Raw genomic sequence first — 72,089 nt, 5'->3', positions numbered from 1 at the left:
GTAAACAGTAGTGGTTCCAACGAGGGAACTGACAGATATTTCTGTGACAGTAACAGTAAACAGTAGGTGCTAAGGATGCCACAATACAGTTCAGAATATAGGACATACATTCATCCAGTTAACAGTAATCAGTTCAGAAAACAGTACAGTTCAGTTGTTCAGAAGATAATTATTTGTGAACATATCTTTACACATTCGTTACTCACAGAGTTTGGGCTACAGTATGCTAGAGCGTGTCTCCCCAGTCGCCAACCCTACACAGTTAACAGATTGAACACACACTAAGCTACACAGTCGGGAAATATAATAACTTAACCCCTAATGCCTCGGTGTGTTCTACATCTATATCCTCAGTAAGATGCCTTAAACTAGGCCTAAGCATGCCTAGGATGGGATGAGGATGCAAAGATGTACTCAAAAAGCAGTTTCAGAATTTTCAGAAAAACAGAGTCCCGCTCGAGCGCAGGTTTCCCCGCTCGAGCGGTCATGCAACAAAGGTACACGCTCGAGCGTCAACTCTCCCGCTCGAGCGTACTGTAAAAGTAATGGATGGGTGAAATCTCCGCTCGACGCCTGCTCGAGCTTGAGACACAATCCTCCGCTCGAGCGCCCGATCCTCCGCTCGAGCGGACTGTAAAACAGTGCAGAGAAATACTGGATGCTCGGATTCCACGCTCGAGCGCCACTTTCCCCACTCGAGCGGAAGTGCAAAATCTGGGAATTCCAGATTGCACCTCCAAGCTCAAAACCAAGTTCAAAAGCATCAAAACCGATCCCCTTGGGCCCATTTTTTGGAAAACTCTTATAAACACATGGAATAACATGATTCAAAACTCAATTTGAGAAATCAAAGCCCAAGGTGTTTAATTCAAACCCAATTTAAAACCAATTTCATGAACAAGATGAACATGCAAACATGCATGAATTCTAAACAACTTTGAAGCTCAATTTGATGCTCTAAGGAGCCAATTGATCTAAAAACAAGTTGAAAACATGGACCATTTCAAAATTATGGACATGCATGTACCATTTTACCATGAAATCAACTCACAACTCAACAATTCAAACATGCAAGCATGAATTATGCTCTATTTCAACATGTATGAACTAAAATATGACTTAGCTCTACAATTTAACATGGACCATGCAAGAATTAGCTCAAACACAAGAATGAGAAGATGAAATCCTTACCTAAGTCTTGAGTTAGAAGACTAGGAGCTCAAATAGGCACTCTATACTTCAATTCCAAGCAATCCAATTCAACAAAATGAACTCAATTCTCTCCTATAACCCCTCTTGGTCGGCTAGTAAAAGGAAGAGAGCTGAGGAAATGGTTTTTGATTCAAGTGTATGAGTGTATACAAGGCTCAAAGGTGTGTGAGATATTGGCCACTAAGTGTGGCAACATGGTAATTACGGCAACTATTGCAATTAACTCATTTTAATCTAATTTAATCATACCTAATCAGTTTTCAGATAATTATACCATAAAGTCACATTAATTCTAAGGGTCATAAAACACTAACCAATTCCTGGTTCGGCCGCCGATAAGGCCTTCAATTAGCAGTTTAAACATAAAACACAAATAGATCAAATAATCAATCAAACAGATAGAATACAATTTAGCATACACACTCAGTCAATTCAGTCCCAGTTTTCAGTCAGTCAGTTCAGTACTTTAACCGGTCCAATTATCAGTCATAATCAGTTCAGTTTAACGGTAATCAATGTTTATCGGTAATCAATCAGTCATTAATCGGTAGACAGTATGAGGGTTGTTACAGTCTCCCCTCCTTATAAAGAGTTTAGTCCTCTAAACTCGAGTTACCTTCATTCTGGAAGAAAACAGGGTTCAGTGGAAACAGTTCAGGATATCGCTTAGCCATGTCATCTTCCCTTTCCCAAGTGGCATACACACCACCATGGTTCTGCCAGTCAACTTTCACTAACGGGATCTCTTTGTTTCTCAGTTTCTTGATCCGTCCGTTTACGATCTGTATAGGCTGTTCCTCGTAAGTGTAGTCATCACTCAACACTACCCGAGTAGGCTCAATTACATGGAAGGGATCCCGGAGATAGTCTCTCAACATAGAAATGTGGTAGACGTTATGCATATGCCCCATTTCAGGAGGGAGCGCAACTTGATACGCCACCGGATTGATTTTCTCAATAATCTCATACGGTCCGACGTATCTTGGCGCTAACTTGCCTTTGACTCCAAAACGAGTCTGGCCCTTCATTAGTGTCACTTTTACAAAAACGTGATCACCCACTTCATACTCTCTGTCTCGTCTTCTGACATCCGCATAACTTTTCTGTCGGCTCTGTGCAGTTTTCAATCTCTGTTATATCAATTTCACTTTCTCAGTTGTTTCATAAACAATCTCGGGCCCAAGCAAAGGCCCATCTCCAACTTCTGCCCAGCAAATCGGAGATCTACATTTTCTGCCATACAATGCCTCGAAAGGCGCCATGCCAATACTCGAGTGATAGCTGTTGTTGTAAGCAAATTCAGCTAAGGGCAAATGACTTTCCCAGTTTCCCTGAAAATCAAGGACACACCTTCTCAGTAAATCCTCCAGAGTCTGGATGGTCCTTTCTGACTGGCCATCTGTCTGAGGATGATAGGCACTACTCAGTCTCAGTTCAGTACCCAGTGCAGTCTGTAGGCTTTGCCAAAACCTCGATGTAAACTTCGAATCCCTGTCAGAAACAATAGACACAGGCACTCCATGCAGTCTCACAATTTCATCAATATAGATAACAGCCAATTTGTCCGCATTATAGATTGTCTTGACAGGTAAGAAGTGAGCAGATTTGGTTAGTCTATCAACAATAACCCAAATTGAATCCATACCTTTTCTGGAGCGAGGCAACCCAACGATAAAATCCATAGTAATATGTTCCCATTTCCACTCCGGTATTGGTAAGGGCTGCAACAGGCCTGCAAGTCGTTGATGTTCGGCTTTAACTTGTTGGCAATGAAGACATTTCGATACAAAATCAGCAATTTCTTTCTTCATTCTCGGCCACCAGAAATTCAATTTCAGGTCTTGGTACATTTTCGTGTTCCCTGGATGGATTGACAATTTTGAATTGTGGCCCTCTTGCAGAACTCTTCTTTTCAGTTCAGTATCACTCGGTACACACAGTCTGTCTTGAAATTTCAGTACATTGTTCTCAAATTTGAATCCCGGTCTAGGTTTAGATTCTCTTTCTTCGATGATCTTCTTCAAGAAATCATCCAGTTGTTGTTTCTCTTTAATCTCTTCAATCAGTGCCGGTTGGGCAGAAATAGCAGCTAAGGTTCCACCTTGTTCTCGTAAAACAACTTCAATTTCAGATTTTTCATGGTCACAAAGCAACTCTTTCTGTCCGGTAAGCAAACATGCTAAGTTTCCAATCGATTTCTGGCTTAATGCATCGGTAACGGTATTGGCTTTTCCGGGATGATACAATATTTGTAGGTCATAATCTTTAATCAGTTCTAGCCATCTCCACTGTCTCATGTTCAGTTCTTTCTGTGTGAAGAAATATTTCAAACTCTTGTGGTCGGTGTATACATCACATATCACCCCGTACAGATAGTGACGCCAGATTTTCAGTGCAAATACTACTGCAGCAAGTTCCAGATCATAGGTCGGGTAGTTCTTTTCATGCGGTCTCAGTTGTCGGGAAGCATAGGCAATTACTCTCCCGTTCTGCATTAAAACACATCCCAAACCCTTATGAGAAGCATCACTAAACACAGTATAACCAGTCGTACTTGAAGGTAAGGTAAGAACCGGTGCAGTCACTAATCGAGTTTTCAACTCCTGGAAAGCAGATTCTCTTTGGTCAGTCCAGTCAAATGATATCTTCTGTAATATCCAGCTAATCCCAAAAAGCTTCGAACTTCAGTCACATTTGTTGGTCTAGGCCAGTTTACTACAGCTTCAATCTTCTGCGGGTCAACAGAAATTCCATCTTTGCTAACAACGTGCCCCAAAAACATAACATGGTCAAGCCAAAATTCACATTTAGACAGTTTAGCATACAGTTTCTGTTCTCTTAAGGTTTGTAGGGCAAGTCTCAGATGATGTTCATGTTCTTCTATATTCTTGGAGTAAATCAATATGTCATCAATAAATACTACAATAAAATTGTCAAGGTATGGTTTAAAAATTATGTTCATGAGGTCCATAAAAGCAGCAGGGGCATTCGTGACTCCGAATGGCATAACTAAAAATTCATAATGGCCATACCTCGTTCTAAAAGCAGTTTTATCAATGTCTTCCGGTTTAACCTTCAGTTGATGATACCCCGATCTGAGATCAATCTTGGAAAACACTTGTGCACCCTGTAACTGATCGAATAAATCATCAATACGTGGCAATGGGTATTTATTTTTCACAGTTACCTTGTTCAATTCACGGTAATCAATGCACAGTCTCAGCGAGCCATCTTTCTTCTTTACAAACAAAACCGGTGCACCCCACGGTGAAGCACTGGGCCTGATAAACTTCTTGTCTAATAGTTCTTGCAATTGCACTTTCAACTCCTTCAGTTCAGTTGGGGCCATTCTGTAAGGAGCTTTCGATATCGGCTGTGTACCCGGAATCACATCAACGGTAAATTCAATTTCCCTGTCAATCAAATCTCCTGGTAGATCGTCTGGAAATACATCTGGGAATTCCTTGACTATAGGAATACAATTCACATCAACTTTAACACTATCATCAGTAGCCACAGTCAGCACAGAACACAGATATCCCTTACACCCCTTTCTAATTAATTTAACAGCTTTCACTGACGAAATCAAATACGGAGGAGGTACTACTCCACTCCCATTAAACACAAATTCAGGCAAACCAGGTGGACGGAAACACAATTTGCTTGGTCACACAATCAATAGTGGCATGATATTTTTGTAACCAATCCATCCCCAATATTACATCAAAATGATCAATGTTCAATGGTAGTAAATCAATAAACAGATGCATATCCCCTACAATGATTTCACATGCAGGGTACATATAAGCACATGTCACGGATCCTCCTACGGGTGATGATACGGCTAGCAGATAGTTCATGGGTTCTAAGGGTCTATTCAATTTCCGTGAGAAAGCATGCGATACATAAGAATGTGTAGACCCCGAATCAATCAACACATATGCATTTTGTGTACAAATAGAGAGGATACCTGACACAACGGTTTCAGTATTTTGCACGTCTCCCGGTACTAGGGCGAACACTCGGCCCTGCCTCATGGGCTCTTTCCCGATAGCTTTGGGGTTAGGCTTTGGTGCTACAGTTGATGCTGCCACGCTTGGTGCAGCTTTACTACTGGCTTGTGGAGCAGAGGGGCAGTCTTTAACCATGTGACCCACCTTGCCACACCTATAACAGGCTCCAGATATTTTGTAGCAGACCCCTTTGTGCTTCTTGCCACACTCAGAACAGGGTGGTATGAACCCACTCCCGTGGCTGGGGCTAGTTGTCAACCCCGTATTCTGTTTCTTGTTGGCCGGGTTGTGCTTGCCTTTCTTGAATTTAAAACCTTGCCTCTTACCACGCCATTCCGACGTTGGTGTTTCAGTTTTCAGTGTTTCAATGTTTGACTCGGCCATTAATGCCCGGTCGAGAACACCCACAAAGGTCGGTAGTTTCAAAACATTTATTCGGTCAAGTATTACAACATTAAGGCCACCCTCAAATTTTCTGGCCTTCTTGTAGTCAGTGTCCACCATGTGTGGTGCATATCTGGCAAGTTCATTAAATTTTGTTTCATATTCCGCAACGGACATTGTGCCCTGCTTCAGCTGTTCAAATTCAGTCACTTTTCTATCCCTGACACACTAAGGGAAATACTTTTCAAAGAAGGCTCCTTTGAACTGAGCCCAAGTCATAACTGTATTTTCATTACAGATAAGCATCCACCACCTTCTAGCTTCTTCTTGTAGGGTGAAGGTGGCTAACAATACTTTATTCGCTTCTGAGCACGGAAACACTTCAAATAGTTTTTCTGTTTCAAGCACCCAAGCTTCAGCCTTTAACGGTTCCAGTCCTCCCTGAAAGGACGACGGTTTCATTTTGCTGAATTTATGGGTGAGAGCAATAATATCCCTATCATTCACATTCACATTAGGTTCCGGCTGTACCGGAAGAGGAGGAGGAGGTGGGGGTTGTTGGTTCTGTTGTTGTTCAAGTCTAGCAGTTATCAGTTCCATCATTCTTTCCATTCTTGCCTCAGTTGATGAGGATTCAGGTTCATTTACATTATCCATTTCACTATAACAATTATAACAGTTTTAAACATAAGCAGTCATTTGTTTAACAGTTTAACATGTCAGCATATATTCAGTCATAACATAACCACACACTTATCATGCTCATGAAATGTCCTAATCACTTCTCTAGGACACCCTATAGCTCATTTGGACACGTGTGTGCGGTATGACTCGTGGTTAAGTATCGCTCTGATACCACTCTGTCACGACCCAAACCCGGCCCTATGGGTTTAGCACCGTAACTGGCTAGTAATCCGAGATTACCGAAGGCCTGCGGAACAGTAATACAGTAAAACATAGTACAGGGCCTGGCGGAAGCCAATACAGTAAATAAATAATGTCCATTGAGCTGTGACAGTCTATATGCCAAAAAGATTTTTCATGCATTCATACATACAAACAGTACAGTCTATACAAAATTTACAGTCACACAATGCAGGGACCTAATCCCTTGATAAGAGTACAGTAGCTGACAGTCTATACAGTAAACCAAATAGTAAGACAGTACAGAAGAGGGAATCGTAAAACGCCCCTAAGCCTTAACACGATAGGCTCGGAACCTCGCAGTGAGGCACAAAGGCTGGCTTGACAAAACTGGAGCCTAACCCACGCTCTTAGCTCCGATCTGGTGGCTGAGCACCTACATATATATATATATATATATATATATAAACAGTGAGCTAAAGCCCAGTGAATAACATAAAGCGTAAAGAGGTTAAGAATGAATGTCCTTACAGTAATGAAAGCAGTTCATTAAACAGTACTTCAGTCTTTCAGTCAGTACAGTCATATGTGGTACACCCATTAGCATAACAGTATAGTAAGCAGTAGGTCTTAAAAGACCGAACAGTAATGATGGCCATCAGTCAGTAAACAGTAGTGGTTCCAACGAGGGAACCGACAGATATTTCTGTCACAGTAACAGTAAATAGTAGGTGCTAAGGATGCCACAATACAGTTCAGAATATAGGACATACATTCATCCAGTTAACAGTAATCAATTCAGAAAACAGTACAGTTCAGTTGTTCAGAAGATAATCATTTGTGAACATATCTTTACACATTCGTTACTCACAGAGTTTGGGCTACAGTATGCTAGAGTGTGTCTCCCCAGTCGCCAACCCTACACAGTTAACAGATTGAACACACACTAAGCTACACAGTCGGGAAAGATAATAACTTAACCCCTAATGCCTCGGTGTGTTCTACATCTATATCCTCAGTAAGATGCCTTAAACTAGGCCTAAGCATGCCTAGGATGAGATGAGGATGCAAAGATGTACTCAAAAAGCAGTTTCAGAATTTTCAGAAAAACAGAGTCCCGCTCGAGCGCAGGTTTCCCCGCTCGAGCGGTCATGCAACAAAGGTACACGCTCGAGCGTCAACTCTCCCGCTCGAGCGTACTGTAAAAGTACTGGATGGGTGAAATCTCCGCTCGACGCCCGCTCGAGCTTGAGACACAATCCTCCGCTCGAGCGCCCGATCCTCCGCTCGAGCGGACTATAAAACAGTGCAGAGAAATACTGGATGCTCGGATTCCACGCTCGAGCGCCACTTTCCCCACTCGAGCGGAAGTGCAAAATCTGGGTATTCCAGATTGCACCTCCAAGCTCAAAACCAAGTTCAAAAGCATCAAAACCGATCCCCTTGGGCCCATTTTTTGGAAAACTCTTATAAACACATGGAATAACATGATTCAAAACTCAATTTGAGAAATCAAAGCCCAAGGGTGTTTAATTCAAACCCAATTTAAAACCAATTTCATGAACAAGATGAACATTGTAGACACCCCATTTTTGACCGTCCTCAAGACTTGGACATCATCGTTTGAACACTCGGTGATTATCCATGTTTGTGTTCGTTTGGAGTTCCCGGAGGCCTCGGCTCGCGCGCCTTGCCTCAGGATCCCCGAACTCGACCATTTAGTGTCTGGTTTTGCAGCAAACACTTGCATCTTGCCCTTGAGAGGCAGAGTGGGGCTTGTAGACCATCCCCACCCATCACCGGCAGTGGCTAGATGCCACCGGCTGGTTTTTGCTGCCACCGGCAATATAGTTTGCCGGCCGGCACTCTTTGTTGCCGGTCAACACTATTTGTTGCCGACCGGCACTCCTTTTGGCCAAGATGGCATTTTTTGACGGCCGATTGCTGTTCATCTGCTTTTGCAGATATTTTTGGACAGCTGTATTGCTTTTGCTCCCCTCCATACACGTGTATGGAGGGATCTCCCTCTTGCAAAGCTTGTCTTGTAAGCTTTACAAGAGGCATATAGAGAGAAGCTCTCTCTAAGGCAAAAAGAGGGCTTTAGACATTTTTGAGAGAGGAAAATACAGAGAGAGCTCTGGTTTTTCTAGGGTTAGGGTTAGATACACTCACCTATCTCTCTTTTCCTCTCATTTTGCACACTAGGTGTTTTGTGTCTCACTATTGCACACAAACACCTAGTGTTTCACCTTCCTCTTGGAACTGAGGTTCCAAAGAGTGTGTTTTGAGATTTTGGTGTTAGATTCAAGCTCAAGAAGGCCATTGGAGCACCATTGTTGAAGAGGACTACAAGGGTAAGAAACTAGCCCCTTTTTCCCCCATTTTTGCTTTGATTTTCTACTAGTCTTAGAGCTTTTTTTGTGATTATTGTATAACATAAAAAAGTTCTGTTTTTAAGCCCTCTTTGTTGTTTATTAAGAGTGTTTTGTTGTTTGAGGGTTGTTGACCACCCTTAGGCCTTGAAAGGCCTCATTTTGAGCCATTTTGTGTTAGCTCCGGGATTTTGGTGTTGAGGTCTCTTCACCACTGAAATCTTGAGGGATTTCAGTGGTGAAGATGATGCTTTGAAGTCCTAAGAAGGAGAGGGCCACCCCCTCTCCTTGTTGTCCTTGAAAAGGGCATATTTTGGCCTCTCAAGGAAGCCTATGCTTGAGTGTGTGTTGAGCATGTTTGGTTTGTTTTTCATGCTTATATATCCATGATATAACATGATTTAAAGTTGGTTTTGGAACTCCATGCATGATTAGCATAGTTGCCATGTAATGCCTTGTTTATGCCTTAACATGTCTTAGGTTGTTAGCCTTTGTTGGAGCATGTTTTAGGCTTGCATTTGTGAAGTTTATGTGCTTATTTTGCCATGTTTTAGCTCTGTCCATAGTCGTTTGGGTTGATCTTTGCATGCATTATATAGCTCCTTTGTATTTGGGCTTGTTGGCCTTGAGTAAGTGCATGTGTAGCATGCCATCTTTGCATTGTTTTGGTGATTTGGGATCATCCTATATGCCATTTCAGTCCCATTTCCATGCTTGTTTGATTGCCTTGCATGTCTCTTTAATGCTTTGAAAGCATGTGTTGCAATGCTCCATGTTTTGGCCATGGTGTATGCCTTTGTATTTGGGCCATTTAGATGCCATCTAAAGAGTCTTTTAGTCTTGTTTTAGCATGTTATAAACCTGTTTTTGGTCACTTAATGCATGCCTTGTTTGGTCATGTTAAGTGTAGCTCAATGCCACTTTGGTTTACTTTGAACACTTAAGCCATTTGTTGCATGCTTGACTTGATTTATAACTTGATTTGGCATCATTTTATAACATGATTTTAATGCTAATGTTGCATGCTATTTGCCCTTGTTTGCCCCTTTCAAGTGTGCTTGAATGTTGTTCGTTTTGTGCTTAAGTGTTGGTCCTTATGCGCATGTGTGTGTGCATGCCATTTAGCCTTCATTTTATAGCACTTTGGCCACTGTTTTAGGCCTTATTAGAGCCGCCTAATTCATGTATAAGTCCATCTTGCCATCCGTTTGCATTGCCATATGTATGCTTGCATGATTGCATAAGTGCTTTGCCATGCCATGTTGCATCCTTAGCTTTTATGCCTAGGTAGCATTGCATCTTGCATGCATTCCTTGTCCCTTGACTTGGGTGATAGGGATTGGGAGTTTTGTTTGATTGGTTTGCATTGCATTTGAAACCAAAGTTGCATACTTGGTTCTTTGGGCCATCATGCATGGAAATGCGTGATTGGTGGTCCGAGAACCGAGGCACATGTCCCTTTGAGTCATTACAATGATAAGAGACATGGTTGATGCATACATGCCTTGAAATATGCTGCCATGCCTTGTTTTGCCCTCTGTTGCTGTGAGTTGCAGGTCCAGCAAACTTTCTTTGCCGACCGGCAGTGTAAGGTGCCGGCCGGCAACCTTTTCTCTGCCGACAGATTCAATTTTGTGCCGATGGACATATACCAGTGCCGGTGGTGATTCCACTCAGCCGGTGGTACTCCCCAGTGCCTAGGAATGCAACCCTGCGGTTTTGACAGCCTCCAGAGGAGTGAAAGAAGGAAAACAGAGGCAGCTTGCGCATGGCGGCACGCTTCCCGAGGCGTTTTCCTGCTTTAATTAATTTATTTAATTTGTTAATTAAATTAGTTAATTTGTAATATTAATTAGCTTGCGTAGTTAATTAATTTGTAATATTCATTCGGTCCCTCCGAGCGAGGGCAAACCTGTAATAAGTGTGTGTGGGTGCGTGTGTGTATGTCTTTCAACCCCCACTTCTTTCTCCCTTTTATTTACCTGCTTATGATGGTAGATTAGGGAACGTTTAAATTAGCATACCTTATGCTATGCGTGTGTGCATCCATGCATTTGTATTGCACGCATTAGGCTCGGTACATCACGCTAACTGCATTTGTACTTCAATTCAAAAATTGAATACGTGATAGTTGATCGCATTTATGCCATGTTTAGGGTTAGCCGAGCCTGTCTAGATCGCATTTTTGCATGTGATGCATTAGCCATTTTTAACATGGACTTGGATCATGCATGTTTGCTAACAAGTTCTTTGTTTTGGCACGGAGTACGATGTAAGTATTTCTGCTTTAGCATCTCGCATGTGTGTGAATGTTAACATGACAGTATGCTTGCCATGCGGCTAGATGCTTATGTGTTAAACTGTTTTGAATGCCAGTGGGTGAAGGTTGGATTTGTTTGAGTTGGAAAAACTCGTTGAAATCCGTATTTTAGCCTACTTGCGAGTAGCAAATTCTAAAGCATTTTCAAACCAAACGGATATGCAATGTTTATTTCCAAACTAGGCAATCTAGTCTATACTTGTTTGCTGTGCGCATAACATAGTAATTCTAGGCTAATAATTGGAAAAAGAACACATAACGTTTTCAAAACGGATATCACGGTTAGTAGAGGCCGGTCTTCGGACCGGGCGAAAGGGGGTGCTCATAGCTGACCTTCCCCGATCGTACCCAAGCTCCCGAGCCGAGACAACTCCGGTGATGACGGACACATGGCCTTCGGCACCGAGTCAGGGTTTCCTAAATTCTCCCATTTTAAAATATTTAGGTGGCGACTCTGTATCTGGCAAAGCAGTCCATGTTTGGCACTACTTTTTCAAAAATCTGTTTCTCAAAACGATTAGCCAGATTTGGACTCTTTGGTTCAGATTAAGAACCGTGACACAAATCGAGTCCGAACTGTAGCATCGAGGTCCCACGCGGGCGCTGTTACAGTTTCTGGCGACTCTGCTGGGGAATTTAGAGAGCTTGACTCGAACTCGTGATATCCTATTTTGATTTCACTTATGTGTTTCTTTGCATTGCATGTGCATTGGTGCGCCTAGGAACACAGTGTTTGCCATCTGCCATTCCTGAACGGTTTGCCGGAGGCTTGTCTTGTCAAGACATGTCCATAAGGCTGACCGGCTATGGGCTCTGACAGCATGGGAACACAAACCCCGGTTTACCGGGGCACCCTTTTTGACCATTCGACCTAGTGCATATTCGGAATCCATAGTGACCATTCCAAGCTAGGACAGGTTGCTTACCCGATGCTAAGTTGTTTGAAACCGCTGCGTGCGTAGTGAAACCCTAGCTCCTGACAAAATAGGACAGGGAAACCCTACCGCAACATAGGGGTGATTTTGGCTCTCTTTACTTGCTATGTGCTTTTAGAGTGTATCTCTACAGGAATGCATATACCAGTTTGCGAGTTTGAGTATCGGGCCCGAAGGCGCCAGAATCAGTGTTGTTGAGAATCAGTTATCAGGAATCAGTTATCCGCGGGTATCAGATTCAGTATTTTGGGAACAGAAATCTGGGAACAGTGATCAGCAGTAGGGTACAGTTGTTTGGCTACACCCGTGTTTGATCAGTTTGGGCTGAAATGCTGTCTGTTTTTCTTTCAGTTCAGAGAGTTGCAGAGTTGATACAGAACAGCCAGTGTCTCCCCTTTGCTGAGGCAAGATTTATGGCGACACAAAGTTCAGAAGAAATTGTGGTTATGACGGCTGCATTGGAGCAGGGGACCGCTCCACAGAGTGAGGCCAGCATCAGTATGTCACACCCGCCCAGGATGCCCGTTGTGCACCCAGTCTGGGCTCCCCAGTTATACCAGGCTCGTGAGCCCACCACATTTGAATTGATGGGGATGATAGGCGATCTCCAGAGGTCTGTGGCAGACCTCGCCTATGGAATGTCGGCTTCACCGCCAGCGGCGCCGTATGCCGGGAATTTTGTACCACAGGAGCCCCCGCTACTGGGGCGGATTGTGATAGAGCTCAGCCAGCCAGAGGTGGCTTCCGGCTATAGCCACGACATGTTAGCACCAACCCAGACCCTCGATCAGGCTGAGGCCAAAGGAAAAGACAAGGCAAAGGTAGACGCCGACCCTATTGAACAACTGCTGTGGGCAGTCGAGGCTCTGAAGGCCAGAGGGATAAACAAACAACAAACATCTGCGATCGTGACCAAAGCTGTGGATGATGCTTTCCCCACTCCGATCAAAGGCAGTTCAAGCCAGACAGAAAACCGGGATGGGCCCCGTCATGCCCAGACAATTCCAGTAGCTCCCACCCCTGCGCCGGGAAAGGTTCAAAAGCCAAGGCAGTGCCAGCTGATCCTTTCGCCAGCGCATCTGGCAAGAATCCTCAAACTGCAATGTACCTGCCCCGAGGGCGCAGGGTCTTTCACGACCTCCACATGCCTTTGTCTAGGGCATTCTTAATATTGGCGAAGAATGGGCATCTTAAGCCTTTGGAGCCCCGGCCACTCCCGAAGAATCTCCCCACTACTCATGATGCTACCTTGTACTGCGCGTACCATCAACAGTCCGGTCACAGTACCGATGGATGTTCCCGCCTTCGTCATGAAGTGCGGGATTTGATTGATAACAAGGTTATCCTACCACCTACCTCAGGCAAGCCCGTCACCACTCAGTTGTTGGATTTCGAGGGCTCAGATACTGCGAGTATGTAAAGTGAACCGCCTGCGGGCAACATTTGGTACATTTTTGGGTGAAGCGTCTGGCACGCATTTTTGAGCACCGGCGAAACCAAGTTTTTGTAAATCCTGATTTGGATATCGAGTCAGTCTTTGGTTTTGAGTCTGTCTCTTTGTCTTGAGTCAGTTTTTTGCTTAAGGGTCTATCTTGTTGTATCGAGTCAGTCCCCGTTGTATATAACACCTGGTGATTCTGGGGTTGTTGCCTCGAACACCATTTTATTTTGTGATTATTATCTGTTTTTGTTTTGAGTCTGTTTCTGCCGAGGGGCCAGTTGCACCAACAAAGCCGATCAAAACAGCTGTTGCTATCTCAACTTCATGCTTGCTTTCAGCATAAGTGCCAGAGAATTTGAATGGGCTGACAGTACATCTCGCCTGCTCTCCTGTGTGCCAAACTCATTGCATTAACCTAAGTTTTTCAAAAAAAAAACAAACTTTTGAACACTGCGGTGATGAAAACGAAGAGGAAGGAATTCCTCGGGTTTTGTAAAATTTTGATCACTTTGAGAAAAAGAGAGGCGTGCTAAGCCTTTTTATGAATAAAGCCATGCTTGTCGGCGTGAGTACTGAGAAGGACCCTGGCCTGATCCAGATTGGTTCCACACTATCTTCGGCGCGAGCGATTCGTCGCTTCCTTAAAAACTTTCAAAAGCAAATGTTTTACGCGGCCCTACGAAGACCTGTGTGGAATCGCTCTTGAGATTGCGCAGCCTAGGATCGCTCTCAGCCTCAAGATTCAACCCGTTTGTTTTCCGACTTTGAACCCGTTCAGAACCTTCAGAAAGTTCAACGGACAAACGCCACGAAAGGCCTGTGGGGCCAGTTTTGAAGTAGCCTTCGATCAAGAAGCATCAAAGCCGAATCAGAAGGAGTAGATCTCGCCGGAAGAAGCTCGTGGAGTAACCAGGATGGATTCTCCGCAAATCAGTGCAACAGCCGTTCTCCTAGACACAGAGAGGCTTCAATTTCAAAAAAAAAAACCATTTGGCATGGACTCGCTACACTTTTACCCTTTGAGAGGCTCGCTGGGTCGAAAACCCGGAAGGGCGGCCCAGGCAAAAGTTAGAGCAAGAGAAAAATACAGAAAGAAAAGAAAAAAAGAAAAGAAAAAAAAAGAAAGAAAAGAAGAAAAGAGAAAGAAAAAAAAGAAAATTGAAAAAAAGAATGGAAAAGAAATAGAAAATGAAAAGAAGCTCGCAAGGTCGAAAACCCGCATTGGGCGCCTTGGCAAAAGTGAGAGCCAAACAAAGTGAAGGTTAAAATACCCGAGTGGATCTTACCCCGGAACTACGTAAGGCTTGATTCCCATGTTTGGGATACGTAGGCAACTTCATCATGAAGTCCAGCCCCCAACGCTTTCATGAGCGTCTCAGTCCATGCAATGGTTTCGATTTCATCCCAAAGTCCAGTGGCCAACACCCTTCAAGGTGATTGTGTCCATATATGTGTTGTGACCGTCTTCGTCATCTCTGTGTCTGAGAGTTCGACCACCGCCAATGAAGACTGTCTGCGGACTGCTGCGGCACCATCCAAACAAGGGGCAACTTTCCGTTGCCACAAGCCGTCGTGAGACGCCATTCAAACTAGGGGCAACTTTCCGTTGCCTCCCCCCCTTCAAACCAGGGGCAATTTTCCATTGCCTTCGATCCGAGGTTGCGCATCCCAAAGGGTAAGCTCCATGCTTGTCAAGCATCAGCTGTTCGAAAAATAGTTTTTGAAAATTTTTACTGAAGTTGACTATTTTCTCGCAAACTATTCCATTTTTCCAAAATCGGACCATTGTTTTGGACCCAAAAAGGAAAATTTTCAGTGCTTGCTGCCTGACTTGCATGCTTTTCAAATCAAAAATTGAACAAGTGCGTTAATCCGACTCTCGTTTTGATCAAAACCGTTTTAGTAGAAAGCAAAAACGAAAGAATGGTTAAAATGATGAACTAGGGGCACAGTTGAGCCAGGCGTTCTGTCTTTCCCCCGTCATCAACGTACTTGCCAGAAGAGCACTCTGCCCGCCAGATGAAATTGCTGTAAGCTAACAGCATCGGGCGTGAACCCACACCGTTCTATTTATCCATCAATCACCCCGGGGAGGGATGAAGAATGAGAGATTGAAGAATAGAGAGGTGTAAGTTGAGAGAAAAGTGAGGAAAAGGGTTTTGAGAGAAAATCCGAGCTTGAGAGTCGAGTGATGTGAGGATCACAAATGAGAAAGGGTGGGAAACGATACCCAGTTTGAACTGGCTCCTCGTGGTCCGAGGTTCCCCCATCGTCGTTTACGCGTCTATGTGTCGTGTCTCTTTCATTTGACGGTCTCGTCTTTTGTTTTGAGTCTCTCCCGAGCGTGTCTCGTTGTGTTTAGGTCGTGTACCCCCTTTGTTTGAGTCCTCCCCGCTGTGTTCAGTGGTAGGCTCGATATCCCGGTTTGAAAAACCCTCATTCGATTTCAAAAATCATTTATACTCAAGAATGCTGTGCCATTCTCTACATTCGAGCATGTCTTAACTTCAACCGATTCCACCTTTGAGGCCGTCTTGTCAGATTGGGTTGTTTTGTTTAGAATTGCCGTGTGCAGAATGAATCGAATGCTGTGTTATGGGCTGTGTGCAGATTAATCCCCAGTAAAGCAAGGGTTGTGTGTCCAGAATCAGGCAGTGGGTTGCTTGGGTTATTTTGCTGTTGGCTGTCTAGTTATCTGATTATTACAGTGCAAGCGTTTAATTTTCAGACAACCAATCAATTCCATTTACATTGAGGTGTAACATGATGAGATGCGAGGCAATGCATGAGATGTATAAATGTAAACACTTTTTCAGATAAAAAGTATGTTTCATTTCACTATCTTTTCAAATGTACAAGTTCTGGAAACAAAATCTGCCTGCGGCAGTACAAGGTAATCTATCTACCAACAAAAAGAAAAGTACAAAGAAAAAAGAAGCAGATAGCAAAAATCTGCATCTGTGTCGAGTACTCCAAGGGCTGTCAGTCTGTCCTGGTCCTCTTCCTGGACGAGGGTCCAGGAGCATCATCAGCGTCGTCATCAGAGCCCGAGCTAGAACCGTCTCCGGTCTCCTCCTCCGATGACCCTGCCTCCGCCTCTGACTCCTCCTCGTCGTCATCATCCGGGACTGGAGCTCGCGAGCTACTCCCGACGTGAGTACGCCCTCCCCTGGTACGGGGAAATATCCGGCCCTCCTCATCTCTCCCCCGGGCAGAGACAGAAGGTCTAGCTGGGGCACCTCCCGCCATAGGAATCTGGAAAGGAGGCTGAAAAGTACACGAAAAGGGAAATGCATCAGTATGCCGTGAGCAGTTTATCAGTGCAGAATGCAGTGTGTAAATACAGTGTATGAATGCCGTGAGCAGTTTAGCAATACGGAATGCAGAGTGTGAGTACAGTGTATGAATGCCGTGAGCAGTTTATCAGTGTAGGGTACGGTGCAGAATGCAGTGTATGCAGTGTTCAGATACTGTGAGATCAGTGTATCAGGTGTCGTGCCGTGCATCAGATTATGTAAAGCAGTGAATGAATGGTTTGAGGCCAGTGTTAGAAGGACATACCGGTATGCTGTAGACGGCTAGGAGGTCAAATGTCCGCTGGAGCATCCCCATCATCGAGGCATTCATCGCCAACGACTGACGGGTGTACTCAGAAGAAGCCTGCAAAGGTATCAGATGCATTAGTATTCTGTGGAATATCAAGTAAACTGAATTGAAATAACTGTACGAAGTGCAGTGATACATGCCGGAGGTAGATCGGGGACATCAATGAACTCGTGCCCAGCCGGTGGAGGGGCGAAGGGGATCTGATAGGTCGACCCACCCTGCCCCTGGAAAGTCAGTACAGCAGGCAGGGCAGGCCAGCCAGCTCCCCGTCCTCCTTGCACTCCGCCCCTACCACGGACCCGGGCCCTCCTCGAAGATCCAGCCCCTGCTCCCGCTCCGGCCCCAGCCGCCGATGCTACAGGCCTGGCCCCCTCTGCTCGACGGCCGCTCAGGGGGCGCATCAGGTACGTCCGCATGTACTCCTGATAGTCGCCGGTGCCTCGGAAGCCGGCCTCCTCCCAGCCGATGGAGTAATCATCCAGCTGCTCAGGGGTCAGCCCCTCGGTCTCCCTCATCTCTGCAGGAGGGTGAACCGGGACTATCTGCTCAGGTAACCCGCGGGTCTGACGTAGAAAACGCTCCCCCAGGTACCAAGCCCGACAGACCGGGCCCTCAAGCAAAATCCGGAAACGCGAGGTCTCCTCAGCACCAGGGAACCGACCCCGCATCGCCGACGGCAGCGAAGCCCATGGCCGCCATGTGATCTGAAAGTGACAGACAGTTTGTTATCTACTGTTATTGAAACATGCAGTGGGAAAGCGAAGCTAAACGAACTGAGAGTAAAGCATACCTCTGTGGGGGTGATGGTGTCGAAGTATCGGCGGAAGAAGCCGAACGTCTCCCGTGGTCGCCGGGTGCATCTCCCGTCAAAGCGAATCGAGAACGGGACAGCCGGAGGAGGCTCCGCGACTGGTACGGGTGCAAGCCTAGGGAAGTAGGCGTAAACCCACAGCTGCAAAATAGATGTCAGTATGACTATCAGAAAAAGTAGAATATACAGAATAAAGCAGAAATGGCAGAGCCGTGTGTTGTGCAGTGTATTGTGTACAGTGTACAGTGTGAGCAGTATACAGTAAGTGTAAAGCAGACCGCAGTGTGTGCAGTGTACAGAGTACAGAAAGTACGAGACAGAAGTGAAAACGCAGAGAAGAAATGTACCTCCCAAGCTCGCCAGTAACCTCCGAGCAGCTGGCCGCTGCCACAAGAAGCCGAGCTCATATAGCCGTACAGGGTGGCCAGAGCAGCGCCGCCCCAGTCATAGTGCAAGATGTCCCGGACGTCCACCAGTGCGCTGAGAAGACAGAGAGGCACGGTGTTCGCCCGGTCGGCGAAGATGGTAGTCCCGAAAAGGAACATGAGGAAGCCGCGAGCATACCTCTCCACGTCCTCCTCGATCATCTGAGTCTCCTCCCCCAATGCGGGATGGACCCGAAACTGTGTCTCGAACCAGGAGTATCGGATGAAGGTTGGACGAGCTAGCGGTGGGGCCTCCCCCAGTAGGTGGACCTGAGCAGCGGTCCACTCATCCATGTCTGTGTCGAAAGGGATCGGATCACCCCCTACCCCGATGCCTGTGAGCATCGAGAAGTCATAAGGGGTCATCGTCATGTCCCCTGCAGCAGAAAAGTGGAAAGAATCGGTGGTGTCCCACCACCTCTCCGCCAAAGCGGCGAGAAGAGGTCTGCATGTGGAGAGCCTAGAGAGCCCTCGGCAGAAGGTACCGAAGCCCGCTCGGTCCACGATGCGCTGGACCGCATCAGGGAGCTCATCATACCACTCCCGCGCACCAGTATTCCCATACCCGCGAATGGTATGGGAACCCTCCTGCAAACAGAAAATGACAATTGCAAGACAACATTCAAAATGCAGTTTTGAAAAGACAAATATGGCATGTATGCAAGTTTGTCAGATTCAGGCAAATACCGGGTGCCGGTGTGCTTACAGTGAAATACGTGTGCTGTGTCAACGTGTTTGAGTGCTTCAGAACAGATGTGGCATGTATGCAAGTTTGACAGATTCAGAAAAATACTGGGTACCAGTGTGTATGCAGTGGAATACAGTGTGTGCCGTGTGTTTGGGTGATTCAGGGCTAGTGCAGTGTGTGTGCATGTGTCAGTCTCAAGTAGATATCAGTTGTATGTATGTTTACAGTCAACTACGGTCTACGGCATATCAGATTTCAGCAATTAAAGAATACAGCTAACTATGGCAGTTTTGTATCCTACATTGCAAAAAAGTAAAGCAGAAAGAAGAGAATTACCTTGGAAGTGCCCAATGAAAGGTGGGAGGTAGGCTCGCGTAGTAGTAGCTCAGGGGCCGCGTACCTCTCAAAGCTCCGGAACTGACGCAGGCCGTCTGGGGGCAGAACGTGGATCGCCGGCCGGTAGGTCGCCGGGTCGAACGGGCGCTCGCTCAGTGGTAAGAGCTCGACCCCGGGATCCATCTCGTGGTCCGGGGGAGTCCCGCCACGTGGAATGTCGTCCGCCATGAAGAGAATGGTGTGAAAATGGCCGGAAAGGGAAAACCGAGCCGGAATGCGAAGAGTCAACTGAAAAGTCAACTCCCGAGAGGGTCGGAAATGGCCGGGAAGGCCGGAATGTGAAGAGGCACGGAAATGAAGAGGAAAGTGAGGGGAACAAACCCCGAAAAGGCTAGAACGCCAAACGAGGCACCGAAACGAGAATGTGATCGGTGGAAAATGTCCGAAACGCGAAGAGGATCGCGAATCCGACGATGAAACGAGCGTAGAACGCGAAGAAACGGGCGAAAAATGAGAGAGAAGCACTCTAGAGAGAGAGAACAAAAGATTTTTGGCGGTGGAGAAGTGAGAAAATAGGGCATGAAGCCCTATTTTATAACACCCGAGGTGAAAAGACAAAACTGCCCCGCACCAGCAACTGTTTGCCGGTCGGCAATGTTTTGTGCCGGCCGGCACTTTTTTGTGCCGATGGAATTGTTTTTGTGCCGATGGCCAGCCGGTGGCCTCATCTTTCGGCTGGTGGGGTTCCCACAGTCTTGTTTAGGCCATATGAGAAGTTCGTGGTCTTCAAAGCTCAAGAAAGTGCAAGAAAGGGCATCTCCGACATTCAACCGGCCTCCGTTCTGACCGCGGGCCGTGTCTCCAGTGCGTGGCACTCGAATTCGTGCAAGGTGTATCCTTTTTGTATCCTTTTTGAATTCAAAAGTTGCCCCAGGTGTGTTGCACGAGTTCATCACACTACTTCGGTGCATTACATCGCGCTGTCGCGCGCCACACATTTGCATTGTTATGCACGTATTGCAAGCGTCGCAACACGCACCCCTTTGCATTGTCGTGCACATTTCTCATGCATCATCATTGCATTTCCATTCCATGCATTGTCATGCATTCCGGAATACGTGCGTTGTTGCGCATTCAAGCCCATTTACATTCCGTGTGGCATGCATGTCACACTTGGCATCGCACTATTTTGTGCATTTCAAAAATGTTCGCGCTGTTCTGCGCATCGCACTATTTTGTGCATTTCAAATCATCGCACTGTTTTGTGCATTTCAAACCGTCGCACTGTTTTGTGCATTTCAAAATTGTTCGCGCTGTTCTGCACATCGCACTGTTTTGTGCATTTCAAACCGTTGCACTGTTTTGTGCATTTCAAACCTCGCGCTGTTCTGCGCATCGCACTGTTTTGTGCCTTTCGAAATTGTTCGCGCTGTTCTGCGCATCGCACTGTTTTGTGCATTTCAAAATTGTTCGCGCTGTTCTGCGCATCGCACTGTTCTGTGCATTTCAAATTTCGCGCTATTTTGCGCATCTCATTGCATTTTGCATGCATTCCATTGCACTGTCCTGTGCACTCGCGTTGCCTAACGCATTGCGCCATTTTGCGCATCATACCGTTGTGCAATACGCCGGTCTGGCGAGACCTTAAACACGCATGGTCTGGCGAGACCTTAAACACGTACGGTCTAGGAGACCTTAAATCCTTGGAAGGTGTAAGACCTTTAGTGTTCGCATTGCCGTGCATGTCTTGAGCCGCGTGTTGTCGCGCATTCCATGCAACATGCATTTCATACATCATGTGCATCTCAAAAAAAAACAAACAAAAACATGCATTGTCATGCATACATTTTGCATTCCGGTCTAGGAGACCTTAAATCCTCTGAAGGTGCAATTCCTTTGGTGTTTGTCGTGCCCGAACGACTTTTGTCTGTGCTTGCGATGAGTTCCTAGAAGACCAACTGAGACGGTGGAAACTAGAGTTCGAACGGCTTATGCCTAGAACGCAAAGGTTCGGGAGTTCCGAGACTAAAGTCTGGTTTAAATACCCAGGGGTTTACCCTCAGCTTGAAATCTGTATGGAAGCCCCATAGGTTGAGACGGCATGTCTACGCCTCAATCCTGGATACTGGACCAACCTAGTATACCGCCCTGTTGGTAAGATAGGGAAAGTTGCAATCATAGTCATTGCATCATAGTGCATTGTCATGCATTTCCATTGTAGCTTGCATGCATCCATTGCATTTTCCCCAGTAGGTCGCATTGCACTGCATTGTCATGCATGTTGTAAATATCCACTCTATTGCATATTTGTAGATATTGCATTGTAGATTGCATGCATTCATTGCATCACCTTCCGCCTTTGGCTTGCGCCTTTCCAGGTTGAGCTTGGTCTGGTATGTGCCCTTACTTTTCATGTTAAAACACAGTTCTGTATGTGTATCGCGCCGATTCCACGTTGATATGTTGGTTGAGGGTTGCGGCACCTTTTCTGTGTTACACATGGCTCGTATGTATGCATGCCTTTCCTAGGCAAGATTTGGTTTGGCCTGCGTGCCATATCCATCCATTACATTGTAGTGTAATTTTTGCATCCGGCATTAGGATCGTAGTCTTTTCTCCAGCGGGTCGTTTCCCCACTTATGTCAATTCCACCCAATACTTGTTCTTGCGTCTGTCTACAATACTCATAGTTCAGTTGACCGTTCTATGGTAGACAAACTTGTTACCTCCATCAATCTATTTGACATAGGTGTGGTTTCGAACCGTTCGTGATTGGATCACGATCCAAATGCTTTGCATGTAGCTTGCATTGTCTCAAATACATTGCATCTTCATTTGCATTGTTTATACATTGTTTTGTATATATTGCATATCGTCTTGCATCCATTTTGCATTGTCATGCATGTTGTTAACCATATTGTACCTGTTAAGTTTGTTTTCTTTGCAGGCACGATATTGTATGTACGGTTCATTTGAAGCTGGTGCAACCAGACGAGCCGCACAGGTATTGTATCTCCCGAGTGAGACGTGTTGAGAATTCCATAATTCTCTTACATCCTTTCTGCATTGTAGTGTAGTTTGGTATGCTAGCTTAAAATTGTCGCATGTTTGCTTCATTACAGCTTTCTTTGCATGATCATAAGTTATGCTCGGCTTCCTGCATTGTCTTGCATTTTGCCCCTGCATTCGGGCGCATATCTTATTTTGTCTTGCATGTTTGTCTAAGTCTTCGGCCTTGTCAAAAATGGGTCATCTCTGGGCTTTGACATTCACTCCCGTCATTGTTATGACTTTCGAGTTCTGTCAAAGAGGGGCAACTGTAGACACCCCATTTTTGACCGTCCTCAAGACTTGGACATCACCGTTTGAACACTCGGTGATTATCCATGTTTGTGTTCATTTGGAGTTCCCGGAGGCCTCGGCTCGCGCGCCTTGCCTCAGGATCCCCGAACTCGACCGTTTAGTGTCTGGTTTTGCACCAAACACTTGCATCTTGCCCTTGAGAGGCAGAGTGGGGCTTGTAGACCATCCCCACCCATCACCGGCAGTGGCTAGATGCCACCGGCTGGTTTTTGCTGCCACCGGCAATATAGTTTGCCGGCCGGCACTCTTTGTTGCCGGTCAGCACTATTTGTTGCCGACCGGCACTCCTTTTGGCCAAGATGGCATTTTTTGCCGGCCGATTGCTGTTCATCTGCTTTTGCATATTTTTGGACAGCTGTATTGCTTTTGCTCCCCTCCATACACGTGTATGGAGGGATCTCCCTCTTGCAAAGCTTGTCTTGTAAGCTTTACAAGAGGCATATAGAGAGAAGCTCTCTCTAAGGCAAAAAGAGGGCTTTAGACATTTTTGAGAGAGGAAAATACAGAGAGAGCTCTGGTTTTTCTAGGGTTAGGGTTAGATACACTCACCTATCTCTCTTTTCCTCTCATTTTGCACACTAGGTGTTTTGTGTCTCACTATTGCACACAAACACCTAGTGTTTCACCTTCCTCTTGGAGCTGAGGTTCCAAAGAGTGTGTTTTGAGATTTTGGTGTTAGATTCAAGCTCAAGAAGGCCATTGGAGCACCATTGTTGAAGAGGACTACAAGGGTAAGAAACTAGCCCCTTTTTCCCCCATTTTTGCTTTGATTTTCTACTAGTCTTAGAGCTTTTTTTGTGATTATTGTATAACATAAAAAAGTTCTGTTTTTAAGCCCTCTTTGTTGTTTATTAAGAGCGTTTTGTTGTTTGAGGGTTGTTGACCACCCTTAGGCCTTGAAAGGCCTCATTTTGAGCCATTTTGTGTTAGCTCCGGGATTTTGGTGTTGAGGTCTCTTCACCACTGAAATCTTGAGGGATTTCAGTGGTGAAGATGATGCTTTGAAGTCCTAAGAAGGAGAGGGCCACCCCCTCTCCTTGTTGTCCTTGAAAAGGGCATATTTTGGCCTCTCAAGGAAGCCTATGCTTGAGTGTGTGTTGAGCATGTTTGGTTTGTTTTTCATGCTTATATATCCATGATATAACATGATTTAAAGTTGGTTTTGGAACTCCATGCATGATTAGCATAGTTGCCATGTAATGCCTTGTTTATGCCTTAACATGTCTTAGGTTGTTAGCCTTTGTTGGAGCATGTTTTAGGCTTGCATTTGTGAAGTTTATGTGCTTATTTTGCCATGTTTTAGCTCTGTCCATAGTCGTTTGGGTTGATCTTTGCATGCATTATATAGCTCCTTTGTATTTGGGCTTGTTGGCCTTGAGTAAGTGCATGTGTAGCATGCCATCTTTGCATTGTTTTGGTGATTTGGGATCATCCTATATGCCATTTCAGTCCCATTTCCATGCTTGTTTGATTGCCTTGCATGTCTCTTTAATGCTTTGAAAGCATGTGTTGCAATGCTCCATGTTTTGGCCATGGTGTATGCCTTTGTATTTGGGCCATTTAGATGCCATCTAAAGAGTCTTTTAGTCTTGTTTTAGCATGTTATAAACCTGTTTTTGGTCACTTAATGCATGCCTTGTTTGGTCATGTTAAGTGTAGCTCAATGCCACTTTGGTTTACTTTGAACACTTAAGCCATTTGTTGCATGCTTGACTTGATTTATAACTTGATTTGGCATCATTTTATAACATGATTTTAATGCTAATGTTGCATGCTATTTGCCCTTGTTTGCCCCTTTCAAGTGTGCTTGAATGTTGTTCGTTTTGTGCTTAAGTGTTGGTCCTTATGCGCATGTGTGTGTGCATGCCATTTAGCCTTCATTTTATAGCACTTTGGCCACTGTTTTAGGCCTTATTAGAGCCGCCTAATTCATGTATAAGTCCATCTTGCCATCCGTTTGCATTGCCATATGTATGCTTGCATGATTGCATAAGTGCTTTGCCATGCCATGTTGCATCCTTAGCTTTTATGCCTAGGTAGCATTGCATCTTGCATGCATTCCTTGTCCCTTGACTTGGGTGATAGGGATTGGGAGTTTTGTTTGATTGGTTTGCATTGCATTTGAAACCAAAGTTGCATACTTGGTTCTTTGGGCCATCATGCATGGAAATGCGTGATTGGTGGTCCGAGAACCGAGGCACATGTCCCTTTGAGTCATTACAATGATAAGAGACATGGTTGATGCATACATGCCTTGAAATATGCTGCCATGCCTTGTTTTGCCCTCTGTTGCTGTGAGTTGCAGGTCCAGCAGACTTTCTTTGCCGACCGGCAGTGTAAGGTGCCGGCCGGCAACCTTTTCTCTGCCGACAGATTCAATTTTGTGCCGATGGACATATACCAGTGCCGGTGGTGATTCCACTCAGCCGGTGGTACTCCCCAGTGCCTAGGAATGCAACCCTGCGGTTTTGACAGCCTCCAGAGGAGTGAAAGAAGGAAAACAGAGGCAGCTTGCGCATGGCGGCACGCTTCCCGAGGCGTTTTCCTGCTTTAATTAATTTATTTAATTTGTTAATTAAATTAGTTAATTTGTAATATTAATTAGCTTGCGTAGTTAATTAATTTTTAATATTCATTCGGTCCCTCCGAGCGAGGGCAAACCTGTAATAAGTGTGTGTGGGTGCGTGTGTGTATGTCTTCCAACCCCCACTTCTTTCTCCCTTTTATTTACCTGCTTATGATGGTAGATTAGGGCACGTTTAAATTAGCATACCTTATGCTATGCATGTGTGCATCCATGCATTTGTATTGCACGCATTAGGCTCGGTACATCACGTTAACTGCATTTGTACTTCAATTCAAAAATTGAATACGTGATAGTTGATCGCATTTCATATGCCATGTTTAGGGTTAGCCGAGCCTGTCTAGATCGCATTTTTGCATGTGATGCATTAGCCATTTTTAACATGGACTTGGATCATGCATGTTTGCTAACAAGTTCTTTGTTTTGGCACGGAGTACGATGTAAGTATTTCTGCTTTAGCATCTCGCATGTGTGTGAATGTTAACATGACAGTATGCTTGCCATGCGGCTAGATGCTTATGTGTTAAACTGTTTTGAATGCCTGTGGGTGAAGGTTGGATTTGTTTGAGTTGGAAAAACTCGTTGAAATTCGTATTTTAGCCTACTTGCGAGTAGCAAATTCTAAAGCATTTTCAAACCAAACGGATATGCAATGTTTATTTCCAAACTAGGCAATCTAGTCTATACTTGTTTGCTGTGCGCATAACATAGTAATTCTAGGCTAATAATTGGAAAAAGAACACATAACGTTTTCAAAACGGATATCACGGTTAGTAGAGGCCGGTCTTCAGACCGGGCGAAAGGGGGTGCTCATAGCTGACCTTCCCCGATCGTACCCAAGCTCCCGAGCCGAGACAACTCCGGTGATGACGGACACGTGGCCTTCGGCACCGAGTCAGGGTTTCCTAAATTCTCCCATTTTAAAATATTTAGGTGGCGACTCTGTATCTGGCAAAGCAGTCCATGTTTGGCACTACTTTTTCAAAAATCTGTTTCTCAAAACGATTTGCCAGATTTGGACTCTTTGGTTCAGATTAAGAACCGTGACACAAATCGAGTCCGAACTGTAGCATCGAGGTCCCACGCGGGCGCTGTTACAAACATGCAAACATGCATGAATTCTAAACAACTTTGAAGCTCAATTTGATGCTCTAAGGAGCCAATTGATCTAAAAACAAGTTGAAAACATGGACCATTTCAAAATTATGGACATGCATGTACCATTTTACCATGAAATCAACTCACAACTCAACAATTCAAACATGCAAGCATGAATTATGCTCTATTTCAACATGTATGAACTAAAACATGACTTAGCTCTACAATTTAACATGGACCATGCAAGAATTAGCTCAAACACAAGAATGAGAAGATGAAATCCTTACCTAAGTCTTGAGTTAGAAGACTAGGAGCTCAAATAGGCATTCTATACTTCAATTCCAAGCAATTCAAGCCAATTCAACAAAATGAACTCAATTCTCTCCTATAACCCCTCTTGGTCGGCTAGTAGAAGGAAGAGGGCTGAGGAAATGGTTTTTGATTCAAGTGTATGAGTGTATACAAGGCTCAAAGGCGTGTGAGATATTGGCCACTAAGTGTGGCAACATGGTAATTACGACAACTATTGCAATTAACTCATTTTAATCTAATTTAATCATACCTAATCAGTTTTCAGATAATTATACCATAAAGTCACATTAATTCTAAGGGTCATAAAACACTAACCAATTCCCGGTTCTGCCGCCGATAAAGCCTTCAATTAGCAATTTAAACATAAAACACAAACAGATCAAATAATCAATCAAACAGATAGAATACAATTTAGCATACACACTCAGTCAATTCAGTCCCAGTTTTCAGTCAGTCAGTTCAGTACTTTAACCGGTCCAATTATCAGTCATAATCAGTTCAGTTTAACGGTAATCAATGTTTATTGGTAATCAATCAGTCATTAATCGGTAGACAGTATGAGGGTTGTTACAGTGACCCACAAGATTATGGTTCCACATCCCTTTCATGACCAAATGATGCATCACAATAGTAAGTGATAAACAAGAATTACTATTCAAGTAAAATACGCAATTTAGAGTAAAGGGTGAAAAAAAATCATATAGTAAGTGATGAAATTGATTTATAGATTACAATTGCTATATAAATTGTGGTCTTGAAATTGTTACATATTAGTTTACTTATTCTTGGAAAAGCATATTTATCTATTTTAGCTATTTGACGTATTTCTTTGTTGAGTTAGACATAAAATTGAGATTTTGAAACCAAATATAGCAGCCATCCCTAATAAAATTTTAACTAGTTTCATATTGATGCTGAGGTTAAAGATATGAGAAATTCAAATTCAACTCAATTACTTAAACAAGCTGAGGTTAAAGATATGAGAAATTCAAATTCAGTGGAGTGACTATCCTTAATCTCCTCTTCCCTATCTCCCCCATTTTTGCCTTTTTTTCTTTCTCACCAACTGGAGAATCCATTTCTTTTCATGTATTGTATATGATCAAACATAACCACAATAAATGCTCATTACAAAAGTAACAATTCATCACCAATAACATATATCTTTAGCCATCAATCATCATAAACCCAAATTGAAAGATCTAATTTAATTCCTATGAGAAAAGCCAAATTTTAAAATAAATATCTATTCTTTAAATATTTTCTTTTACATTGGTATCTTTTCTTTTGTTATTTTGGGATTTGTATGTTTGAGTGGTCACATCTCAATCGGAACCACAATTCTATCTCAACGAAAATGACATTCTATCAAAATTCTTACTCTGAGGAATCGCAGCTCTAGCGCACAAATGTAAACCCAAATAAGAGTTTCTTCCTGCAACTAAGGAGTTGACAGTTATGTTTCTAGCTAAGCATAAAGAATCCTCAATAGGTTATAGGTAAGTGTCTCGGGCATAATGAAAGGAAGGAACAGCCTTTCGAGGGCAGTAATAATGCAAACCATAACTTCTCATGGCTAATAGTACATGACCGAGATTTCTTACAATTGGTCCTCCTATTGATGATGGATAGAAACTTGAGATGGAGAAAGGGAATTTTCTTCTCTCTTCGTAAGATGGAGTTTCTGAGGTGGGTCCCATCAATGATGAAGGGTTGAGATTTGGCAACCAAACCTATATTGAAGAAAATCCAGAGTTCTTCACATTTGAAGTCAAGACCTACGGAAGATGTTCTTGATTCAAAAATCTAACATGCAAATCTTCAGAGAGTGACCAAAAAAGCTAATTTGCAGAATCTATCCTCATAGCATGGATCAGATCAGAAAAATAGTATTCACCGCAGTCTAGGCAAACTCTAAGACAACCAGATTACTGTAGATCACATCTGAAGCTGGCAATATGCAACACTACATAAAAAAGCTTAAACAGTATAAAAAATTCCTGAAAATTTTCCAACTATTATAAGATAACAAAACCATAAAGTGAAGAAAAGAGATCATCTACCACATACAGCATAATCCAAAAGATTAATACAAGAGCTGCTGAGTCAAGTCTAGCACAATATCACATATTAATTAGTGCAGAATCATTCAAACAAACAACGAAGTGTTGTCTATGAGCCTTTGAAATGAACAACAACAACAACAAACAAACAACGAAGTGTTGTCCTGTATTCCAAAATCAGTTGCAAAATCAAAATATCAGCCCCAAAATCAGTCCCAAAATTATAATATCAATTCCCAAAAAATACAAAATCAGAATATCAGTCCCAAAATCTAAAAATCAGTTCTAAAATCAGTCTGAAATTCAGAATATACCAGTCCCGAAAATCAGTTCCAAAATCAGTCCAAAAATTAGAATATATCAGTCCTGAAAATCATAATATTAGTCCGAAAAATCAGAATATCAGTCCGAAAAATTAGATTGATGACAAAGAAGAAAAAGAGAAAGATGAGAGAGTGAGGGAAAAATCAGTCCCACTATCAATGTTGTGTTGTGTTCTGCAATGCTGAACAAGAGAATGAAATTGATGATGAAGAAAGAGAGGCAGATGAGACAATGTGAGAGAGTGAGAGTGAGAGGGAGAAGGAGAGGGAGAGGGAAAGAGAGACGAAGAAGAGGGAGAGAAGACATACCTCTTTGTCTTCTGTTGTGCCGCTTCAGGCTATCTTCTGTTGTGCCGCTTCAGGCTATCTTTTGTTGTGCCGCTTCAGGAGAGGGAGAGGGAAATGAGATGAATATTATTAGGTCAATCTTGTTTATCAACTAAAGGTCATTAAAAAAAAAAAAAAAAAGACAGATTCAAAACGACGTCGTTTTGACAAGATATTTATTGGCGACGAAAATCATTATGTTGCCATAAATATCATTCACCTTTCAGCGACTATTTTAATTCCGTAGCCAAAAAGTCACAATTGGCGACAAACAGTTTCGTCACCATATATTAATTTGGTCGCCAAAACTTTTTTAGTGCTCTCGCACAAAAAATTAAATTGGCGCCAGCCATTTTTGGTGACCAATTGAGATATTTGTTGCTAATAGTGTATTTTTTGGCGACCAACACGTATATTGTCACCAAAAACATACAATTGGCAACTAAATTCAATTTGGTTGCTAAGAAACGTCACCAAAAATGCTTTTTGTTGTAATGTTGGCTGAGAGAGAATCGTTTGATTGCAAATTTAATCCACCGAACACAAGAAAATTCTAGGAGGGAGAGATGGTGGGCTCGACCTGGTTCTGTTGCAGTACTAAACGGAAGACACATAGACCTACCTCACTCAAACGGCGCACAGCCAAGAAGACACGTAAACCAGAAAATTGGAAACAAGAGTTGAAAATGACACGTAAGTGAATTCTTTGGGCCTAACCACTGCTTCCGCTTGTAGCATATGGAGAATTCTTGGAAAAGCAATTGAGGGATAGATGGTGGTCTCTGAAGACAGCTCACCATCTTTCCAATTCAACAACAAACAACTACACTGTCATAGATGTGAGTTGTAATAAACAGAAACAACAAGGGCAATTGTAGACTTTCACTCATAGAAATAGGGACAATTATGGTATTGTGAGCATTAGACGCATCATTTGAACACACAAAATAACAAAAAGAACCACTTTTTTTTTAGCACAAAGGCGCACCATCACGGACATTCGGCTGGGGCTTTGACTGACCTATGAGCCACATTCGAGGCAATTAAGCGTTAGGAAATAGTTGTGTTATACCACAGTTGTACACTTTTATATATGGTTATATATATATATTTTTTAACTAGTCAAAATCTTTTTGAAGAAGATAACAATTTAAAAACTAAGTATATTTTGATGAATTAAATTGGTTAAGTTGCTCTAACTACCCCCTTCTAATTATTTTGATTTGAACATTTCATCTCTTTTATGAACATTACATATATTATTATTATTATTATTATTTCTGGAGAAACTATTGACTAGCTATGAGATGAGGTTCTACTTGGGAAAATTTTGAATTATGGTTCTAATGTTTAAGAGCTTTCTTAAAGAAAAGAAAGAAAGAAAGAAAACGACAAACAAAAGAAGTGCAAGGTTTGGATGTGCCTGCCATTCATGTCATGTTTGGTGCTTGTGATAAAGCCCTAGCCAATGACATTAAAATATAATGGAAGTAATTCATATTCATCCAAATAAATAATCAATATTTAATTTTTATTAAAATTTCTAGCGGCAGCTCCACAAGCTGAAGCAAGGAACTACCAAAAACAAAACAAAACAAAAAAAAATGGGCAACACTTTTGAAAAGAGTCGAAAACAAAACAAAAAAACCAACTGTCCCGCAGCTGTCCAAATCTCTGCTCCAATCCCCATCCCAGAGCTCATCACCATGATTCTAAGGTACGTAAGCACGATGAATGGCTTTGAGACTTTGTCCCTACACTGCTGGAAATCAGGGTTTTAAAGGCGTTTGAAAAACGCCGCTATAAGTCTTAAAAACGCCGTCAAATCTTTTTGTGGCGTTTAGCACTAAACGTCGAAGATGCGGCCGTCGCTATAACTCTATGGCGCTTTAAAAACGTTGCTATATTACTATAGGCGGCGTTTTATAAAAAAAAATCTACTAATTGTAACATGACGTCACCATGCTATTTAGCGACGTTTTTAAAACGCCACAACATCTCTTTTTCCCAACTATTTAACGACGTTTTTAAAAACGCCGTGATAGCCCTTTCTTTAAAAAAAAAAATTGTGCTAATTTTTTTAAAAAATACCTATAATAAAACTAAAATAGTACTAATATAAAATAATAACCCCCATTCATATAGTAAAATCTTATAAAATGATAGTCCACAATCATTGTGCAAAAACAAAACATTCACATAAATCAAACGGTGTATGTTACACAAAAATATTTCATATTTCTCGCACCCTAAAAATCTTCATATGGTCATTGGAGAGTTACTGAGTTAAGAATAAGTCATCAATGCAAATAAACTCTCTATTTCAAATACAAGAACCAACAAAAAAAAAATAAAAAATTAAAAAATGTCATAACAACTGATAGTAATATTAGTCCTCGGACTACCAGGTCACCAGCTAAAGTAGCAAACACCAGACTTTCTTGTCCATCAGCATTCTTCTTTAGATCTGCCAATCTGACGGCGCTAACAAAAGCAATCTTGCATACCACCACACATTTTGGATCAGGAGAACCACCAGGGACAAGCTGCATTACGCACAAAATGTTAGAATTGTAGAATACAAAATCAATAGGACTCAGCTTCTCAAACAAAATCAATAGGACACAGACACCATGCAAAAGAAATTTAGGGATTCAAACGACTATTTTGGCAAAAAATCATTGCAAGATCTTGAACTTCCATCACAACATAAAAGCAGAATCATAGTACCTATGAATCTTGCTGAAATAAGAAGTTGGTTTGCTCCATCCCACTAATCTAGAGAACTGCAAGGAAATCAATATTTCAGCATGTATAGAAAACCGTTAGCAGTAATAAAACATATCGTACTAAATAATCCAACCCAACAGCATGTTTCTTGGCAGATTTAAATGCATAACCAAAACAGAAGTAAACCTTCTGTAGGCAGATTTGCATGCATATTGGCAGATTGAAAACCTATACTGGACCCAAGCCAGAAGCTGTTTGGATGTGTTCTTTAGCAGAAGGTTCATCCTGAGGTTTCATGGCCGGAAAGAGTAGAACTTCCTGTCCCCAAACCAAAAAACAAAACAATTGACACTTGAGTAAAAAAGCTCAGTCGAAAAAACTTTCTATTGTAGAATGTGAAACTTCCCACGTCCAGCCAAACACACCCAACCCCAACCCCACCAAACCAACACTACCAATAAATTAAACAAATGAAAAATCACCAGCAAGGAAATCCAAAACCACAAACTAATAACACATGAACATTTCACACAAACCACACAAACGTAAAACACAAACCTTGATGTTCTTCGAATCTGTCATCATCATTGTTAGTCGGTCAATACCCAGTCCCCAACCACCAGTTGGGGGAAAACCATACTCGAGAGCTGTGCAAAATGTTTCATCCAAAGCCATTGCTTCATCATCACCTGATTGTCAGTCCTGAAATTTAATCATACAAAAATCTTCAGTCAAGGCACCCCACACAACATGACTTTACATGCCACAATGATTCAATTCCTAATGATCATAATACCTTGAGTTGGTCAGCAAACCGTTGGCGTTGTACCACAGGATCATTCAACTCCGTGTATGCATTGCAAACCTACGTACAGAACATAGATGGCATGCAAGGAAAAAATATAAATATAAGTATATATATACATAATCCTTAGAAAATCACTATTTTAAAAAAAATAACAATAATAAAGAACTAAATAGAAATCCTTAGCTGCTATGACATACTTCACGCTTGTTAACAAATAATTCAAAACGTTCAGTCTCGCAGAATCCATGCTCTGTATTCCTATGATCGAAGTCAACGTAGATTTCGTACTAATTTATTTCAATAGAGGACACAATATGAGTAGAAATGAAAAATAAATCAGCAAAACACTATTCTACTTCTATACTGGCAGTGGCAGATGCATTTTGAAATGAAAGTGCTACTACAAATCGAAGTAAACATAGGAACAAACAAGACCTAAAAAATCACAAATATGCTGGCTAATTGAAAGAGAACAATGGCTGAAGCAACCAACACCAATTTAAAACTTAGGGGGCTGACTTTAATAATAATAATAATGATGGTATCAATAAAATATCAAAAAAAGAAGGGATTATTAAATTTGATTATTAAACAACATGTAACCCAAGTGAAGAGACTCGTTAATTAGATTGAGGTAAAGAAAATAGAGATAAATATAATTTGATGTTGTGAACTATATTCTATGGGCACCTCAATTAGTAGCTCAATTTCAAATGAAAATGTAATGTTAAAAAAATTTAAGGACAATGATGCCATTGATGGCAGTAATAGATTCCAGAAAGATATATTTGACAAAGAACTATAATTTTGCACAAATTGCTAGCTGTAAGACTTCATTTTTCCAACTATTTTAAGTCTTCTCAACACTCAAATGGAGCTAAAAAAATTAACTTATGCAGCATGAATTTGAGAAATAAAAAATACACCTACCTTGGTTAGAAAGTGGTCCTTCCATGCTATTGGACACTGAGGATAGAAACTTAAGGGATGGGAGAGCACCCAAAATCCTGAAGGCATCCTCGTCAAAATTATTATAACTTAGATCCAGATGTCTCATCTTGCTCAAATTAGACACTAGTTTAGAATCTGAGCATATGACCATGATCAAATGTCATTAAAAGTCAACCCCAAAGAACCATAAGTGAAAATGACCAACTTATTGCTTTTATAGGTAATTAGGTACTTTTTAAAAAGACTTTCACTCTAATTCACAATTGTAGAGAATATATATATAGTGGTATGGAATGAGAGCGCACAACCCCCCCTCCCCCTTTTTATTTCACCAAAAACAATAATTAGGTAAACCACAAACCGCTAGCTATGTCATTCTAATTAAAGAATCAATACACTTCCATATGTTTCTACTCATGGGGAATTACTTGCTATGTATAAAGCCAAACAATGTAGGCAATTTCTTTCATAAGTAACATCTAACGTATTTAATTATATTTTCAATTTCAAATCAATAGGTAAGTTGAACCAGTTAAAAAAATAATAAATAATAAACAAAATGAAACAAAAGAAGTTGTAAAGCTAGAAGTACTAACAACTATTTCCCAGCCTTCTATTTATTTTTCTATTATCTTGCTTTCTCTTTTTGGGCTTTCCTATTATTTATTTAAATATTTGAAAATCAAGAGCACAACCATTGAATGGCACCATCATTATTTTACACATAAATGCGCAGTAGAAATCTATGATCTTGAATGTTACTTTAAGTGCCAGCTATCTAATAACAAAGTTATAACAATAGATTTTTTTTTTTTTTTTTTTTTGGTTCATTTCAAGTAGACATTAAAATGCTCTTCTGAAGCTCAATGAATGACACAACACTCTAAAATCCATGCATTGTCCAATGCCTTTGTCAAATCCTCTTTGCTTTAATTGATTCATGGCCTTTCTCTTTATGTGAACTTGTTAGAAATTGTCTCAAGTTCCTATCTTTAGATGTTGGTTTTTCTTTTATGTAGTATTGTTGCGGCAATAATTTCATAATCTTTGCAGTAATAATTTGGTCTAAAAGAGGCTTAGAGTTAAGAATTTGAGCATGCCAAGGTTTTAATATGCCCAAGGGTTGAGGGCTTTCCTCTCATGGGAGAGCATGTTTCTTGTGACAGTAATAGAGTTGATTCTCTAAAGAAGAATGAGTAGTGCTGCTTGAGTAGAGTATTTAGGCCAAAATTGCAAACCGACTCCAAATGGAAATTTTCTATTAAAAAAGCAAGTTAAAGGGTTATGCCGTGGTATCATATCTATTAAGTTGTGGTTTGTAGGTAGTATTATTTTGTTTGGGTATTTTGGTAGTACAGTCAATTCGGTGGGTAAAGAAGGTAAACCACATAATTATGTTTTCTGCTTATTTTTTATTCTTAATAATTCCTATGCTATTTTTTCCTGCTAATTCAACAAGACCAACGGCAAATTGAAATTTGCATTTAAAATTTATTGGTTTTATTGTTGGCCATTAAAGTTCATGAAGCTTGAGTTGAACATGGGGGCAAACTGAAATTTGTATTTTAAATTGATGGATGAATGTATATGTAATTTAAATATATATATACTAATGTATATGCAATCAAAAAAATTTACACACTCATGTATATGAATATTTTAACACCTATGGGGTTTTATATAGGGGCATATACCACCCAACACAGATGAAAACATAAAAGATGAGTGAAAATGTAAAATTGAAGTAAAAACTTAAAACTTTATGAGTGTATTTCATAATTAATTGAAAAGTTTACACAAATATAAAGAGATTATTCCGGTTATTATATACTTTTAGAGACAAAGCAAAAACCCCCCAAAAAATGGAGTGATTGAAAGATTCCATACCTTTTTTTTTGTATTTGTTGTAAACTTCAGTCAATTGGGTATAGTTTGCAAACCACCTTTATTTTTTTGTAGCAAGCAAAAAATAAATAAATAAAGAAGTTATGAGTCTTACAACTTTGACAATTGCAGGGGTGATGTTTCTAACCGAGATTGGCTGCCGGTTCATGATAGGTCCATTTGATAGGTCCATTTACTGAGATTACAAAGGAAAATGTAAGAATTCCACCAAGAAAATTATTGACAAGTTTTCATCAGTGGCAATGTTGCTAGCTTACCACTAATTTTACCACTGCCTAAACGATATAACTTATAAGCAAAGCCTCTTATTTTTATGGCCTTTCTACAGATGTTCCATGGGGGTAGTATATATATATATCAGACTTTAAAGAATTTTTCCAGGATACTCTTATTGGCAATAAAGGAAAATTAATTACAATAGAAGGGAAAGAGAGATATCACACACAGCTGATAAGAAACAGGATTTGTGCAGCCAACCTAACTAGCAACATGCATCCCCTGTTAGCATATAATATAAGAAACGGATGATCGATTTAGACTATACAGAAGAACAGACATGAAGCTAAAACAATGATTTTAGATACTCACAGAGGAAGCAAGATCATCGGAAGTCAACATCTTAGCAAGACCAAAATCACCTGCAACCAAATATATTTTAATACCTCTAATAAAATAACACAAAATTATCATTAACAAAATTATAAAGGTGCAGTCAGGAATGGCAGGAATAAGGTAAGACTTCATTTACCTAGGCTTATGTCCTGATCTTTTGTCAGAAATTTATTCGAACATTGAAGCAAGTGTGAAACATCAGTAGTACAGAACAACCATTGAGATTTCAGAGATATAACACTTCACTTAAAACTTTACAAATCACATAGAGAGGCAACTAACCTTGACATCACGATGAAGTATATGGTGTGTAAATTGATACACTGAATTGATGCAATTAAAATTATAATAACGAAATTGACACAATAGACAGTACAATTGTATAACCAAATCATGGAATTAAGAGAAATCAAGAGAAAGCTATGTAATCAAGTGCATAAAAAGAAAACAGAGCAAAATCATACCTTCCCAGCAGTAGATGTTGATGCTTGAAGCTGCAATTTCTCTCCTCTAAGCTCTCCTGTAATCTATACATCTCATCCTCCATCTTCTTAGCTTTGGCCTCTGCCTAGGGAAAAAAATAATAATAAAAACCCAAAAATACACAAAATTAGAGAAGGTCCCACAAAGAACATCACTTTACAGAGAAGAACAAAAAGGTGAAATGAAATTATTTTATTTCCAAAGTACACAGATGCAAACAAATATACATAGAAACATATAAACAAATATACAAATTCACATGCCTGTCTTGTTACGGTTTGAAGAGCCAATGATTGCACCTGTGAAGCGAGACGGCTTCGGACCTCCTTGTGCTCCACCGCCAGTGACACCACGTTCCGCCGGAAGCTCTGCTTCTTCTCACTCAGATCCTTCAACAACGGATCGATATTTCTCGGTGCGCAGAACGCTGTCGTTCCTTGCAATCACCTCATTGTCCATGCGATTGAAGCTTCTCACCATCACGATCTTCCACTCCTCCATACTCGAATCCCTCTTCTCAATCTCTTCCTTTACAAGTTCATGTAACTGATCTCTACATTTCATCGCCACCTACAAAGAAATCAAACACCAATTAAATTGATAGACTTTCTTGTTCGATTTCGGATCTGCAATTTGCGAGAGAGATCGAGTTTGAGTTCGATGAAGAAAAGCTAGAGCAAGAATAGATCTAACAAAATGCAAGAGAGATCAGATCGAGTTCGGATCTGCGATTTGTGAGAGAGAGAGAGAGATCGAGTTCAATGAAGAAGAGCCGTGTATGAGAGAGATTTTGTGTTATTTTGTAATTGGAATGGGGTTCAATGTCTATTAAGTTAAATACGGCGAGCATGACGCCTTGAAAAACGTGTTGACTATTCAGTATACCACAACGTTTTTTAAAACGTCTTGATTCAAGCGCCGTTACAGACCACTTTTCTTGTAGTGCTATAAGATTATGCTTGTTGTATATTGCAACACTAACGCTTTTACAATCGAATTCCATGGTCCTCATCCAGTTCTCAAAATCTCCAATTTCCTGTGCAAGCTAAATCCACACCAAATTTCTGTAATCTCTTTCAAAACTCTGCTAACTGATTTACAAAACTTTCCAGGTTCTAGTTCATGCAAAAAGTAAGGAATAAGGAGCTTGTCACAAGCTTCATAACACACCTAGTCATCAATATATGAAGATTCTCTTAGCTACAAACAAACAATTCCAGACTGATACTGATTTTCACGCATTGCAAATTACGATTTTAGACATTGTGTTCATTTTCATGCATTATGAAGGAATAAGCCCATTGTGTTCACCATTGCCTTCAAGGATGTATTTTCATGATAGCAGTGCCTTCAAAGCCACAAATCTAATGGAATGAACTCAATAATTTCAACCCTACCGTGCACTCATGTCGAACAAGTGCTAAGAAAAACAAAATTTCATTTCCGTATCCAAAGTGTTGGAGTAGTCTATTGGACCACAGTGCCAAATCTCACATTGCCTAGTGACGCATGTGTCGAGTAACTTATATGCGTTTTAAAGCCTTGTGGGCTTAGCCCAAAACGAATAATATTGTATAGAGTGGACACATCTAGCAATATCAAGAGGCTTTCACTAATCCCACAGCAAAAAGCACACACCAAGTAACACTTGGGCAACGTTTGGTACATTGAAATGAATGTGGATTGGAATGGAAGGACATTGTCATTCCGTTACAATAATGATTGCTGATGATTCTATTTGTAATATATATTTTATCCATTTTTTTTTAGAAGATCAAACATGAGAATGTACATTTTGATAAAATCATTATTATGCGATTTCACTTCATTATAGTGAACAAAATAGAGCATAATGCTTAAACTACCTCAAGCATTGTAGACCAGCAGAAGTGGCCATAAAACTAAGCAAATGGTAATGACCATTCTTCAATCTATGATTGAAAAGCATATGGCTCTAATCATCCAAGAATTTTCTCTAGGTGAAACTAACTCCAATTCCAGTTTTAATCTAACAAAACCTTGCTATATAATTGGTAAAAAGTGGTGGTGATGATATTGGAGGGACCTTGATGGCAGTGTTGATAGCATGAGAAGCGGCAAGCCACCGATCGGTCTGCTTGACGAATCTCATGATGGTGGCAGCATCCACCTACAGATCCGAAACACGGATCGCGCTTCTAATCGCATCTTTCTTCGCTCTCTCTGTTTGGTCACAAAATTACTGTTAGTAATGGGCGCCCATGTGGCATGACTATTTGAATTTGAATTTGGAATCCTATCCAAATAGGTTTTGAAATTGAATTCAAACCTATTTAGGATAACCACTCAAGATACAGATATTATCAGTTTTAACTGATATGGTTAGATATAATAATATATTATATATCTGATATATGGTTATGGGTAACCAAGAGAGAAACAACGTATGATCTGTTTCTACCCATATACTGACTCTCTCCCAAAAATAACGATCAAAGCCATTTGCACTGTGGTTTGTGTGGGTGATATTCAATATTGTAATATCACTTCACTGCTGGGTTGATTGACTAGATTCAGGAAGCACGTGATTTATCCACGAGGTTCCAGATCAAAAAAAGGTATGATCTAAACATTTTATTCCGCTGTATGTTTTGTGTTTTGATTTACAATTACAAACATAGAGACTCATCAAGTAGGGAGGTCACTTTACGAATACGAAACCCTAGCTTAGAGAGAATATGAATGGAATAGAAATGTGTATGTGTATGTGTATATGTACGTGGTGAAAGAGATGAATCAGTGTGGTCGAGGAGTCTGAAAGAGTTGTGTTGATGATCGCTGGTGAGTTGAACCAGCGAAGCGTCCAATCCTCCCAACTCTGGTGTCGCCATCGTGGAGAAGATGACACGTGCTCACGCGCCAGGTTGCTGTGCGGGAATACATGGATGCCAGAGAACTCACGTTTCGGATTTTCTCCGCAACAGGGTCGGCAATTTCAAAGCTGCCGGGTCAGGTAGTGTCTGACATTATTCAGTCGGTTTGATTTTAATTTTTTGAAAATTGAATTTTTTTTATTTTTTTGTTTTTAGTTAATATTTTTAAAATTTTAAGTAATTTTTTTACTTTTTTAAATACATCTTATTTAGATGTATTTAAATAATAAAATATTTGTGAAAAAATATTTTAAAAAATTAATAAATATATAAAAATATAAAAAATGTACTGAATTTATATATATATATATATATATATATATATATATATATATATATATATTATATTTTTGGTATTTAGTGAAATTTTTAAATTTTTTTTCTACAAATATTATACTTTTTTAATGTATTTATGTTAGGTGTGTCTAAAAATTAAAAAAATTGCTTAAAATATTAAAAATTTTAGTGAAAACAAAAAATACGAAAAATAAAAAGTAGAAAATTTTGAAAAGTAAATTCTGAAAACTAAAACTAAACAAACTAATTAATATTATTTTTTAAATAAAAAATTATTTCAGCTAATGTTTAGTTATTCTAATCAGTCTCATAAATTTTCTAATATATTGATAGGTATTGTTTGTTATGACAATCTTATCGTGAGTTCTTATTTTAATTTTTGGTATGATTTGGTGGACATTTTTATCTTTCCTCATTAGGGGACACCATCTTAGGGAAGTCAAATTCAATTTTTAGATCACGTTTCCGTCACTTTAATGTTACACTCCAAAAAACTCTTGATTAGCATACCAAGTTATAACGTCTTGATTTTTAAACAATAATAATATACAATCCTTTTTTCCACAATCGGGTTGGCAACCGGATTTTCTCCGAAACTAGGTCGGCAACTTCAAAGTTGCTAGGTTGGGTAGTGATTAAAGAACTTGTGATCTACTTTATTCAACTACACATTACAAAGATCTTCAATCATATATATACATGTGATGCAATCTCTTCACCATAATTACTAACCACTTAACCTAACTATAACCAATATCTAACTCTAGTTCTAACAAACTAACAAACTTCAAGCTTTGGCTAATTGAAGCTATAGCTCATCCGGCTACTGTTTGTCCTGTATCTAGCTTTGGCATGTGTGACTTGAGCTGCAACTGATGTGTCTCGAGTAGCAACTGATGTGTCTGTCCATCGTGATCATTAAGTCCAACTTGATCATTAGGTAGCTTAAGTAGCTTATCAGTCCCCCTCAAACTTTGGGAACATGGAAGGACTTGAAGTTTGCTCTGAAGATATTAAAACTGAGAGACAGAGAGAGGTTTAGTAAGAATATCTACAATTTGATCAGTAGAGGCAATGTGACAAATGACAAGCTTCTTGGTAGCAACTCTCTATCAGACAAAATGGTAATCGACCTCAATGTGCTTTGTCCTAGCATGAAATACTGGATTATGAGCCAAGGCTATGACAGATAAGTTATCACACTATAGAGTAGGAATAGTCACAAAGACATGAAGTTCAGCAAGAAGCATGCCAAGCCAGCTCAACTCAGCAGAGACCTAAGTTAACGCTCGATATTAAGCCTCAAATGAAGATCTGGAAAGAGTGGTTTGTTCTTAGCACACCAAGAAACTAAGTTAGGACCAAGAAACAAACAATACCCTATAGTAGATTGTCTATCAAGAGCACTACCAGCCCAATCTGAGTCTGAAAAAGCATTAAGAACAAGAGGGTCAGACATAAAATGCAAGCCATGACTCAATGTGCTGTTGAGATACCTGAGGAGTCTTTTAACTGTTGCAAAATGACTATTCAAAGGGTTTTGTAAAAACTGACACGGATAATTGACAGTAAATCTGAGATCTGGTCGAGTAAGAGTATGGTATTAAAGAGCACCCGCTAAGCTTCTATAAAGACTGGGCTGAGAAAAATGAGAATCAATCTCTAAATTAACAACCTTAGTAGCCATAGGAGAAGAATAAGGCTTACAATCACTCATACCAGCTTTTGTTAAGATTTTAGAAGCATATTTTTGCTGAGACAAAATATAGCCTGAAAAAGAAAAAACAACAAAAATGCCAAGGAAGTAATTGAGGAGGCCTAATTCTTTCATAGAGAAGGCATAGTGCATATGTTGAACAAGAGTGGAGATATAAAGAGGATCACTGCTAGTGAGAAGAATATCATCAACATAAACAAGTAGAATAGTAATGAAAGTAGAAGTGTGCTTAACAAACAAACAAGAGTCACAGTGGCAAGCGATAAAATCATGGGAAAGAAGAAAAGAAGAAAAGTTTGAGAACCAAGCTCTTGGAGTTTGTTTTAAGCCATAGAGGGCTTTGTTCAATTTGCAAACAAGAGATGGATGAGTAACATAATGAAACCTTGGGGTTGATGCATATAGACTTCTTCTTCAAGAATGCCATGAAGAAAGGTATTAGAAATGTCAAGTTGTTTAATAGGCCAATGATAACGGAGAGCTAAACATAAAAGAACCCTGACTGTGGGTTGTTTAGGAATAGGACTAAATGTTTCATAATAGTTGACTCCCTTAGTTTGCAAAAATCCTTTAGCAACCAGTCGGGCTTTATGCCTAGCAATAGAACCATCTGAGTTTCTCTTAAGCCTAAAAACCCATTTGCATCCAATAGCTTGTTTACCAGGTGGGAAAGATACCAATGACCAAGTACCCTGTCTCTTAAGGGCCTAATATTCATCTAACATAGTAGCTTGCCAAGCTGGAGACTAAGCAACTGCTTGGTAAGTCTGTGGCTCGCTGTGATCTGCAGAAGCAAAGAGACAAAGAGAAGAAGAAGAAGAAGAAGTAGTAGGACACTTACTCTTGGACCTAGTGATCATGGAATGAGTGTGAGAAGAGGGTACTAAAGGAAGATCAAAATAGAGAGAGGAAATAGGCACCTGAGAAGAAGAAGAAAGCACCTGAGAGGGAGCATATATGAGAGGTTGAGCTGCTACAGATATAGGAGGGGAGTGAGAAATAGAAATAACTGAGTGAGAGGAAACTGGAGAAGAAAAAGAGATAGGAGCATAAGGACAATGTAGGAAATGAGAAACGGGAGAAACATGTGTTGTAGGAGCAATCTGGGAAGAAGAAGAAGGAGATGATGAAGATTGAAGAAAAAAAGATAAGAAAAAATTAACTAGAGTGGGAAAATCAGGTGAAGAAGAGGAGCTAGATGATGCTATTTCGAAAGCAAAATAGACTCATCAAACGTAACATGTCTAGACACATAGACTTTATGAGTGATAGGGTCAAGACACCCATAGCCCTTAGTAAAGGGTTGATAGCCTGTAAACACACAGGGTATAGATCTAGGTTGAAGCCTATGTGAAGTATAGGGCTTGTGCCAAGGGTAACACCAAAGACTCTTAAAAACTAATAATCTGGTTTTTGGTGCATAAGACTTCAAATGGAGTGTGATTTTCAGTTTAATAGTAGGTAATCTATTGATCAAGAAGACTGCAGTAGCAAGGGCATCAAACCAGTAAATCAAGGGCATGGAAGAGTGATGCATGAAAGTGATGATGGTTTCAAGTAAATGTCTATGTTTTCTTTCTGCTACACCATTTTGAGCAGGTGTATGAGGACAAGTTAACTGGTGAGCAATGCCTTTTTGTTTGAGAAAATTTTGAAATGGAAGACTGAGATATTCACCCCCATTGTCACTCTTCAAAATCTGAAGTTTAGTAGTAAATTGTGTTTCAACAAAGGCTTTAAATTCCAGAAATTTGGAAAAAACCTCACTCTTATAATGAAGGGGAAAAATCCAAGTGAACTTACTAAAATCATTAATGAATAGAACATAGTATTTATAACCTGAACAAGAAGAAGAAAAGGAACCCTAAACATCAGTGTTAGTCAATAGAAGAATTAGATAAGCAAAAAGTAATCTGTGACTTTTGGACACATAACAATGTTCACACAGACTAGAGCTATTATTACTATGTATAGAAGTTTGAGTCATTAATTGATCATGAGCCATAATATGATGAAACTTCTTAGAAGAAGGATGGCCTAGTCGAAAATGCCAGTTTGAAGTAGACTTCCTTATATAGGAGAGGCAAGCAGGTGCAGAAGAAGGTGCAGAAGAAGATGATGAAGAAAGAGGATAGAGACCATGAGCATAAGGACCTCTATACTGCACCCTCTGAGTAGTCTTATCCTGGATCAGAAAAGAATTGGCATCAAACGTAACAGAATAGTCATTGTCCTTTAGCTAATTGATGGACTGAAACCAAATTGGATGAAATAGAAAGAACATAAAGTATGCTGTTAAGATAAAAAGGAAATGTAGGTGTTGGAAGGAAACCATTACCAGTGCGAGTGATAGGTAGGGGTGGTGCCATCACCAATAGCAACTTGATCTTGGCCTGGATAAGGTTGATAATAGGGGAGATTAGTGAGACGATTAGTCATATGACTAGTTGCAGTAAAGTCAAGAAACCAGTTAGAAGAAAATGAAGGTGCTGAGGCTACAGATGAGGCTGGGGCTGAAGCAACATAAGCCTTAGGAGTGAGTTGATGTGTAGAAGAAGATGTATAGGTAGAAGATGAAGGATGTTGATTATTCTGAAAAGATGAGTCCATCTGTACCAGCAATCTAGGGTAGTTTGGTTTAGTTTTCCACAAATCTGACAGACCATAGCATTAGTGTTTGACCTACCTCTTTGATATTGACTTCCTCCTCTGAAAGAATGAGCACTCTGTGAACTTTCTTGAAATCTACCACTTTCTCGACCTCTAAAAAAATTGGAGGAACCTGTGCCTCAAAAAGAACCTCTATGACTCCTCTATAGTTGCCTCTGGTTGTAAAATAAACAAATGGAATTCTTTAAGAGGATAATAGATGAGGGACATACCTCTATATACCATTAACAAATCCAAGAAGCTTCGTAGCTTTCAAGATGTTGTGTAGTTGACTCTTCCAAACAATGTCATTAGTTGATCCAAGCTTTATAGGCACAGAGGCATTCAGATTTGAAATCAACAGTGTAAGATTTGTAGGTGATGCAGAAGAATGCGAAGAACTTGAAGTGTTTGAGGTATAAACATGGAGGTTGGTGGAGGTATAGGGTTTGAAGTAGCCATAGAACAATCTCCAAGGATCTCTGCTCGTAGGAGCCTATAGCTTTGATACCATAAAGAAATTGTGATATACTTTATTCAACAACACATTACAAAGATCTTCCATCATATATATACATGTGATACAATCTCTTAACCATAACTACTAACTAACCTAACCATAACCACTATCTAACTCTAGTTCTAATAGACTAACAAACTTCAAGCTTCGGCTAACTGAGCTGCAGTAGACTACAAGACTGTAACTGAAGCTGCAGCTCATTCGGCTGTTGTCTGTCTTGTATCTAGCTTTGGCATGTGTGACTTGAGCTGCAGCTGATGTGTCTGGAGCTATAACTGATGTGTCTGTCCATCGTGATCATTAAGTCCAGCTTGATCAATGGGTAGCTTAAGTAGCTTATCAGTGACGACACTATTATTAACATTATTATTACTATTATTTTTTTTAAACAAAAAATTATTTTAGCTAACGTTCAGTTATTCTAATCAATCTTATGAATTTTCTAATACACTGATAGGTCTTGTTTGTTATGAAAATTTTACCGTGAGATCTTATTTTAATTTTTGGTATGATTTGGTGGACATTTTTACCCTTCTTTATTGGGGGAAGCCATCTTAGGGAAGTTAGATTCAATTTTTAGATTACGTTTTTGTCACTCCAAAAAATTCTTGGTAAGCATACAAGTTGTAACACCCTGATATTTAACCTTTTCTGGCCGGTACCACCTTTTTGCCTTTTTCAAGCATTATGCATGCCAGCTGTGCCACCTGGAGTGCACGGACCTGTCCTCCATACATGTATATGGAGGAATTTGCACCCTTTGGACCCTTTTGGTCTAGCTTCTTGAGGAAGCTTGGACCTTTGTCTTAGCTTCCTCAAGAAGCTTGGACCCCTATCTCAGCTTTCTCAGGAAGCCTTGCCCCCTTTGCCTTAGCTTCTTTAAGAAGCCTTGACCCTTTTTGTTTTGCTTCTCTTGGAAGTTTAGGCCTTTGCCGTTTCTATATATGGAGGCCGCCCTCCTCCTTTGAGGAGGTTTAGCAAAATCAGAGTTATATAGCATATATACATTACTCTCTCTCTATATCTCCCTCTCTCTCTTCATTTGTGTGTGTTAGAGGGCTTAAAAGGGTGTTTTGTTCTTAGTTTTGCACTAAGGCACCTAGTATTACACCATACTTGGGTTATTGAGGTCTTGAGAGTTTGTTCTTGGAGTTTTGAGCTGGTTTGGATCAGAAGAAGGGGGCTGAACTTGCTGTTCTTGAAGTGCTCTCCAAGAGTAACACTATTGCTTTATATTCCCCATTCTTGCACTAGATTTTAACCCCCTTTGCATGCTGTTTTGAGCTTTGTGTATAACATATAAAAATTCTATTTTTTTATGTTTAAGATGCTTCATTAAGGTTATTTTGGTGTTGGGGGTCGACCTCCCCCTCTTAGGCCTTGTTTGGCCCTTTTTGTGCTTTCTTTGTTGAGCTTTGGGAACCTTTGTGCATTGGCCTTCTCACCACTGAAATCCAGAAGATTTTCAGTGGTAAAGAAGAGATTTTGAGGTCTTGCATAGGGGAGGGACACCCCTCTCCCTTTGTGTCTCATTTGTTTATGTTTTTGGCTCATAAGGGTAGCATGCATGCTTAGTTGTTTTTGGCTCCATTTCAGAGGTTTTTGGGTGATATTTGGTCATAATATACCTCTGTTTTTGGTCGGATTAATGCCCCCTTGCATGCATAATATACTTGCCTTGTATTCCTCTATTTTGCCTAGAAATGCATCTTGCCATTAGACCATCATGCTTGCATATTTTTGCCTAGCTTTGTGAAGCTTTTGGTTATATTTCATCGTGCTTGAGGTTTGTTGAGTATTGATTTGATCATGTTTGGTATAGCCCCTTTGTATTTTGATTTGTGAGCCTTGAGTGTGTGGGTCATTAGCATGCTTTACTTAGTTTATTCTCATGATTTGGCATCATTGGAGACCATATTTCAGTCCATAATCCATGCTTGTGCACTTGCATTTGGCTCTCTTTCAATGCTTGAAAGTGTTGTAGTTTTATGCCTCAAGAGTTGGTCATTGTGTATGATACAATGTTTAGTCTTTGGGCTGCCATATCAGTGGGTTTTGGGGGCTTATTTTGCATGTTAAAACTCTGATTTTGCATTGGTTAGTCCATGCCACGTGTGGTTGGGGTGGTTGTAACAGAGTGCCCTCTTTGTGGCCCTAAATCCCCCTTTGTTTTGCATCCATTTCTTAGCATGTCTTGACCATGATCTATGCATGCTTTAGTCTTGTTTTGGAGTGCCTTAGGACTGCTTTAAGTCATTTTGGTCCTTTGGGATTTGGTTGACATAGCTATGGTTTGGACCCCTTTGTTGGCTTCAAGTTTTGGTCATGGTTGCATGCCTTACTTGCATGACATGGTTGATTTGGCATCATCCTCTATACATTTTCAGAGCTTAATATGTTAGTCAAGCATCCATGTTTGTCATCATGTGAGTGCTCTTGAAACTTGCCTTTCATACCTTAGCCTTAGGCTCATTGGTTTGCATGTTTATTTTGCATGATTGACATCATCATTTTAGTACTTTTGGCCACTATTTTAGGGTGTGGCTGAGGTTCCTCCATCTTAGTGTAGATCCATGGATCATGCATTTGCATCTTGTAGCATGCTCATTACATTGTATGATTGTTGCATCCTTGTAGTTAGTACATTGTTACATGCTTATCACTTTGCCTAGTTGCCTATCTAGGTTGCATTGTAGCATTGTATGCTTGGCACATTGCACACTTGCATGATAGGTTACATTGCATTTGGCATGTTTTGTACCTTAGCATCATGTACATACTTGAGCCACGTTGCATACATGCATTACATTTTGCTTGGTTTGGGGTGTCAAACCAAGCATGAGGAATTAAATGTGTTCGTACTCAAAGTAACGAAACATGTCTCAATCCTCGGTCGCAGATGCCTTTGATCTCAACATGATAGGGCATGTAGCACTTATGTGTTTTTGTTGCATTCATTACATTGACTTGCAAGCTTGGTACTTTTGGCCATCATGCATCAAAATGCGTGATTAGTGGCCCGAGTACCGAGGTCCACACCCCTTTGAGTCCATAACATGATAGGGAGAGTGGACACGCACATATTTGCTTGAAAATTCCATTCCATGCCTTGTCTGCCCTCTGCTACAGTCAAAACGGGATTCTGCAAGAAGATTTGGCCGACCGGCTACCTACAGTGCCGACCGACCAAAAATAATTAGCCGATGGCTCAACAATTGGTCGATGACCATTTATCAATGGCCGGTGATCTTATGCCTTGGTCGGTGGCATCTCACAATGCTCAAGGAGCAATTCAGAGGCATCTCCAGGGTTTTCACAGTCCTCAGAGGTATAGGACAGTGCAAACAGAGGCAACAATGGCATGGCAGCGGGCTTCCGGGCAAGGCAAATCGAGCATGCATCATCCACGCATTCTGAGGCAGAGCTGCGGCGGTTTGTATTATTCTTTCGGACCCTCCAAGCGAGGGCAATTGTGTAATAAGTGTGTGTGAGTGTGTGTATGTCTTCCAACCCCCACTTCTCTCTTCCTTTTACTTAACTACTTTCAATGGTTAGTATTAGGGCATATTTAACTTAGCATACCTTATGTTATGCATACGTGCATTCATTCATCAGTATTGCATGCACCGGGCTCGGCGCATCATACTAACTGCATTGTATTTCAATTCTAAGTTGAATACGTGTTAGTTGTAGCATCATCATATGCCATCTTAGAATAGTCGAGCCTATTGTAGTTGCATCTTGCATGTGTTGCATTAGCCATCTTAACATGAACTAGGATCATGCATATGATTATTAACTAGTTTCTGTTTTGGCTTGGAGTACTCGGTAAGCATTTATGTTTTAGCATTCTTGCATGAGTGTAAGTGTTAACATGACAGCATGCTTACCACGTGGCTATATGCTTATGTGATATATCAACCTGAATGCCTGTGGGTGAAGGTTGGATTGTTTGAGTTGGAACAACTCATCGAAATTCATGTTTTAGCCTACTTGCGAGTAGCAAATTTCAAACCAATTTCCAAACAAACGAATATGCGATGCTTTGTTCCAAATTAGGCGATCTAGTCTATACTTTTGTGTTGTGCGCATCACATAGTAAGATTAGCTAATTAATCGGAATAAAAACGCATAATGTTTTCAAAACTAGATATCATGGTTAGTAGAGGCCGATCTTTGATCGGGCGAGAGGGGGTGCTCATAGCTGACCTTCCTCAATCGTACCCAAGTTCCCGAGTCGAGGCAACTTTGGCGATGACGGACACGTGGCCTTAGGCAAACGAGTCAGGGTTTCCTAAATTTCCCCAATAAAATATTTAGGTGGCGACTCTATATCTGGAAAAGCAGTCCATGTTTGGCGCTTCTTTACAAAAAATCTGTTTTCAAAAACGATTTGCCGGATTTGGACTCTTTGGTTCAAATTTAGAACCATGACAAATTTGGGTCCTGAACTGTAGTGAGCCCAAATGAACAGAACGGGATTCCCTCCCGGGGCGTTCGGGGACGTCTACATTCTTCCAACAGTCCATTACCTCAATGGCAATCAAGACTCCATCAAGTATATTTCTACCACCCAAAAATGCTGACTGTGCTTCACTGATAACTTTAGGTAAGACAGCCTTCGATCTACTAGTAAGTACCTTAGCTAGGATCTTATACAGTGAGCCCACCAGACTTATTGGTCTAAAATCTACTAGTTCCATAGAGTTCTCCTTTTTCGGAATGAATGTTATGAAAGAGCTATTGATGCCTTTTACCAGACTTCCATTTTTATGGAAATCCTTCATAAATTGAACCACATCACCCTTAATAAGCTTCCAAAACATCTGAAAATAAAATAAATTAAAGTCATCTGGTCTTGGAGCTTTGTTGCCATCACACTCTTTGATAGCTGATAGGATTTCAAGTTTTGTAAACTCTGCCTCCAAACTATCGAACATAGGGCTATGGCTGACAAGTTTGAAACCCCCATCAAGTCACTTAAGTCAAGCTGAGTAATAATTATCTGTTCAATTGAGCTTATAAAATTATAAAGTTTTAAAACTTTAAGGTTTGTTTGGAAATTAGTTATTTTAATAAATTATTTATTTATTTTTTATAAAAATACATGTAAAAAAATAGAGACAATGATATTACAATTTATAGTAATTTTTTAACTAAAATCACCTATTGACAAACGAGGCCTATAATCAACCATAAAATGCGTTATTTTTGTTCTAATTTTAAGTATTATTTATTTTGAAATGGCCAAAGAAATCTTTATTGATACTAATCAAGCAATACACTTATAATGACCCACGTCAATAAAGATAGAGGTGCAAAAAGTATCAAAAATATAGTAGCCAGTTCTAATTAGGTTGACACCAACTAACAAGTCCAATTTGCTAGTACCACACCGTTGGAGAGAATCCAACCACAATGTTAGGTTTTATTCTTGGCAATCCCATTTGACAAAACTCCTTTTAGTTGTACTTATTTTTGCACATTTTATTTCAGTGAGGCTATGAGTATTTAGATGCGAATCCAACCCGAATTGTGCCTTGCAGAGAAGTTTGTGATGTTAATGCTTTCAAGATTGCCACTTCGCTGATTATGACGGGGATCGAGCTGCTCGGTCAGCTCGCAGGGGTCCCGGGGGTAGCGCCCCTTAGCGGGTTCGGGGCAGCGCCCAGGCGGGGTCGAGGGGCAGTGCCCCCAAAGCAAAATGAAAAATTGCATTCGAAGTTGCATGCCCGCCCTTGCTCGCTCGAGCGAAGGAGTTCTTGCTCGAGCGAAGGTTGCGTCTAGCAAAAAACCTGAAAATGATGATTTTACGCTCGAGCGCAGGTTGTTTGGCTCGAGCGAAGCCACTTATGGAAAACACGCGTTTTTGGTTCCTCGCTCGAGCAAGAGAGTCTTCGCTCGAGCGAGCATCGCAATTCAGATTTCTATAAGTATGTGTTTCTGTCAAATTTTAGGATTACTGCTCCAGATTTACTTTTTGGATATTAAGGTTTATATCTAGGGGTATTTTGCTAGTTTTCTTTAATGTTTAATTGAGTATTCAACTCATGGGTTAAGAAGAATACATCAAAGGTTTGCCTGTTCATTCTATACAAAAGAGAGAATTGTTCTTCGGTGGATTCTGAAGAATTTGAGCCTGAAGCTTTGGTGGATTCTGGAGTGGCTCATCGTCAAGACAATTCCGACATGAAGACGGGGTTGGAAGAGACACATAGAGGCTGGTTCAATTCGGGCGTGGATTCGCTAGGTAATTGAGAGTATACCTCTGTAATTCCTTTATATCTTCTTAGTTGATTGTTTTGTGGCTGTTGCCCGTGATTTTTTTATCACAATTGGAGTTGTCCAATTGTGGTTTTTTCACGTAAAATCGTTGTGTCGATTTGTCTTGATTGTTTGATTGGGATTGTTATTTACTGCTTAAAATTGATACATAATCACAAATCAATATTTAGGAGATTTCTAGATTTTTCACACAATAACAACAACCAAAACAAAGAACAGAAACACAAAAGAAAGAGCTGCACTACAATCTCTTTGCAGCTAGTCACAGTACGAATCTTAGTAGCTTAGTCGATTTTAAGTAATGTTAATTGAGCTGATTTTAAGGATTCCAATTAAAAAGAGCCAAAATTGTTTACAATCTTTAATAGTAATCTTAAATGTTTGCAATATTTTTTTTAATGAGCATTGTTTGTTTGTAAAAGAAATGGAGCCTATGAGGTAGAAATATGTGCCCATCGTTTCATTTACTATGTAATTTATTTGCACTGTTGACTTGATCAATTCATTTTTAATTTAATATTTTTTTTAGAAGCCTTTGATGTAGAAATATGTGGCCATCGTTTCGTTATGTGAATTTATTTGCACTATTGACTTGATGAATTCGTTTTTAACTTATTATTATTTTTAGATCAAATGACACATAAATTTATTATGTTTGTTTGTTTTTTCAAATTTTATTTCAATTAGTTCGATGAAAATAAATATCAAAAAATTATTTCTAAAATTTTAAAATTAATTGCTCAAATTGTTATAATTATATCGATTTCACTTTTAGTAAAATTAAAATACCTAAAACTATTACAGATGATGTGTATATGAATAAATATGATAAAATATATTAATATAAAAGAATGGCAATCACCATTTAATGAATGAAAAATAAAATAAATATTGTGTGAATTAAAATCTTATAGAAATTCAATATAATTATATCAAATTTATAGTACTTCAATGAATTTCTTTCACATTTTAACATAAGTTAATGTGATTCACTTTGTTTTAAAAATTTCTTAGGCAGTATTTGATCCATAAATTTAGAGTGAGATTTGAAAATAAAATGAAAAATAGTTGGTTAAATATAAATAAAATATAACTATATATATTTGATAATCAGGTATCCAGACCAGTTTTCGCACACTTCAACTATATTTCATCAGGGTTTCACATATTTTTTCTCTTTCCTTTTTCAAATCTTTCTCTAAATCCATGAAACAATATAGCCTTAATAGTCCATCTTTTTGCACATGTATTCTTTGTTGAAAAATAATGGTTTTTCGGGCAACTTTAATTCGAAACTAAAGTGAGACCCAACTATTGGTTGAGGTGAGTCTGAGTGGTTTTGTATTCTTTTAAGTGAGACTATTGTAATACATAAATAATGAGTTGAAATCATTAGGTTGTGAATGAGAATTGTCTCATAAAGTGGGCATTAATAGAAGTTGAGCTTGATCCTTGGTTTGGACTTGAACTTAGTTTTAGTCTTGGCTTGCATTGGCTTAGGCTTGTGTATGTGAATGCTTGGACTTAGCCTAAGGCATGGGTCAGGTTGTGCTATCTTGGGCTGGGCTTATCTTGTGTATATATTTTAGACTGAGTTTGGATCGATTGTGACAAAATACCCGTATCTATTTTGCGACTCGTCTGTTAGAATTATTCAAACATTATTATATACATATTTATTTGTATATTTTAAGTACATGAAAATTTTAAACTTTCGTAACTCTCATCTTTTGTTGATGGAGTTGATAACCATATTAGTGACCATGAGTTTTTAACCTTTGTAACTCTAACTCTAATGGCTAGATTTGATGGCTTTGGCTAATGGCAATTTGATGATCCTATTGATGTTAGATTTCATGGCTAAGGTTCTTCCGTACAAGTATAAATAGAGATTTTCCTTTCTAACTTAGTAGAATAATTTTGGAGAGATCTTTGATGGGAAATGAGATGGTGTTTTGAGATAATAAAAGAAAAAAGATTCGAACCCCCTTTAGGGGTCACGCCCACGACCCCCTTTACTTTTGATTGGTCAATTTTTCCATTTTTTTTTTCTTCTCTCCCAATCCCCAACCCCCACGTGTGTGTGGGGGTGGTGGGGGTGGGAGTTTTGAGGGGGTCTTAATCAGTCCTCATAATAAAATTGGAGATGATTGTTTTCCCTATCTTCTTTGCTAGCCCATTCTTTTGTTCTTGTTAAAGAGAGAATGCTGTCATTATCAAGTTTGCCGAATCTATTCAAAAGGTGATTCTGCATTAGTTGGTTTTGACTGTCGTATTCTGGGAAACAGATGCCGGCGTACCTCCAGCACCCATCAAGAGATAGTGAATCTGTTTTAAGAAAATTGTGGTTACACAGGTTTCGATTTGTGTCTCTTATCTTTTATTCTTCAAACTTTTAGATTTAAACTATTTCTTGTATATTATTTTGTGTATCTATGTGAATCCGTCTTGAAATATGTTCCATGTAGTTTATTCTGTATTTCATTATTTAATTAAAAAAAAAGTTTCTTTTGTCATTATTATTTAATTTAATATATTTTTCTAATATTATTAATAAAAAAAAAATACCAACATTCTTTGGTACCTAACCTTGTAAGTGTATATAATCCTGCAAGTGGCATGTTCTCAACACATTCTCTCTCACTGTACTTAGAAATGGCTTCTTGTGCATCATCATATTTTTCTTCTTCTTCTTCTTCTTCTTCTTCAATGGTGATTAATGTCACATTCATGTTGTTTGTGCTCTTAATGGGTAGTACAACCTCCTCTGCTAAACTCTCAACTAAATTCTACTCTAAGACTTGTCCAAATCTACATAGTATCGTGAAATCAACGGTTAAATGTGCAGTGTCAAAGGAAAAGCGCATGGGTGCTTCTCTCCTTCGCCTCCACTTCCATGATTGCTTTGTCAACGTAAATTCTTCTTCTTCTTCATTGTTGTTTATTCACAGAAATTAGTGATGCCATTTTTTTTTATTACAAGTATATATCTGAATCGAAGTGGTGTATATATATTCTTCTTCATGATTAACACATAGGGTAGAAAATAAGCATGCTTGCTACGTGTAACACAATATTTTTTTCCTTCTTCCAGTAGATATTGTAACTTAGAGAAAGGGGGATTGAAGAACCTTTATCTCTTATCTATTGCAAGTGTTGAATCTCTGACCTCCTAATAAGATGCAAGGGTTAAAATTAACTGAATTAGTCCAATTGTTTACTTATATTCCATGCTAAACTAGTTTTTTCTGTTAGTTAGTATGTATGTGGTACATACAGAAATGATATGTACCTTAAAAAAAATACATTAAGAAATGCATGTGTACTAGATTCATAAAATCTGCTCTACACCACACCTTAATTGAATATACATGATGTACACTATTTTTTAAATGCTTAACTTGGGAACTTTTTTGGGTGCATAATTTTTTTTGATAGGTATAAGGCTTTACATCTCCTTAATGTTTAGATTACTCTGTTTGAAATTGGCAAGACCCTATTGGATGGAAGCTTCTAAACATATTTACCAAATAATGAATGTGATAGGTATAAACATAAATCTAGTGAGCATATTTAGAAGCTCCTCCGTTGAGTATTCGCCCATTGTGTTGAATATGAATATGCATTTTCTTCTTGTTCAAAAAAGTATATTTTAATAGAGGTTTCTTGTACCTTATGGAATTGTCTCATGCTTGATTATAGGGTTGTGATGGGTCAATACTCCTTGACGACACTTCATCTTTCAAAGGAGAGAAAACTGCAGGTCCCAACTATAAATCCGTTAGAGGATATAATGTAATTGATTATATCAAGTCCAAGGTGGAGGCTGCTTGCCCTGGCGTAGTCTCATGTGCTGATATTGCAACTATCGCAGCTCGTGACTCTACTGTCATTGTAAGTATAGATTCCATCCCTACCCATTCATCTGTATCAAGAATCATGTTTACAAGATTATTATGTATAATTTGGTTGTCTTTGGTTATTCCTCTAATTTTTGTTTTTATGTTATTTGTTGCAGCTTGGAGGGCCAACTTGGGATGTCAAACTTGGACGTAGGGATTCTAAAACAGCCAGTTTTTCACTTGCCAATGATAGTGCACTTCCAGCTTTTACTTCTACCCTCAAAGAACTCATCCATACATTCAAACGTGTAGGACTGTCTACCAAGGATATGGTTGCCCTATCCGGTTCTCTCTCTCTCTCTTAAAAGAAGTGTTTGTTGCTTTATACCATTACTCACAATCACACGATTGATCTAAATTTTGTAAATTGAAAATTAACTAAAAATTAGATCATAATCCATGTGAGTGTATAGGACAAAAGAGAGGAGTGTTAGTGTTACAGTATATATGCCAATGTTTCACCATCTAAATAGTTTCATTCTGGAACCAGGATCCCACACAATAGGGCAAGCAAGGTGTGTCGTCTTCCAAGATCGCATCTATCACGATACCAACATTAACAGTTCATTTGCTAAGAGAAGGCAAGAAAACTGTCCAAGTACTGGCTATAGGGGCAACAATTTTGCTCCTCTAGATTATCAAAGTCCCAAAATTTTTGACAACAACTACTACAAGAACCTGATCATTCAAAAGGGACTCCTTCACTCTGATCAAGTGTTGCACGGCGATGGATCAACTGATCCCCTCGTTGAAAAATATAGCAAATCCCTCGTTGAATATATAGCAAAGATCCCGAAGCCTTCTACTCTGATTTTGCTGCAGCAATGATTAAGATGGGTGACATTAAACCCCTCACTGGATCAAAGGGTGAGATAAGAAAGAATTGTAGGAAGGTGAACTATGAAGAAGAGTGCAGCAAAGTGAATGATGATGACGAAACTTGAGTTAAACTCCATAAACGAAAAATTCAGAATTACCCAAAAAGAGAGGAAGCTTCTTTATTGATTTTCTTGTTATGAGTATGCTTTGTATTGAGGGAAGATGAATCAGTTAGATGAAAAGATTATTAGTGGGGTTATATTAAATTAAAGATATGTTTGTTTGTGTACTAGTAAGGTGATATTAATTATTTATGAATAAATTTATAAAATTATCTAAAAACCCCTTTCATATATAATACAATTTTATTGATTTTGTAGAGTGGAGGGCAAAATATTATTTTAGCCAATAATTTGTGTGTGGGGATTAACTATCCCAACTCTCCCATAGAAATTCTAATCCCACTATGGGAGGAAATTTATACTCCCATGAGATTGTTAAACTCATGACATGTTGCATACAAACATAAATTAGTTTGATTCTACAAATTGATAATCCAATCCCTCCACACAAACTCCCAATCAAACTGACCTGAATTGAATTCATATTCGTCTTGAAGATTTTGAAGGTTTCTCGTTCTTTGGCATGTGTGCCTGACAGTTATCAAGTTTTAAAACAATGATAGACCCAACAGATGATTGCAATTGCATTGATGGAGTCCGAAAGATTATAACCCGGTAGCACTTTCTCAATTCATTTATTATAAATTCCCCCAACCTCTCGTTCAACGGCTGAACTAATTGCTATATTTATGGGTGTGGTCGTTTTTAACAGCAATAATTATATAGTGGAAAGATTGGTGTGTTCTTTGTTTTTAAAACAATAATTATATTTATGGGTGTGTTCTTCGTATTCATTTGTATTGTTTTGTTTTGAAATATTTCATAAAATACATAGTATCCTTTATGCATAGTATCGTTTGTCACATGGAGTTACAGAACTTTGCTCACCCAACATTATTTAAAATAAATAATTATTGAATGGACATAAGATAGGATTATATATTTAGTAAAAAAAACAGAGAAGACATAGGATTACATAAATTATTGAATGGACATAATTTTTTTATATAAATTATTTTTTTAATAAAATTTATAAAATAAATGATTCAAATAAATAAAAAGACTCCAAATAACACCAATAGGAGAGATGACATCTCCTATAGATAATCATCCATTAATGCAGAGCTTATCATCACGTGACACATCATGTACTAAAAATCAAATATGGTTTCCAGTCAGAGCATCTCCAATGCACTAGGCATATAATACTTGTTAGTTAAAATGCCTAGTGTGATTCACTTTTTTCAATTCCAATGCACTAGGCATATGATTAGGCATTTTGCCTCAACTCATATTCACTAGCTACATGTAGCTAGCCTTCAACGCTAGGCAAAATGTATTCAATCATTAGGATCAATTCCCTCCATCTTTGTTGTTGACGTGGCATTCTATAAAATTAATAGTATTTGAATAAATAGCTAAAATAAAGAGCATGGTTGGAGTAAAAACATAAAACAGTTGATAGGCAAAATAAAATATATACTTTATAGTAATATTTAGATAAGTAAAATGCCTACTACCGTTGGAGATGCTCTCAAGTGTTACATGAATAATAATAACCATTAAATACTTGAAACTACAGCTGGGTCAATTGGGGATGGGAGATGCTGCTGCGCGGAGTACGGAGAAATGGGCCCATTTTGGGGCTCATTTTGATAATTTAAACCGTTCACATTTTAGAATATATCAAGTAGAACATGCCTGCAAAAAATCAAGTTAATTGGATATCGTTCATCCATCCACTCACATTTCTATCTACAAAAATAAATAATAATTGTGATTTAAAGTATTAAAATAAATACAAATGTGAGTGGACGAATAGGTAAACGATATCCGATTAACTTAATTTTTTGCAGGCATGTTCTACTTGAAGTATTCTAAAATGTGAATGGTTCGGATTATCAAAATGGGTCTTGAAATGGGCCCATTTCACCGCACAGCAGATGCTGCTGCGCATCCCGCGCAGCAGCATCCCCAAATTCGGGTCGAATTGGTGGGTGAGATATTTTTTGTCACATTTCTAAATCAGTATTGAATTAGATGACGACGACAAGAATATTTTTACAAGCAAACCAGCACCATTTTAGTTTAAGGGAAATCTTTACAATGGTGATTAATGTTAGTATTTTGGTATATAAAAACAATTATTTAAATATATAAAAATATATGAGAATGAAATGTTTTGATTTTTAACAGCGGCAATGAACTATTCTCTTCTTAGGCTTGCTATATTGGCATGTAACTGATGTGTTAGGTCTTGTATTAGTAGTTTTGAGCCATAAATTTTAGTGTTTATTTATTTATTTTTTTTTTATATGGGCATAAATTTGAATTAGCTTTACAAACAAGGATTTTAATTGTCAACAGATTATTGCCATTTAAGACAAAAAGTTAGATCTAATATTCAAACTCAATGATGAGAATCAATTAGAATATTAAAAACAACACACTCTCTCATATTTTCTCTAATTATTAACTAATCATATTACATATACATCATTAGGTCTAAAAAATGCGTCTAAAAAGTGGGCTTGTTTATCTTTTTGTTAGGATCAAACACACACCCAGAAAAATATCACACACACACACACAGAACACAATATTTACGTGGTTCGGCCCAATGCCTACATCCACGGACAGAAATGAGAATTTTCACTAAAATGGAGCAAAATACAAAATACAGAGGAGGAGATGAAACTCACTCAACTCACAGCTCTCACTCTCCAATTTCTGATATTTCTCATCCTCTCCCTCCCGTCTCTATTTATACACAAAAGGAGTAGGTGGGAGAGCCTTCATTCTTGACTTGGGTAGCCTCCATTCTTGACCCTTGCTATGGTTGGTGGCTGCCAAGCTTGACTTGGTTGGTTCCCATGTTTTTCATGCATGTGGGTTGGAACAACAATTCTCCCCCTCCATACCCATATGCATGACTGACTTCTCACTTGAAGTCCATCCCGGCAATGTCTCTGCAAATTTCGAGTTTGTCTCTCGAGACAACCTTTGTAAGCATGTCAGCTGGATTCTTATCTGTGTGGATCTTGGTCAGTTCCAATAACTGCTTGTCCATTACTTCGCGTATCCAATGATACCGAACATCAATGTGCTTTGTGCGAGAATGGTACATTGAATTCTTGCTCAGGTCTATGGCACTCTGACTATCACAATGTACCGTGAACTTTTCTTGCTTTAATCCCAATTCTTGGAGAAACCGTTTCAACCACAACATTTCTTTCCCGGCTTCCGCTGCGGCAATATACTCTGCCTCAGTTGTGGATAAAGCAACACACTTTTGCAGCTTGGACTGCCAAGACACAGCTCCCCCTGCGAAAGTGAACAGCAATCCTGATGTAGATTTCCTACTATCAAGATCACCTGCCATATCTGAATCAGTATAGCCTTCCAAGACTGGTTTAGCATCTCTAAAGCACAAACACATTTTTGTTGTACCCTTGAGGTACCTCAGAATCCACTTGACTGCTTCCCAATGCTCTTTTCCTGGATTGGAAAGGAATCTGCTTACAACTCCAACCGCATGAGCAATATCTGGTCGGGTGGACACCATTGCATACATCAAACTCCCTACAGCGGATGAGTAGGGAATCGCCTCCATCTCTTGTCTTTCCTTCGTAGAGGAGGGACAAGAATTCTTGCTCAGCTTGAAATGATTAGCCAGCGGAGTACTGACTGGCTTGGCATCTTTCATGTTGAACTTCTCAATTACTCGTTCAACGTACTTCTCCTGTGACAGCCACAACTTCTTGGCTTTCCTGTCACGCACAATATTCATGCCCAAAATTTGCTGTGCAGGGCCTAGGTCCTTCATGTCAAAAGACTGTAATAACTCCTTCTTCAGTGATCTGATTGTTGTGGCATCTTGTCCAACGATCAACATATCATCAACATAGAGCAGAAGTATGATAAAGTTTCCACCGGGAAATGTCCTGACATAAACACACTGGTCTGCAACAGTTCTCTTGTACTCATGACCTACCATGAATGAGTCAAACTTCTTGTACCACTGTCTCGGCGCTTGTTTGAGGCCGTAGAGACTCTTCTTCAATCTGCAGACTAAGTTTTCTTTCCCTTTGACTTCAAAACCTTCTGGCTGCTCCATGTAAATTTCTTCCTTCAGATCACCATGGAGAAATGCTGTCTTCACATCCATTTGTTCAAGTTCCAAATTCAAACTAGCTGCTAGTCCCAAAACTACTCGAATGGATGTCATTTTTACAACTGGCGAAAAGATTTCATCAAAATCAATACCTTTCTTCTGCCCAAAACCTTTGACAACCAATCGAGCCTTATACTTGACTAGCTTTCCGCTGCCATCTTTCTTCAACTTGAACACCCATTTGTTCTGCAATGCTTTTCGACCCTGGGGAAGTTTCACCAAATCATAAGTCTGATTCTTCTGCAAGGATTGCATCTCTTCTTGCATAGCTTGCTGCCAGCTATTCTTGTCCTTATGATTTTGAGCTTCTTGAAAACTTTCTAGCTCCCCCTCATCGGTAAGCAAAATATACTCAGAAGCAGGGTATTTGGTTGACGGCTTAAATTCTCTTGTTGATCTTCGTAACTGTGGACCAACAGTCTCTGGTAGAGGGGGTTGTGGCTCCCCCTGCTCAACACCCTCTGCTTCTGGATCTTCTTCTTCTAGAAATCCATCCTGCAACTCTACATTATTGACTGCATGCTGCGGTAACTCTTCTTCATCAGTGGCATGCTGTGATGGTGCAGGGTTTGGAATAATTTCTGAAACATCATCAACTTTGGGTTTGGCTGGTTGCCCAAAGTCTTCAAAGGTCTGGCCTTCTTGAAACACCACATCTCGGCTTCGAATGACCTTTTTGTGTTTCGGATCCCACAATCTGTATCCAAATTCTTCATCTCCATAGCCAATAAAGATGCATGGAGTGGCTTTGTCATCCAGCTTCTGTCTGTGCTCCTTGGATACATGTGCAAATGCTTTGCACCCAAACACTCTCAAGTGAGAGTAAAAGATCTCCCTTCCAGACCATACTTCTTCTGGAATCTGAAAATTCAGTGGAACTGATGGCGATCTGTTGATCAAATAGCAAGCAACACGAACAGCTTCTCCCCACAATGGCTTTGGTAGCTTTGCCATTTTGAGCAAACATCTGACCTTCTCCACAATGGTTCGGTTCATTCTCTCGGCTATACCATTGTGTTGTGGGGTTCCAGGAACAGTCTTCTCATGCCGGATGCCGTGAGTAGCACAGTAGGCTTTAAATTCCTTTGACGTGTACTCGCCTCCATTGTCTGTTCGGTGACATTTCAGCTTCTTTTCAGTCTCCCTTTCCACCATAGCATGGAATGTCTGAAAATGCTGGAACACCTCAGCTTTGGTCTTTAAGACATAAACCCATACCTTCCGTGATGCATCATCAATGAATGTCAGAAAGTATTTTCTACCACCCAAAGATTCCACTTCAATGGGACCGCAAACATCAGAGTATACTCTGCTCAACAACTCTGATTGTCTTCTGGATGATGAATGGAAAGCTACTCTATGATGCTTCCCAAACAAGCAGTTGTCACAAGGATTTAATTTTGCATCTTTGGCAAAGGGAATAAGTGACTTCTTTGCCAAAATCTGTAACCCTTTCTCACTCATGTGACCCAGCCTTTTGTGCCACAAATTTGGTGACGTCTCATCTTCTGCTGCGTTGAGACTATTTGAATTCACCTCCACATGAGTCTTGTATTGTGCCAATTACCTGTCCTTTGGCTACCACGAGAGATCCTTTTTTCAACTTCCATATGCCTTTGCCAAAGTAGTTCTCATAGCCTTGTCGATCTAAGGCTATCCCTGAAATAAGATTCAGGCGTAAATCGGGAACATGCCTGACATCTTTCAATACCATCGTGCACCCAACTTTGGTTTGGATATGAATATCACCTATTCCCACAATTTTTGAAGAACTGGAGTTACCCATCTTCACTGTACCAAAATCTCCAGCTTGGTACGTACTGAAGAACTCCTTCTGGGATGTAGCGTGGTAGGAAGCTGCTGTATCTACCACCCACTCGGTGTCGCTGTCTGACATATGGAGGCATTCTTCTTCTTTAACAGAGAATAATGCAATATCCTCTGAGACAGTAACTGCTGTGTTCCCATCTTCGGTATTTGGCTGTCTATTGCCTTGTTGTTGTTGTCCCTTCAAGGCATAGCAATACTTCTTTATGTGACCCTCCTGGCCACAATGGTAACATTTGAACCTTGGCCGGCTCGTTCCTTCTTTGAATTTCCCTCTGTCTTGAGATCTTCCTCTGCTGCGTCCTCTACTTTTGCTTCTTCCCCTGCCCCTGCCTCTGCTTTTATTTTCTGTGACGAGGGCATGGGATTGATCTCCACCCATTTCTTTCTTTCTTGCCTCTTCACTAAATAAGCCATCTGTAACCATGCTCATGGTCAGTTTCCCTTCTGGGGCAGAGTTGCTGAGAGACACCACCAATGTCTCCCAACTGTCTGGCAAAGAACTGAGCAGCAATAGGGCTTGCATCTCATCATCTAACTCCATTTTGACAGTTGCTAGTTGGTTCACCAAATTGTGAAACTCACTGGTGTGTTCAGCAACAGAGATACCGCCTTTCAACTTCAAATTCACAAGTCTTCTCATCAGGAGGGCTTTGTTCCGAGCAGTCTTTGACTGGTACATGCCTTCTAACTTTGTCCAGAGAGCATAGGCATCAGTCTCCTGGGCGACATGGTGGAAGACACTGTGATCAATCCATTGTCTGATCTGGCCAATGGTCTTTCGGTTCTTCCGCTTCCAGTCTTCGTCTTTTTCCGTTGGTGGTTTAACTCCATTAAGCTCAATGGGGTCAAACAAATCTCGGCAATACAAGACATCTTCCATTCTGGGCTTCCAAATGGCATAATTGGAAGCATTTAACTTTATCATGGAACCTGAAGTCGACGTTGATTCCTCCATCATACAAAAAATGATCTCTGGCTGAAAACAAGTTTTGCTGTGAAGTCCGGACTGATCAAATTAGCCGGAAAAGCACTTCGGATTGCCAAAATAAAAACTTCAAATTTTTCAAAACTTATTTGCAAAATCTGACCGTACGGATGTGTCCGGAATACTCCAAATAGTTGGAAACCACTATTGGGTCACCCAAATCGGATCTCAAATGGCTTAGATCAAGCCAAAACAGATTGAATGGTTCAGATCGGCAGAATCTGGTGCGCCTGCGAAGCACCAGATTATTCCTCCGGTTTTGTTGACGTCAGCGGCTCAGTCAGCGGCTTGGTCAGCGGCTTGGTCAACTCGGCTCCGGCTCGGCTTGGGGCGCGCGTGCTGATGGCGCGTGTAAGGCACGCGCTGGTTCCTCAATCGTCTTCCTCCTTGAACCGCGCGTGGAGCGCGTGTCTGAGAGTGGGATCACGCGCCGGGTGCCTGAACGGCGCGTGTGGGCGCGTGATGAGAGTGGGATTCACGCGCCAACTTCCAGAGGCGCGTGGGAGCGTGTGCAGCCTCCGTTTGGTGTCTGTTTTATATTTCTGGACTCCTCTCGTCGAGTCCTTGCTCCTGGTATGCTCAAAATTGGATTTCGAGCAATAAGATTTCTGGGCAGTTTCGAAACAATACTCTGTTTTTCCGAAAAACGTACAACTTGGCTCTGATACCACTTTGTTAGGATCAAACACACACCCAGAAAAATATCACACACACACAGAGAACACAATATTTACGTGGTTCGGCCCAATGCCTACATCCACGGACAGAAATCAGAATTTTCACTAAAATGGAGCAAAATACAAAATACAGAGGAGGAGATGAAACTCACTCAACTCACAGCTCTCACTCTCCAATTTCTGATATTTCTCATCCTCTCCCTCCCGTCTCTATTTATACACAAAAGGAGTAGGTGGGAGAGCCTTCATTCTTGACTTGGGTAGCCTCCATTCTTGACCCTTGCTATGGTTGGTGGCTGCCAAGCTTGACTTGGTTGGTTCCCATGTTTTTCATGCATGTGGGTTGGAACAACACTTTTTCCCTATCAAAATTATAGATATCAAAAGAAAAGAAAACTTTCAATTTTATTTTTGGTTTCAAAATTGTCATTAATTAAATTGATACATATTCACAAAGAGTGGTCACTGTCAGTTCGTGAATTTGTATCTGTATTGTAGATTTTATTTTTATTTTTCAAAAACAAAGTGTTTATTCTATCTATATTATTGAAATAATATGATCACTAATGGATAAAAAGAATAAAAACATAAAATCAGGTGCATTGGCATATACCACAATCATATACTTTCCAATTTAGAATGGAGGTTGTGACTTCGAACCCCATGTAGATATAGTTGAGACTGCAAGACCAAAAAAAATAAAATAAACAAAACAAACCTTCACTAACATATATTGCACGCACAATAAGTATAAACTTTCAACAGGTAATCTATGCTGTTGTATGCTGCTCTGTTTGGTGTTGCTGTTCTGTTTTTTTTTTTGTTTTAGTTGCTCTGGATTGGTTTCTCACCAATCGTAGGTTAAGTGCTCGCAGATAATTGTGCTTCTTTTGCGGTGTCAACTTAGTTGGGATTGTGGAGTGGCTATGATGCTTGGTGCACTTTCTTAATTTGTTGATGGAATTTGCATGTACTTTACTTTTATCAACAATAAATCTCTCTTTTTGCTGATCCAAAAAAAAAAAATTCTTCCCCCCCCCTTTTTTTTATATGTTTTTTTTTTTTTTTTTTCCCCTTCCCTCTTAATGCCTTATTAATTCTTTTCACAGTTTTGTTCTTATTTTGTTTGAGAGAGAGAGGGGATAGAAAACATGGGGATGAAGAGTTTGTGGATATAGGATTACAAAAGCTGGAGTTGGAAAGTCTAGGAATATTCTAAATATCTTTACCACAACATGGAAATATATACTTCTACTAATATTCTGGTTTCACAAGTTAGATCGAAAAGTAAAAAAAAAAAAATTGACTTCACATTATGTTAACATTGACCATCACTTAAGAATTTAAAATTGATATTTAAGTCCATAAAATCAAGTTAGACTAATTTTATAGGCTTATTTATAAAATGAAATGGGGTTAGGAATAATCCTTGAGTCTGGCCTGGATCGATTTGATGTATTTTATTTGTTTATTTTTGTTTGAAATAAAAAAAAATGCGCATAAGAGGAGAAATACATCCACCAACCTTTGAACTTAAGATGTATAATGAACAAAAGAAAAATTTTTGTGCCAACTGAAGTACAAGGTTATTAATTTTTATTTTGTAAGCTATTTTCTATTCAATATATGAGTTTATTGGACCTAGTATTATAATGTAATTTTAGGTCCAGGCTGAGTTACAATAATGCACTCCACAGTGGCCCTGGTACCCTTATTTGGCTCATTACACTTTTCAATGTATAAAAATGCAAGACATCATTAAAATTCAATGATCTATAATTGTCAAGTCATCAATAAAAATTTTAAAATCCACCTTTTTAAGATTTTGAATTTGAAATAGAGACATATTTACACAGCTATTTTACAATAATTAATTTGAAAATAAATATCTCCATTCTACTCATTTAACGAAAATAATTTGTTTGTTGTCTGGAGTGATTGGTTGACTCTTTCCTTTTAGAAGGTTTTTGATTGACTCTTTCCTTTTAGAAGGTTTGAGACATCAAAAATTTTGTCGGTTTATTCTACTACATGTGATGTTATGGACTGAGAAATTTATTTAGAAAAAAAAAGGATGACTTAGATTGATTTTAAATGTGTCCTGGCCATATAAGAATTGAATTTGAATTATATTTATATGAATATGAGCAGTGTATTATTTTTCTAAATAAATTTTATGATCTAATGCGATGAGAAGTGCTACACACCTTTAATATTGTGGATAAGAGTTTTAGTTATGAAAATTGATGTCTCCATAAAAATAAAATAAATAAATAAATAAATAACAGAATAAGATTGCACATTTGTTATTACCATATTACCATTCATATAGATTGTTATGACATGATTAACCCTGCATGTGAAAATTATTAGATTATTAATTAAATTTGACTAGTAAAGTTCACAATCCATGTGGTTTTTTTCATTAGTGTCACTTTTTTTTTTTTTTTAGTTTGAAAAGAAAGTTTTTATTGTAAAACCAAAAAAGATCGAATCAATCTGATATAACAGTATTATAAGTTCTTGAAAAGAGATAAATAACTTTTATAAAAAGAAGGATCTAAGCCTACATAAAGGAGGAGAAAAGACCTCCATCGGGGAGGGAAACAAGCCTCTATACATGAAGGATTATTACATCAATAAACTAAAAAAATAAGAATATCAAACAGAGAAAAACTGAAAACTAAGAAAATTAAATAGAAAAAAACCAAATCCAAGTCGCCACCGAACTCATCCAAAACTCCACTACTCCGTACTTTTCAACTTGTGATCTGGAGATCCGCCTCCGCTTGTCAAGATAGAACACTAAGATTGAGGTGGTGGCCTAACGTGAAACAAACACATTATCTAGCATCGGCCTTAAGACTATTAGGTCTCGTTTCAAAATATGTCATTTTAGTAATTTTTTGACTTTTTACGAAAAGATGTACAAAAAAAATAAAGAGAGTAATATGATAACTTATGATAATTTTTTAATTTTTTGAATAAAATATTTAATCCCAACCGAGGCATTACGCTGTCACTTTTTGTATGACCTTTTTAAATTTTGGTTTCATCTTGAAAAAGGATTCAGAGTGTTTGGTTTCAATTTTTTGAATTTAATTTTTTAGAAATTGAGTTTTTTATTTTTTATTTTTTTTTGGTTTTTAGTGAATATTTTTAAATTTTTGATCAATTTTTTTTATAAATTTTTTTAGATGCACCTTACTTAGATGTATCTAAAAAGTAAAATATTTGTAAAAAAAATATTTTCAAAAATCAATAAATATACAAGAATACGAACAATGTAATTAATTCTTGAATTTTTTTAATTTATATCTTTGGTATTTAGTGAATTTTCTAAAAAAAAAAATTCACAAATTTATACTTTTTAAGTATACTTATGTTAGGTGTATTTAAAAATTAAAAAAAAATACTTAAAATATTAAAAAAATTCAATAAAAACAGAAAAATATGAAAAATAAAAAATTTTAAATTTTAATTTTTTTTAAAAAATGAATCCTAAAAATTCAAACCAAACAATCTGATTATTCTTCTTGACAAGTGGCCTGGAGTCCTGATGCACTTTTAAAACAAACAATGGTAGCTCAATAAAGGTATACAAGCGCATTGATGGAATCCTAATCGATAAGTTTTGGTAGGAGAATTACTTTGTCATCAGATAATTAATCTATTAGTGTTTTGATAAAATAAAAAAAAAAAAAATCAATACATAATTTTATAAGTGACTTATGTGGTAATAACTTTTTTTTAAAAGATATAATTTTCTTGAATTATCAATTGTGGGATTTTGGAAACCTATATAACGTGGGACCATGGGTTCATATTCTTGAATTATCAATTGTGGGATCTTGGAAACCCATACAATGTGGGACCATGGGTTCATATTTTCTAAAAATTAAGATAAAAATCCAACATGATAGCCTAGGAATTATTAAATAATTTTCTTATTAACGAGCACTACTTTCCTAATGTCATTCTAGATATAAATTCTATTTATCTAACATAATTCTTTTTTTTTTCTTTAATAATATATATCTTTCAAGTATCCATTGCCACCTTCTCCAAAAAAGAAAATAAAATTATACATTGCCAAAAAATTGTGACGTTGCTTTCTTAGGACACTTCTAATTAATTGTGTAATAAAGGAATAATATAATTGAATTCTATTATTGAGCTAAAGTTCATCCAGTCTGGGTCGTCTCCCCTCACATCACTGGCACATCATTTGACTGAGTGATCGTCTTTTGTTACTATTGTGCAATTATTATTATGTTTTATAAATATTACCAAATATATTACTTTTCATTTTCATGAATATCTTACGATGGCTAGCTCGTGTGTGGCAGTTCTTATAACCTAAGTCCAAGAATAAGGTTGCCTTTCCATAAATATAATTAAAAAAATAAAAAATAAAAACAAAGAAAAAAGACTAAGGTTGCCTTCAATTGATGGGAAAGAAAAGAAAAGAAAAGAAAAGAAAAGAAAAAAAGAATTTGTTTTCCATATAAAAAAAAATATAAGGCTCACAATAATTGTTTTATTGAAGTAAACATTTTTTTCCCTCAAATCATTTTCCTTAAAAAAGTACAAAAAATGACCCTAAAAACTCTTTAAACTCTCTAAATGGGATGATCCATTTAGATAGGGTCATTTTGTTTTTTTGGTTTCCTTTTTCATTTTTCGGGGAAAAAATAAAAAAGGAAAATTGTTTGGCTGTTTCTAAAAACTGCTTTTGAAAAAAAGACAAAAGAGTTTAACTAAAAATGCAATGGACCATGAAAACATAACCCAAATGAGTTGTATGGTGTGAATTTAGAATTGATGTGAAACTAAAATGCTGCAATTTGTGTGGCTAATCTTTTGGTTACTAACGAGAGGATGTGAGTTTAACTCCTCCTATTAACAATTAATCACTATTTTTTACCAATAAAAGAATTCAAATTGATGTAATGTACATTCTATCTAGAATGATTGTAACATATATGCATTTTTGGAATACTTTTAAAAAAATATATATTTTTAATTTGTAGTATTGTTATTTCATATTTAAAGACTAATACTAACTAGTGCCTGGAGCAATGCTTAGTAAAAAATATCTTAAAAATAAGTGAAAAAAGTAAAAATATATTAGATGTAATGAAAAGTGTTTTGAATTCAATAAAAGTTATCTTCTTTTTTTTTTTTTTTTGGTCTTATTCTTTGAATCGTAGAATTTTTTTTAAAGAAAGCTTCTTTTTTTTTCCGATCTTCTGTCAATTTTTTTTTTAAAAATGAAAAAAAAAATGAGAGAGAGAGAGAGAGAGAGAGAGAGAGAGAGAGAGAGAGAGACAAAGAGACAGAGAGTAATATTACTGTGGGGGCATATTTTTGTGAATGACATTACGTGGCCAAGGTGGCACCGAAGTGCCAGCCGAGGTGCCACGTGTCCTAATCATGGCGCCGAGGTGATCTCGGCTAAGCCGAGGTTATCTGCGGAGATATTGAAATCCGAGATGAGTGGATAAGGAATAAGAGTCCTAGAATGGAAGAGGACCTTAGTCTGGATAAGGATAAAACTCTTAGAGAGTTTATTTTTATCTAATTGGGAGTCTAAGATAGGCATTAAGCCAAAGTTCATTGAAGCTAGGCTTCTAGAGGAATCAGGTTAGTGTTGGCTATAAAACTAAGGCACTCTTGTGGGTCTAACGTACGCTTTTTGTATTCTGGCTAGTGAGTTAAAGCACTATATGCTATCTTTGAGAGATAATTGAGTACTGACTTGATCGTCGAAGTGCCTCCGAGTGGAAGAACCATCGCTGGAGTCTTATCTTTCTGTGACAGGTCATTTGGGCCCAGTCTATTCTGCCGGTATTCTCCAGCTGAGTACCTATTTGGCAGTGTGGTTAGAAATCAACACATACAATTTGGCACCGTCTGTGGGAAAGAAAGGAGAATAGATGGCTAACGACGGAGAGAAAGAGAAGACCGGGGACAACATCCCTACTGAAAACACATTGACCCTAACGAGGAGGAAGATAACTGCAACGAAGAAACTCGGGATAAGAATCCCGGACAGAAAGGCGTCGGCCAGGAAGGAGACGTACCAAAGAAGGGAGACCGTGGCGGGTATTATAACGAGGACGACCTCCAGGTATGAAAAGATAGATGCCTCCAGAGGGATGACGAGATGAAGGGAATGGTAAACAAATTGGCAGACTTGCAATCGGTCATCAATTTCATAATGCAGAACAACGTCATGCAGCCACCGTTTCCATTACAAGATACGCCGATTCCAGCGGCCAAGAAAGATGCCCAGAAAGGGGGGCAGAAAACAATTCCTGTAGTCCCTCAGCACGACAAGACCAAGGAACATTCTCACCGCCCTTCACGGGAGGTCGGGCGAGGAGAGTCGATGAAGGGAGAGTCTTGGAAAACATATCGTACCAAAGAAGCCTATACCAAAGAACATCGGCATGCTCAAGGGAAGAAGCTTTGTTTTGACACGACTAATGGAGGGAGGTTCAAGAGGACTCATAATGACACCAGGAGTAGCACACCAAAGAGGCTAAAATCCGTTGAGAGCTGGGCTCCTGGGCGGACCAAGGAAGATTTAAGGGACTACCACTAGAGGGAGCGACACGACGCCGAGGTAACCTCCCTGGTCAAACTGAGAATGCCGTTTTCGGTAGAACTGGACAAATTTGAGGCTCTGAAAAGGTTCCACATGCCGAGATTCCAGATATACGTCGGTAAGTCTGACCCTAACTTTCACGCCGGCTTGTACATTAACTCAATGGCACTGTACACCGGGAACGAGCCGTTGCTTTGTAAGGTGTTCCCTTCATCCTTTGGGGAAATCGCATCAGACTGGTTTCACAAGTTGCCAAAAGGAACTGTGAAAAGTTGGGAAGGTCTGGCCGAGATGTTCGTGGCCAGGTTTGTGACAAACAAACTACAGCTGTTGAGGGTGGACTCCCTGATGGCTTTGAGAATTGGCGAGGATGAAAGCTTTAGGGCCTATGCCAAAAGGTATTATGAGGTGTTCAACCGAATACCAGGATGCAACCAAGAGGTGATGGTCGTGTCTTTTAAGAACGGCCTGAACGATGATTATCTGCTTCGAAAATCACTGGCAAAGACATTGCCAAAAAGTATGGATGAACTAATGGCCAGGATAGAGAAGTATGCAAGAGCCGAGGAAGACACACCAGGGACAAAGGCGTCAAAACAAGAGAAGAGAAACGGCTCGCCGAAGCGAGGCCGAGGTAACACTGGATATAACAAGCAAAAGACAGGACTGAGGGCTACACAAACAGTCACAACCATATTCCGAATTCTGGTTTACAAAGTCTTGGAAAGAATCTGGAATCAGTCCTATTATAGAGCACCAGAGAAAATTCCTCACAAATTTATGGGAAGAAGTCTGGGGAAGCACTGCGCCTACCATAATGAGGGTGGGCATCTGACTCAAGGGTGCAGAGCCCTAAAAGCACATCTGGAAGACCTGGTAAGACAAGGTCATTTAAGGGACCTAGTAGATGAGGCCAGGACAAGGGAGGAATAAGCGAGACTGCCTCAGGCACTAGCAGCACCACCCCTGCCAGCACCACAACCGTAAGCAGGCGGACCTCGAGTGATTAATGTGATTCATTCGAAGGTTAATGAGAACGAGATACGAGGGGAGACTCAGAAGGTAAAACACTTGCAACATGTGTATCAGGTTCGGCAGAAAAGACCTAGGGTAGATGAGCACCAAGGACCAATGGTGTCCTTTACTGAAGACGATCTAGACATGGTGCAACATCCACACAATGATGCCCTGGTAATATCTCTCAAGATTGGAAAGTGTTATGTAAAGTGCATCTTAATTGACTAGGGCAGCTCTTGTGACATCATGTATGTCAGGTGTTACAAAGAGCTTGGCCTTCACCAAGATGATCTGGAGTAGTCCAATGGTCCAATGGTTGGGTTCAACAGAACGCCAATGTGGCCCCTGGGAGGAATAAGTTTAGAGGTGCAGCCTGGCACCAAGAAGGTAAACACAGAGTTCACAATAATTGACACCTCCTCCCATTACAATGTTATCCTGGGAAGGCCATGGCTGCGTTCAACAGGGGCTTTTCCTTCAACACTGCACCAGCTGTTGCAGTTCCCAACAAAGCATGGAATTGAGGAGGTCAGAGGGGATCAGGTGTAGGTAAAGAATTGCTCCATGGCAACAATGAAATCCACCTGCAGCGTGCGAGGAGCAG

General features: G+C 39.6%; 1 long non-coding RNA gene and 1 pseudogene across 3 annotated transcripts; one reads left to right on the top strand and one right to left on the bottom strand.

The window, feature by feature from the left end:
• Positions 1-31,662: 31,662 nt before the first annotated feature.
• On the bottom strand, positions 31,663-33,165 carry LOC145807559 (uncharacterized). 2 transcript variants are annotated; one of them, XR_014350773.1, is made up of 5 exons: positions 33,004-33,163; positions 32,766-32,909; positions 32,394-32,525; positions 32,208-32,263; positions 31,663-32,023 (listed from the first exon to the last, which is right to left on the bottom strand). It is a non-coding gene; the product is annotated as an uncharacterized LOC145807559 (long non-coding RNA). The 2 variants fall into 2 exon arrangements; XR_014350772.1 differs by lacking the exons at positions 31,663-32,023; positions 32,208-32,263 and having other exon boundaries at positions 32,312-32,525; positions 33,004-33,165.
• Positions 33,166-53,964: 20,799 nt separating this feature from the next.
• On the top strand, positions 53,965-56,357 carry LOC145807444 (peroxidase P7-like; annotated as a pseudogene). The gene is made up of 4 exons (XR_014350547.1): positions 53,965-54,259; positions 55,049-55,240; positions 55,365-55,533; positions 55,739-56,357. The product of XR_014350547.1 is annotated as a peroxidase P7-like (transcript).
• The last annotated feature ends 15,732 nt before the right edge of the window (positions 56,358-72,089 follow it).

Source organism: Camellia sinensis, chromosome 14 (assembly GCF_055761805.1).
Source record: "Camellia sinensis isolate YWXY chromosome 14, ASM5576180v1, whole genome shotgun sequence".
In the NCBI taxonomy this organism is placed as follows: Eukaryota; Viridiplantae; Streptophyta; class Magnoliopsida; order Ericales; family Theaceae; genus Camellia; species Camellia sinensis.
This window is presented reverse-complemented; position numbering and strand designations above follow the sequence as displayed.